The sequence below is a fragment of the Hyperoodon ampullatus genome, assembly GCF_949752795.1.
Source record: "Hyperoodon ampullatus genome assembly, chromosome: 4".
NCBI classification, from domain to species: domain Eukaryota; kingdom Metazoa; phylum Chordata; class Mammalia; order Artiodactyla; family Ziphiidae; genus Hyperoodon; species Hyperoodon ampullatus.
This window is the reverse complement of record NC_136917.1, coordinates 170818799-170888850: the sequence shown is the minus strand read 5'-3', so window position 1 is coordinate 170888850 and position 70052 is coordinate 170818799. Positions and strand designations below refer to the sequence as shown.

General features: G+C 52.8%; 1 protein-coding gene across 2 annotated transcripts; it reads left to right on the top strand.

Moving 5' to 3' along the window:
- Positions 1-17806: 17806 nt before the first annotated feature.
- On the top strand, positions 17807-59852 carry TENT4A (terminal nucleotidyltransferase 4A; the record flags this gene model as incomplete). 2 transcript variants are annotated; one of them, XM_079703945.1, is made up of 13 exons in its annotated part: positions 17807-18519; positions 43392-43515; positions 44336-44382; positions 45257-45377; positions 47942-48049; positions 49023-49151; positions 51504-51717; positions 53541-53667; positions 54625-54725; positions 55295-55467; positions 55904-56062; positions 57983-58147; positions 59661-59852. In XM_079703945.1, 13 exons carry the CDS (start codon positions 17807-17809, stop codon positions 59850-59852), a joined length of 2373 nt encoding a protein of 790 aa, XP_079560071.1. The 2 variants fall into 2 exon arrangements, with proteins under 2 accessions (XP_079560071.1, XP_079560070.1); XM_079703944.1 differs by having other exon boundaries at positions 59658-59852.
- Between the last annotated feature and the right edge of the window lie 10200 nt (positions 59853-70052).

Genomic DNA, 70052 nt, shown 5'->3' with positions numbered 1-70052 from the left:
CTAATTATCAATACAGAAAGAAACTTTAGAAACATACTCAAGTGTCTGTAAAAATGTAGTGTGTCACAATCAGAGTAGTCAGAGAAATATTGGATTGAATGACTAATTATCTGGAAAAACTAAATCAGATTTCCTATCTCACAGTTTACACACCAATCAATTCAAATGCATTAAAGTTTTAAATGTGAAATATAAACACATATATTTATTTCCATTGTGTATGCATAATATAAACGCATACATATATAGTGGAAATAAATATATGTATTTGAAAGGGTGAAGAAATTCTAAGTGTGACTCACAGTCAGAAAAAGTATTCTATGAATAGTTCATCCCTTCACTGTGGTTGATCATTATTCTCAAAATATTATACTAACCCATTGAACCCTTGTTTTATTTTCATGATCCACCAGTTGAAAACAGTATACATGTGCTTCTCTCGAATTATTTTCTCATAAAAAATTCACAAATGTAGAAGATATTTTTCAGTACTGGGCTTAACTTTACCCTAAGTATTTTTTCTCCCATGAAATTATACGTCACATTTTAGACGTCAGGAGACTGGGTCCTAAGGGGTCACAATTTGGATTTAAACATGTCTAGCTTTCAAAAATTTTAACTAGCAGCTGTAAGTAATGTGCCAGTGATGGCAATAATTCTTCACAGCAATTTAAAATTTTTGAATTCCGGAAATGTCTTTGTCTCCACAGCATGTTTGTTTTGCTTTAGACATTTTGCAAACAAGATGCTTTTGGAATAAAACTTTCTAACTCCCCTGGAAAAAAAATTGATTTGTCATTTTATTGTTTAGACATGAAATGCATTCGCCTGTCCGTTACTAGGCAGGCCTTTATTAAGTAATGACCTAATTACAGGATTCGTGCATATATTTTCTATGACACTTCAAATTTTCACAAACTCATTCTTAGAAATTTGTGGTAAAGAAACGAGGTGAAAGTTTCTCCCATCTCCCTCCAATAGCTGTGTGCCTGGTGGAAAACACGAGCTCCGGTCTGTGTCTCTAAAATATGCTGAGTGCGTTGTCCTGAAAAAGAGCCAGCTTCTTTGGGAAAAAACTTAGCCAAGATCACTTGCTAACTTTATGATAAAATGTAGTGTTTCATTATAAAGCACATATTCCGTTTCAAAAGGATGGGAAGCAAATTTTTTAAAAAAATTTTATTGTTGTATAGTTGATTTACAATATCGTGTTAGTTTCTGGTATACAGCACAATGATTCAGTTATACATATATATATATTTTTCTTTTTTTTAGAAGATGTTGGGGGTAGGAATTTATTAATTAATTTATTTATTTTTGCTGTGTTGCGTCTTCCTTTCTGTGCGAGGGCTTTCTCTAGTTGTGGCAAGCGGGGGCCACTCTTCATCGCAGTGCGCGGGCCTCTCACTATCGCGGCCTCTCTTGTTGCGGAGCACAGGCTCCAGACACGCAGGCTCAGTAGTTGGGGCTCACGGGCCTAGTTGCTCCGCGCCATGTGGGATCCTCCCAGACCAGGGCTCGAACCCGTGTCCCCTGCATTAGCAAGCAGATTCTCAACCACTGCGCCACCAGGGAAGCCCCTATATATTCTTTTTCAGATTCTTTTCCCTTATAGGTTATTACAAAATATTAAGTATAGTTCCCTGTGCTATACAGTAGGTCCTTGTTGGTTATCTATTTTATATATAATAGTGTGTATCTGTTAATCCCAAACTCCTAATTTATCCCTCCCCCACGCCCCTTTGCCCTTCGGGTAACTGTAAGTTTGTTTTCTATGTCTGTGTGTCTCTTCCTGTTTTGGAAATAAGTTCATTTGTATCTTTTTTGGGTTTTTTTTTTTTTTTTGGTTTCCACATATAAGTAATATCATATATTTATCTTTGTCTGGCTTCTGGAAGTGAATATTAGCAATATTATTTGATTGAGCTAAGGATGAAAACAAAATAAATTGAATATCTCCTTTTACTCTGGGACAATTTTTTGAAATTTTAGCACCCAGATAATCCATGTCAGCAATTGTGCTGAGTTCACTGAATCCTACAAGCGACCCATTTCAATCTTTTGATTTTTGCTTAATAAGAGCTTATGTTTTCAAACCAGTGTGGGAAAACTTCTGTCTTGTCCATGAAGTTGAGGTCTTCCGGATAGTGGGCAGCTCAGAGCCCAGCACCCTGATGTGCGGTGGTCACTCCTTAAATACTTACAGATTCAAGTGTGTTTCTGCCCTCAGATTCCCCTTTTTGCTGCCTGGAGCACTTGGAGATGAATGGTGTCTGTCTTCTGTTAATTTGAAACTTTTGTAGTTCTTTTAAAAGACCTGTACCCAATTGCGGTTAAGGACATTTCCTCCCCTGTGATACTGGGTTATCCCAGGCAGTGTCAGAAGGACCCGTGCCTGTCCTGTGAATTACAAAGGAGCAGAGAAGCAGCTGGAAACACGTCACACCTGCGTAGACTGAGCTCCTCCTGCTGGCCACCTGAGGGGCTGGGGCCATTGCAGGGCTCAGATGCTCAGGAGGTAAGACTCCCGCTGTGATGAAGCCTATGGTCCACCTGGGACACCGAGTAAAAGGGTGAAAAATCAAGGGATCCCACAGTTGCCAAATTCCAGGCAGTGGGAGAAGCCCATCACTCTGTTTCAAAATCACTACAGTAACGTTCAGAATGACTGTAAATCTCCACTTCCTAATTCCATCACTTTAGGTTAATGTGGCCAGGAAAGCCTTGCAAAGGTTTTGGCTGGACCTGGGTCTGGGAGGTTTGAGTTGTACTGGGAGAGGCAAAGATGAGGTTGAGAGAAACTTCCAGAAAATTGGTGCACCCTGAACACAAGTCAGAGATAAGAAAGACTGCGGCTCGCTAAGCTCAGGAGCTGTGAGCAAAGAACTCTGAGACCCTGGGCACCAGCAGGTGGCAGAGTGGCTGGAGGGAAGGCTGGTCTGGAGATTGAGGTCCGGTTGGGAGGATCTTGAATGCCGGTTCCTTTATTCCATTGACAACTGTGTATGGGACACCCCGCTGAGCTGTGCCAAAGGGTGCGCAGGTTGGCACTATCCCTGTCCCCAGCCGGGGCAGCAGAAGGGAACGTCACCAAGGTCACCTCACTCAGACATGGCTCATGGCCCATCCCCTGCACACAGGGTCGGTCACACTGAGACTTTCTACCCAGAACTGTTACCTCCTTCTCCCAGGCATTTGCCTTTTGCTCACGGTGGGTGGGACCTTGCCCAGGACTGAGGAAGGTGTTTGACCCCGAGTCCTCATTCTGACTTTCTGAGGGGAGGATGATCCCTGCGGATTCCCTGCTGTCCACCCTGTACCCATCCCATGGGGGCAAAAGGACTCCACATAGGTCTGTTCAGTCATTGCATAATGAATGCACAAGTGGACGAATTTATCTACAGAAGAACCGAGAAAGACACGGCCACAAAGACAAAGCAAAGCTTTGACAGTTGAAATGGTTTCTTTCTTGTTTCCAAACATCTTGAGGTCTCAGGACACCCACTAGTCCTAAATATTTTTAAGATAGAAAGAAATGGACTTGTTAATGGCTGTTTTTAAACTTAGCCAGACTGAGGCAATAAACAGCCCTGCATTTATTAGCCCAGAGTCTGCAAACTCCAGCGCCACCTTGGAACACAGAAGCATTGTCTATGAGTGGGGTGGACCACTGGTGAGATGTGGCCCGTGCAAGGTGGCGTCCTTTGTCCAGAGGTGATATTGGATCTTCATTATCCCTGATTGTTCTCTGTCCTCTGTCAGAGGATCATGCATCCCACCCTCTCCCTCGGGCGTGGCTTCAGCCAGTGGGATGTGACTTGATGTGGTATTGCCACATCCCAGCAGAATCCTGAGAGCCAAGGTGTGGCTTGGCTATGTCTTCCCTTTCCCTCGCCGTGTGACTGAGCTGGGGACTGATCCTCTGGCCAGGGCCCCTGAATGAAGAAAGTATGATGTGGAACAGCGCCGGGAGGTGCTGCCGAAGTGTGCCGTGTTATTCCTAGAAGCCACTGAGATGGGGGTTGGGGGGTGTTACTGCAGCATAAATGAGCAAAGCTGACTCATCAAGTGAATTTTTTTTTTTTTTCATTTTATGGTATTTTATGGCCACGCTGCTCGGCTTGCGGGATCTTAGTCCCCTGACCAGGGATCCGGGAGTGAGAGTGCTGAGTCCTGACCACTGGACCGACAGGGAATTCCCGTGATTTATATTTTAAAACGTTAAACAACATAGCATAGGCCAAAGGAAGCGTGCATCAGGCCAGCGTGTTCTTTGCAGCTCGATGCCCACACCCTCCCCTCCAGGAAGGCTAAAGTGACCTCCGGTGATGCTGGTCCATCTCTACCTTAGGGCATGGTCCACTTTCAAAGTGTCTGTGCCAGGACAGGCAAATACATCACGCAGAGCCCCCCAGGCTGGAGCGCCCTCCTTCCAGCCCCCTTGTGTAGGGGTATTTGATAACCCCGCCCACTCCCTTCAAATCCCAAGCTCTGGAAATGCAACTGTAAGTCCAGAGCAGGAGTCCGGCCCCAAAATACTTCCCATAGAATGACATGTTCTCTCTGAGCTGCACTAAGGCACTTCATGGCTAAAATTAAACACTCCTTCAATTCAAGAGAATTAATAAATGGAAAACGGCCGTGATTAGCATCCTGTCCTATACTTTTTTTTTTTTTTTTTGCGGTACGCAGGCCTCTCACTGTTGTGGCCTCTCCCGTTGTGGAGCACAGGCTCCGGACGCACAGGCTCAGCGGCCATGTCTCACGGGCCCAGCCGCTCCGCGGCATGTGGGATCTTCCCGGACCAGGGCACAAACCCATGTCCCCTGCATCGGCAGGAGGGCTCTCAACCACTGCGCCACCAGGGAAGCCCTATACATTTTTTAAACCATGGTACTTGTCATCATTTCTTTGCTGGTGGTGAAACCCATGCCTTTTTCACAACTTGTGGTCTGTTAAGGAAGCACTGTAGCATCGTGTACTGGTTTGAAACTTCAGAAATGGATTCCTTTGATTGCTCCCTCATTTTGGGGAAGGAGGGTGCCCTGTGCTTTAGAGAAGGCGACCATCCTGTGTCCTGTGACCATCCACCTACCATTTTCTTTCATGAAGAGCTGTGGCCCTTCGTGATGGGGGGCTCCAGCCATAGTCCTATCATGGCTCAAGTTCAGAAGGAAGGCGACATTAGGATGAGAATGCTTTCTCAACAAATAGCGGGTTGGTGGACTAGGAGATCCCAAGCACCGCCTGCATCTGCCCTCCTGGCAGCACGGAATTCTCTAGAAATGCCTCTGCCGACGAGTCTGCGGGCCCAGCTCTGCCTTCCACCTCCAGGGCTGCTTGGCTGGGCCTGCGAGGCCTCACAGTCAGGAGAAAAGAACCCGCAGGTCTGTAAACTTGCTATTTTTAGGCCTCGGTGGACCTAAGCCAGTTACCCGAGTGTATGTAGTAATTGCTGAAATATTTTATTGAATAGGGCCTTGAAAAATGACAACACACATCTTAAATCTACTCAGAAATTTGAACAGGTTTAAAACGCCATGCAGGGAACTCGTACCGTGAAGAGCAGCCTCGCCCTGTGCCATCAGGCTGGTCCCATCCCCCCTCAGCTGCCCTGTCAACCACACCCACGGGCTGAGGTCACCCATCGGCACTACAGGCCAGCAGTGAAGGGTTCCCTCCCAGACACGCCTCTTCAGAGCAGCTTCTCTTCCAAACACAGCACTTATTTGGCCAACCGCCTCCTGGGTATCTCCCCAGGATGTCAGGCAGGGACATACATCTCAAACCTAACGTTTCCAAAAGGGATGCTTCTTGCTTTCCCTGTGTCTCCATCTGGGAAAGGAAGGCTCTCAACTGCTCAGGCCACCAACCCGGGTGGACCCTTTACTCTTCCCTCTGCTTCACCCCTCAGTCAATCCTGATAATTCTACCTTCAGACTCCATGCTGGACCTGCCCCCTGGTCCCCGTCAGCCCCCAACATCCTGGGACCAGCGCCCGTATCTCTTCCGTGGAGCTGCCGAGGCCCCAGACTGGTTCCCTGCCTGGATTCCTCCCTCCGCCCGGTTACCCTTCACAGAGCACGCGGGGCGACCTGCTGGGGGTGTAGGCACCGTCTCCATTGCTCGACTCAGAATCCTCTTGCCCTGGCCTTGAGGAAGGACACGTGTCTGTGGGTCTTGAGGCCCCTCTTGTCTCTGGTTATTAAATGTCATATACAGAAGATCTTGACTCAAGCGATGGTTTAGCAATGACTGGAAATAGAGATGCTTCCAGTCCACCCGCCCAAGTCGTGGTTTGCACAATAGAACAAAACAGACATCCAGAGGGTTTGTCTGGGACTGAAGAGAAATAGAAAAATGAATGAGTTCTTCAGACCTGCAGAGCAATAAACTATTCTCTTCCATCACCAGGGAAGTTGGATCCCGACCAAGAGCCGAAAGCAGGGAGCATGGCCTTTGACTGCATCTTCCCCTCAGTTAGAGGAGGAGATAACTAGGAAACTCAGGATGCCAGGAAAATTCTAGCTTCTTTAAGAATCTCCGCGAAATAACATTGCGAACACACACGTAGGACGTGCGCTCTGTGCCAGTCACTCCGGTAAGCACTTCACACGTATGACTCTTTTAATCTGCACACAACCCTACGCATAGGTTACAACTATTGTCCCCATTCTGCAGATGAGCAAATCAGGGCCACCAAGGTTAATCAGCTTGCCCAAGGCCTCGCCGTCAGAAAACGGCAGAGTGTTTGCAAAGTGAGCTGGCTCCACAGCCCCTGTTCTTAACCAGAGAAACAGATCTGGGTTTAAGAATGGGCTGTATGCCCCATGACAGCCCTAAAGCACAGGGAAGTTTCAGCAAACTCCGTGAGACAGGGCGTCTGGGTTTACTTACCTACTATTGCCTCCCTGTATGGAGCCGTAGCTTACGAACGCCAGGGGCTGTGGCAGTAACGTCTGGACCTGGCTGCCAGTGACCTCTGTCGGGGGCGGGGATAGAGCCCCTGGTGACTTCAGCTGCGGGAAGTGTCTGAGACTCTGGTGTGTAAAGTAAACACTCAGTAGGTGCTTCTGGTTGTAAAGGCTTCTCCAGGCAGTGGGAGAAACAACAAAGCCAAGGGGCCTCTACTGGGTAAGAATGAGATACGGAAAAACGAGAATTTTCCAGTTTCACATGCAGGTTGTCTTTTACATCGTAGATTTACACGCATTTATATCTATATTTCTCCTCTAATGGGATGCAGGGCACACAGTAAAACAGGTGGTGCCTGTTAAGTGTTCTGCGGTGCTTTTAGGATAGCCTCGGTCGGACTCGTCCTCAGGGCCGGGCTCCCGTGCTCTCCAGCGGGTTTGTCCTCAGGCTTCTCGCTGGAAACCTGGAGGCTCTCCGGCTCCTCCCTCGTCCCTTCCTCCAGGTGGAGTCAATTACAGGCCGAGGGTTTTACCTCCGAAACATATTCTGTGGCAGAGTCAGTGCCGTGTGTTTACCAGACACGTTTCCTTTCTGTTTGGGGCTCTCGGCTCGACTACACTTTCTAGACTCCCGCCGATTAGGTGGGTCCATGAGCCTGAGTTCTGGCCACCGGGATGAGGGCCGAAGATGCGTCGGCCACCCCAGGCCTGGCCCCAAACCTCCTGCAGGACCCGCCATCCTGCTCCTTCCATCTCCTGCCGGCCCACTGCCGAGAACCAGCGGAGCCTGCCAGGCGCCAGGGAACCGCTGGACTCCTGAATTAGACAGCCTGCATCCTTGAGGGACCCCGTGAAGTCCCTTCCCTCCCGACACCCAAGCTCCATCAGACCCAGCTGGATGGGGATGTGAATGAGACAGAAACTCACTACGTCCTGTCGCTGCGATCTGAGGGTGTTGCTTACACCGTCTACAGCTACTGACCCGAACTAGTTTATCTTCTCCTAAATATTCCTTTGCCAACCTGATACTGTGCCCATTACTGACTTTCTAGTTCTCTCCCCAGGTCACGTTCTCCTCACCTCTGTCCCTCATGCGTCACAATTCCATCTCCTAAGGCAGAGTGAGCCTCTTACAACACAGCTCAGACCCTGTCACTCCTCAGGGCAAATCTTTTCATGGGGACTCCGATAGCCTCCAAAGTGCTGCAGCGTGGAATATGGTCTTCCCAGGCCTGGCCTTGGTCTACAGCGCCAGCCTCGTGTTAGATTTCTGTGGCCATCCCCTGGGACCGGATGCAGGGAGGGCAGGCGTGTCTGTCCTCAGGGCTGTTTGTGTCCCCAGGCCTGGAACATCCTTCATCTGCCCGCCTCTGCCTCCCTCTGCTGGCTTACTTCTCTGCATCCCGCAGGGTCGTCTAGCAACACCCCCTCCAGGCTCCCTCCCTGTATCCCCCTCAACAACCTGCACGCCACGCACATCACTGTGTTTTCTCCCCCCAGAGCATGTGGTTCAGAGACTGTGCTGGTCATCTTTGTGCCTGACTCACAGCAGAGGCTCAGCAGCTACCCCTGAGACCAGACAATCACAAGTGTCTGCAGACATCGCCAGATGTCTCCTGGGAGGCAAAATCCGCCCCACTTGAGAAGCCCTGCCTTTGAGTCAGGTGGGAGAAGGGACCATCTGCTGATTCCGACAAGAAATCAGAGGGCACGTTATCTCGGTGGGGTCACCCTGGTCAATGTTGACCTGAACCTGGATTTTATCAAACCAAGCTCTCAAGGGACCAAATTCAGAAGAGACTGGGGTGGCAGACACTGGGCTTACACAGTACCCACTGCCTGCTTCTTCTGAGCTAACAGACCCAGGTCTTTGTCAACATGGCCATCCACCCAGCACAAGCAATGTCTCACGATTGGTCCAGGCCTTTCTTGATCATTCTGTGTCTCAATATAATTTCCCAGCCTTTCTTGCAGTTAGGGGTGGCCTTATAAACTGGTTCTAGTCAACGAGATATAAGGCGAAATCTAGTTTCTTTTTAGAAATTTCTGCTTTTCTGATAAAAAGGGCCACAAGCAGGAGACACCTCCCTGCTTCACCTCCCTCCATCCTTGACTGTGGACATGACAAGTGGGCCTGGGGCAGCCCTGGAGCAAAGGCCAGGGGAGCCACGGGCGGGTCAGCTCGGACTTCCTCGGACGCTGAACCACCCTGCCAGGGGTGCTTTTTCTCCTGACTCTTAGTTATGGGAGAAAAATAACTCTCTGCTTTTGTGTAAGCCCCTGCAGTGGGCTGAATAGTATCTTTCCCCCGACCCCCAAATTAATGTCCGCCTAGATTCTCAGAATATGACCTCATTTGGAAATAGGGTCTTTGCAGATGTAATTAGTTAAGGATCTTGAGATGAAATTATGCTGAATTTAGGGTGGGCCCTAAATCCAGTGACTGGTGTCCTTATAAGAAGGGGAGAGAGCACAGGGAGACTCACAGGAAGAGGGCTGCGTGGAAAGACAGAGGCAGAGAAGGAAACAATGCATCCACGAGCCACGGGACACTGGGAGCCACAGGAACTAGAGGAAGCAGGGAGCGTGGCCCTGCCGACACCTTGATTTTGGGCCTCTGGCCTCCTCAGCTATGAGGGAGTGGGTTACACCTGTTTTAAACCTCCATGTTTGTGGTGATTTGTTACAGGCAGACCCAGGAAACAAATACAGCCACTGTTAGTGACGTTTTCTGCTGCTTTAAATGAAACTATTCTTTAAAAAAATTTTTTTTAATTTTATTTTATTGAAGCATAGTTGATGTACAATGTTGTGTTAATTTCTGCTGTACAGCAAAGTGACTCAGTTATATATACATATACATTCTTTTTCATATTCTTTTCCATTATGGTTTATCACAGGATATTGAATATAGTTCCCTGTGCTAGACAGTAAGACCTTGTTGTCCATCCATTCTATATGTAATAGTTTGCAGCTGTTAACCCCAAACTCCCACTCCATCCCTCCCCCCACCATTGGCAACCACAAGTCTGTTCTCTATGCCTGTGAGTTTGTTTCTGTTTCACAGATAAGTTCATTTGCGTCATATTTTAGGTTCCACATATAAGTGGTATCACATGATATTTGTCTTTCTTTGTCTGACTTATTTCACTTAGTATGATAATCTTTAGGTCCATCCATGTTGCTGCAAAAGGCATTATTTCATTCTTTTTTACTGCTGAGTACTATTCCATTGTCTATATGTACCACGTCATCTTTATCCATTTAGATGAAACTATTCTCAATGAATACACTAAGACATGGATGGAAAAACCAACTTAAAAATCACATTGGGAGATTTAATTTCCAGGGCCCTTGTTTGAAGACAAGGGAAGGAGAGGAGAAGGTCAGCTGTTGTTCTAGGGAAAATGAAGCTGGTTTCTTTCATGTCTAGGTGGAGCCTTTAAAAAAAATTGGCTCCAAATATTTACCACTGATCTATTTTTTATTACTTATCATAGAGACATTAAAATGGTGGAGAACAACATTCATGGAATACACTTCATTTATCTTACATTGTGAGGAAGTTAGATTTTCCACATAAAATGATTTTGCAGAAAACTGAGGCTTACCGTTTTTTATGCTCACACACTTCTAATATTGTCAATTATATGTTTATTTAATGTTAATTTTGAAGCATTCTGAAACATATATTTTCTGTTTTCTCAAAACCAAAATTTTTTCAATATGCTTGAACTTACGTATAAAGTTTTAAAAATTCAACCTCATTTCTTTATTTTAAGGAAAAATTGTGCATATTTAAGGTGTACAGCGTGGTGATTGGATACACCTGTACATAGTAAAATAATTGCTACAGCCAAGCTGACATATCCATGTCGTCACATGGTTACCTTAGGTTTTTTAGGTGGAGCCTTTTGAGAATCTCCCTGCCCCCCTCAAATCTCATGGTGAAGGACCATGTGTGTCCACCAGGGTCAGGGTGTCCATCCTAGGACAAGAGAGAGTCAAAGCATGATTATGGGGCTCGCTGTTTATAGATTCCCTACAGACCATTTCCCAAATTCTGTTACATATGCCTTCCACAGGAATACTCCTTCCGTATTCCGTTATGTCATACTTGCGTGACATATTGAAGTTAATTCTTATGGGGTCTAACTGCCGGGACTTGCTCTGCTGAGCCCCCCACTCCGGTTGACCCGACTGGGCCAGAAGATTAGAAGTCTGGGTTTCAGGAAAGCCTCAGAGTCCTCATCCAGGGTTGTGAGGAGTTAGACTGGACGATCTGCACGGCATCTTCTGCATCTCAGGTGGGAAGGGGCGTCTTGGGACGGCTGTGCTGTTGAAATGTGGTGACCCCGCCCTGCTGGAATAATGGACGGAGGGTCTTAGGCGATGCTCATCAAAGGCGCTTGAGGGACACAGATCCACCTCCGCCGTTGTCACACTTGCCAAAAAAGACTGAAGCTGAATGTGATCAAGACTCTAGATCCAACAGACCAATTTACAGAAAAGAGAGATGACAGGGAACACGTTAGGTGTTACCACGGGGAGATATAACTGCAAGATCCAGACCATGGGACAAAGGAACCAAATTCTTCAACAACAGACGGTAACCCCCTCAACCCTTGCAGGAGAAAAGAGAAAAAGATGAGGGAGAAATCATAGATTAAAAACCTGGGAAGATACAAATCAACCATTGCAATATATAGAACTTTGGGGAAAAACAACCTATTAAAATTTTTGTAAGATAATCAAAGATATTCATTATATTATGTATCAGACGTTTGATGATATCAAGACATTATTATTCCTACCTTGATGGGACAATATCATAGTTTTGTTCTAAAGCAAGTGTGCTTATAACTTAGAAATACCTACTGAAATATTATGGATGAAATGATATATTAGCTGGGATTTGCTTCAACGTATTTGGAAGGGAAGAAAGTGGGTGATGAGTGAACACCGTTGACCACAAGTTGATAATTACTGGATCTTGGTAATGGGTATACAGGGGCTCATTATATAGATTCTCTCTACTGTTGTATAAATCTGAACATTTCCATAATTAATGATAAGAGGAAGGTCATTCATTATACCAAAATGCTCACTTCCAAGATTTCCTTTTTTTAAAAAAAATTGAAGTATAGTTGACTTCCAATGTTGTGTTAGTTTCTGCTGTACAGCAAAGTGATTCCATTATACATATATATATTCTACATTTCCTTTAATGAGTGGCCCCAGTGCTTGCAACTTTCAAAAAGTCCAGCACCCACCTTTGCAGGAATATAGCTCTTTGAAGGAAACCTCTGCTCACGAACACAGAATCACTAGGGCACAGCACAGGTGGATCACTCTCTCGCTTTCTCTAATCTCTTTTTTCTCCATCATATTATTTGCCTCCCAGGGACCAGAGATTACCCATAAGCTCCATGTAACCCACTGACTATTCTAGTCTGGCTCTCACTGTATGGTAGCATTTTCTGAATTAAATTGCTGTATCAAGGTGATTTCTGCAGCAAAGTGTGACCCGTCCAGAAAATGCCTCAACTAGTGAGGGTGGTCATCACCTCAGATGCCAAGGGGTCTGCGGAGGGAGGCTGTGCTGTGGCTGATTCTGTTGCTCAGTGAGGCAACCAAGGGCATCTTCTTTCCATCATTCTGCTCGGCCCCCAGAGCGTTGGTCCCCTCTCTTTGTTGGCCTCAGCGTGGCTGCAGCAGTGCCAGGCATCTTATATAACTGTGTCCAGCGGTGAAGAGGGGAGTTTCCTCTTGGATGTCTCCTTTATGTTCACCTTGAAGACTTTCCCAGGAGTGTCCGGCAGCCTTTCCCACAGGTCCTGTCCTCTAGGACAGAGTCGTGTGCCGTGCTTATATTGGTGCTGGCAGGGAGAATGAGACCCCCAGGAGTGACGTAGATGTGGCATGATTCAGCCTCTGATCCAAGGAAGGTGGGCCCTTCCTGTGTACCTGGCCATGCTGACACCTGGGCAGAAAGGGGGCTCTGCCTGCTACAACAGAGGGGGGCAGCAGGGCCAAAGGACTTGAGTGGGCAACCAGCAGCACCTGCCTACAGGTTGACATTTCAAAACAGGACATTTCAGGCTTACGTCTGCATTTCCAGTTTCCTGTGAGAAAGGCCATCTCTGGTACCTTGGGTGAGTCCTGCATTCCTGCCAGCTGGAGAGCAGCATCTGTGGTCCTTTACGGCAAGCAGGTGCTCTCCAGGTCCCCTCGTTCCCACCATTCCTCATTCATGTCACTCTGGGGCCCTAATTATTCCCTTCATAGCATCCCATGACCCTTGAAATGTGACTTCAGCTCTTCTATCAAGGGGTGAAGGCTACTTTCCCACCCCTTAAATCTTGCCAAGGCCTTGTCACCTGCTTGGGCTCATAGAATTGGGAGGAAGTGAAGGCATGCCAGTCTGGGCTCGTGCATGCCTGCTTGCTCTCTTGAAATCCTATTCAGCCACCCTGAGAATGAGCTGGGGCCAGCCTGAGAGGTAATGAGAGACACATGGGCCAGTCAACCCTGGTGTGCCAATTGCTAGCCAGCCAACTGCCAGCCCTGTGAGTGTGGACACTCTAGGTCAGCCAGTCTTTGGTGTACCCTCTAGCTGACTGAAGCATCTAAGCAACCTTAAGCCAATTTCAGCTGTGTCTGACCCAGATCAGCAGAACCACTCAGTTGATCCACAGACTTGTGAGCAATACCAAACGCTTATTTTAAGCCACTGAGTTTGGGGGTGGTTTGTTACTCAGCAGTAGCTGACTAATACACACACACACACACACACACACGTGCACACACACACACACACTGATTTTTTGTCAGTTACTTATATTACCTAGTCAGTTCCTGTGAGCAGTTGAGTTTGGAAATCTTGGATCAGGCAGAGGTTTTCAAACTTTACTGTGCTTAAGAATTGTCCAGGGAATTTACTTAAAATACTGATTCCTGGGTCTCACTTCTAGAAAGTTTCAGTAGATTGAATGAGCCCCAGATCCCTGCATTTAAACCAGCATGTCTGATTCTGGTACAGAAAGCCCATGAAACACACTTTGGAAACCATTTGTTCGTGAGAACACTAAAACCATAATGTAATCTCAAATATCACCTCTCCTTTAATATCAGGAGAGAGAGAGAAGAGTGGGTTTTGGCCAAAAAGGGTAAATGTTGGGCTTCCTGTGAAAATTGATAAGCAAAGAGAAAGACCTCCCCTGCCCAGAGTCTCAGAGACTGCATTTTGCCCTCAGTGTTGTTTCTTGATTTACGTAAAGAAATATACTGCTTCTAATTTACATAAAAGATTTCTGATCAAATGCATAAACATCAAAATCTGGATATAATTACAAGAAGTGGACTGGTGGCTGATGAATCAGACTAAGGGGGATTAGCTAGAGGCAAACGGCAAAGACAGAGTGGGAGGTCATGGGGGGGAGCTTGAAATGTTGAAAACAAGTAAACAACGACAACCCGTGTACTAGATCCTGGAAGCTCGGCAAGGCAACTTCCTGCTTTCCTTCCCATTGGGTCGGTTAGGTGACCATTGGTCACCCCACCAGTGCTCACTGAGGACATGTCATGTGCCAGACACCATCCTTGAGTTGGCACCCAGCAGGGAAAAGGACAGATAAAAATTCTTCTCCTTGTGGAGCTTATATTCCAACGGGGTGAGGGGACACAGACGACAAACAAGGTAAACAAAATTTATATTAGATGGTATAGTGGGTTGAATTGTGTCCGCCCCCCCCCCCACAAAAAAAGAGATACGTTCAAGCTCTAACCCTGGGTACCAGTAGAATGTAACCATATTTGGAAATAGGGTCTTTGCAGATGTAGTCAAGTTAAGATGAAGTCAACAGCGTGAGTCCCAACCCAATGTAAATGGTATTTTTATAAGAAGAGACACACACACGGGGAAAACTCCATGCACCGATGGAGGCAGAGATTGGAGTGATGTACCTACAAGCCGAGGAGCACCAAGAATTGCTGGCAACACCAGAAGTTAAGAGTAAGGTTCTCCCACAGAGCCCTCAGAGAAAGCACGGCCCTGGCAACACCTTGATTTCAGACTTTTAGCCTCCAGGATTGTGAGAGAATAAATTTCTGTTGTTTTAAGCCATCTGGTTTGTGGTATTTTGTGATGTGGCCCTAGGAAACTAACGGAGATAAATGCTAAGAAAAATAAAGCAGGGTAGGGTAGTAGGGAGTGTTGAAGACTAGCTTTGTAGTTTGAACAGAGACACTTGAAAGTCCTCACTAAGACCTGAGAGTGGGGAGGGACATCTCGGGGAAGAGCATCCCAGGCAGATGTAACAGCAAGTGCAAAGGCCCTAAGGTAGGAGTGTGCCCACTGGCTTGTGACTTGATCAGGCTAGGATAGGGCACCAGACAATGCAGGGACTTGTAGATCATAGTAAGTTTGAGTGAGAAAGAAAGCCACCAGAGGGTTTTGAGCAGAAAAGTGGCATGATCTTATTTTTTTAAGTCCACATTCTTTTTTTAAAGGATCACTCAAGTGGCTGTAGGGAGACAATGCCAAAGGGGTAAGAATGGAATGGGGGAAACCAGCTAGAAGGCACTGTTTAAAATAGGCTAAAAATATTGGTGGCTTGAAGGGGGGTGTAGGTAGGGGGTAGGGTGGACTGAGGGTAGCTGTAGGGCTTTGGCTGTTTCCGAAGGTGAAGCCAAGAGGGTGTATTGGTTATGGAGAGAGAGGAGGCTGGGATGACTCCAAGAATTTTGGCCTGAGTCACTGGAAGCAAGGAGTTCCAGAATAGCAACTGACTTGCTTGTGTGCGATTTTCTGTAGTTTATTTAACTGGACGTGTTCTAATACTTGATCATAATTTCCACATGTACAATACACAGGTACTGAAAAACGTCTGAACCGAAATAGCCACTTTTATCAAGTAACATCATCTGGCAAAAAACCTTAGTATGCAATACACGGACTTTTCATGTCGGTACAAGGTTTGAGGCGTCAAGCACTTAGTAACGTCTACTCATCTCTGACACAGACGAGGAACAGGCCATTTGAAATACGCCTTGTTCCCACACATTTAACAGGAATGGTGCCCAGGCGCTGTGGGAGTGAGGCACACAGCCTCAGGGCCCTGGCTCGGTGCCGTGAAGTCGCCTGGCCCGGGAACGCATTCCCCGGACTCAGGCCAGGACGCGGGTGTGTGTGTGTGTGTGTGTGTCCCCGCGGGGCCCGGCAGGCAGTCTGGGCTCCCATGGCACCGGCAGGCTTGCTTTGGATCTCACAGACTGCGTGGTTAGCTTTGCATTCCAAACAATACTATTGTCAGACCCGGCTCAGAGCATCCTCTGGACACGGGGAACTCAAAGAGCAGACAGCTGGGCAATTCTCCAATGCATCCTGCGAACCTTGTGCCAGCTCAAACAGCCAAGGCCACGCGCCCGACACCCACGTACACGGTCTGTTTCTCTGATGGGCAGCACTGCCAAGCTTGCCTCGGGAAATCGCTCCAGTGAGCTAAGCTGAACGTTTTAACACCCGTTTCTGCATAAAAAGTCATTTTTAAATGAAACTAAAATAGCCTGTGAGGAAACCGGCAGATTAGGGTTCTGCCAGGGCACCCCTGGGCCCCGCTCCTGGCAGCCGCTCAGGGGCCGGTGCCGGCCGGGCGCAGGGTGTGAGACCTGCTCTTCCGGGAGGACGCCGGCGAGCACTTGTAAGGGCGCCGACACGAGGGACCGCAGCGTGACCGGCGGCACGCAGGACCCTGATGGACGGGAGGGGGCTTGGGGCATCTCTGTCCTTTCCCTGGAGCAGCGACGGGACCGCAGTGGGGCCTGTCAGTTCCCTACGCAGGTCTGGAGGGTCGGCCGGCGGAGGGCGAGGACCCCGCACGGTGGTGCGGAAACGTCCACCGGCAGCGCCGGCCTCGCGTTCCTGCGCACGCGCGGCGCGGCTAGGCGGCTGCCGGTACCCCAGGGCCAGCGCGCATGTCTCCACGCCTCAGCCTTGCGCGGCGGAGGGAGGTGGGGCTGTCGGCCGCTGCCGGGCCGAGGGTGGCGCGTCGCCTCGTGGCTTCTCCGTGCCCCACCGCAGCCCAGTTTGGTCTAGAAAGGCCCACGAAACCGCCGCCGTCGCCGCCCCCCTCCAGCCCCTCCCTGTCGCGTATCCTTCCGTCGCGGTGCCCCCCGCGCCCTCCCGCCCCCCGGCCGGCCCTCGCCCAGGAGAACCCCAGTACGCAGGCGCGGTAACCAAGGCGGCGGTGTCTAGTGAGGATTTGAAATCGGCCGCGCGTGCGCACTGGATTCCCGGCCCCGGCAAGGGCGGCCGCGCTTCCTCCCCGCCCGCCCCCGCCCCGCTCCCTCCCCGCCCCTCATTGGAGCGGAGGCGGCGGCGCCCCCTCCTTCCCCAGCGCCCTGTCGCCGCCGAGAGTGTCTTTTCGCCGCCGCCGCCGCCGCTGCAGGAGGGCTGAGCGAGCGGCGCAAGCGTGATCGAGGGTCGGGCGCACGGCGGCGGCCCTCCCGCGGGTCCCGGGCTGCGCGGCGCCTGGGCCCGCCCCCTCGGCCCTGCCGCCCGCCCCCTCCGATGGCCTCTCCCGCCAGCCCGAGTGGAACGCCGCCGCCGCCGCGGCCCCCGCGCCCGCCCCGCGCCGCGTGAAGGGAGCCCGACAGGCCTGAGCAGCCCGCCGCGGCCTGCCCGGGTCCCTCCAGGCCGCCGCGAGCCGGGACCCCGACGGGAGCCGCCGCCGCGAGCCGGCGTGAGCCGCGGCGCAGGCCCGCCCGCCCGGCCGTCCGCCCGGCCGCGCGCGGCCCGGCCGTCCGTCCGTGCGCGGCGCGGCCGGGGCTCGGGGCGCGGCGGGGGCGGGGCCGGGGCGGACGGGCGCGCGGGCCCGCGGGGCGGCGTGTGGATGGATCCGCGCGTGGCCTGGATCCAGCCCGAGCAGAAGGGGCCGGCCAATGCCCTGTGGATGCAGATCTGGGAGACCTCGCAGGGCGTGGGCCGCGGCGGCTCGGGCTTCGCGTCCTACTTCTGTCTCAACTCGCCCGCACTGGACACGGCAGCCGCGGCGGGGACGGCCGGGCTGGGCGGCGGCGGCCTGGCTGGGCCCGCGCTGTCCGCCGCGTCGCCCCCGCCGCCCGCGCCTGGCCCCGCCGCGCTGCCCCCCGCGCTGCTGACGGCGCTCGGGCCCGCGGCTGAGGGCGCCCGGCGCCTGCACAAGTCGCCGTCTCTGTCGTCGTCGTCCTCGTCCTCGTCCAACGCCGAGTCGGGCACGGAGAGCCCCGGCTGCTCCTCGTCGTCCTCCAGCAGCGCCTCGCTCGGCCGGGCGGGAGGAGGCCGCGGCGGCGCCTTCTTCCACTTCGCCGACGGTCCTTCGAGCGGCCCCGGCGCAGCCAACGGGCACCCCGGGCCGCGCGGCCCCGCGCCCGCCGGCTCCCCGCCGCAGCACCAGTTCCACCCGAGCCGCCGGAAACGCGAGAACAAGGCCAGCACGTACGGCCTCAACTACCTGCTGTCCGGCAGCCGCGCGGCCGCGCTGAGCGGAGGGGGCGGCCCCGGGCCCCAGGCGCCGCGGCCCGGCACGCCGTGGAAGAGCCGCGCGTACAGTCCGGGTATCCAGGGGTGAGTGCGCGCGGCGCGGTGCGGCGCGGGGACCGGGGAGGGGGGCGGGGTGGCGGCGCCCGCCCGTGGGGGTCCCGGCCCGGCCGGGCATGCCACCCCGCCGCGGGGCTCCCCGGGCAGCGCCGCGGGAGCTCGGAGGTCCCCATCCGGGCTCCCGAGGGTGGATGTTGGAGGCTAACATCCGACTCCCTGGGAGGTTGTTATTTCCATTTTAAACTCCTCTTAACAAACGAGTGAAATGTCCGGATTCTTGCACTAACAGTGTAGGCGAGGGACCCTTGAGTCCGATTTGTGCAGATGTTTTCCTTTTCTCCCTGGCGAAACTGGAAAGGAGGTCGCCTAACTTTCTCTCCATCTCCTCCCACCCCACCCCGACAGGTTAGGGACCTTTTGTCAAAGTGGGGTGCAGATAGGTGTGGAGTTTGTTACCTTGCAGAGAATTATAGTATTGCCAGGAATTTGAATTAAGTGGAAGGTAAATATTGGTTAAATGTTAACTTTATTTCTCCGCGGAAATTCATTTGAAAGAGGATTAGATATTTTGTAACGATACAATTTAACCAACAGCGAATTTAGAAATGACATTTTCGGGAGGGGGTTTCAATGTTACGGTTTAATTTTGTGCCGAAAGTGACACATAGCATCGTCTGCAGTTTGTTTTTTTAAACAAGTTAGTAGCATTCAAAGAAAATAAAAAAACGTTTGTAGCAAATACTTATTCTCTGGAAGGCGTCACCTCTGCTTTACGTATTTCCACATCAGCCTAAAGGGGATTAGAAGTTCCTTTTAGGGTTAGTGCAATTACAGACGCAAGGAGTGGTGAAAAAGGTGTGTGTGTGTTGTGTTGGAGCAGTCCCAGGTGACGCTGCTCAGGTGTGAGTGCTACTTACCCAGCCCTCTTACCTTCCTGTGCTTTTCTGAGCACCCTCCTTGTACAATCTCCTGCTGACTTAAAGGGCACCTAATGATTTTCTTGGGTGTTAGGGTTGGAAAACATTAGAGGCTTAGAAATTTCCTCAATTGCTGGGTATTGAAATTGTCTCTTCAAGTAACTTTTTCTTTTCATAGGTCTGTTTATTCTGCTTTGAAGTGTGTTGTAAAACACTTAAGTTGATTCTACTTTAGAGAGTGTATGATACACAGTAATAGCTGCGTTCTGCAACTCGTTTCACCTGGTGTGGGTTGGAAGCATTACTTTCTTAAATTCCTTGAAGCCTTGAGCATGCACGCCCCAGGGAAGAGCCCAGACTCCTTTTCTTTCTCTTTCTCCAGTTCTTACTTGTAGAACTTTCTAAGAAGAGGTGGTGGGGACACAGTTTCTTCCTTTCTTTCTTTCATTTATTTATTTTTTTGGGCAGTGTTGGGTCTTCGTTGCTGCGCACGGGCTTTCTCTAGTTGCGGCGAGCGGGGGCTACTCTTCGTTGCGGTGCGCGGCTTCTCATTGCGGTGACTTCTCTTGTTGCGGAGCACAGGCTCTAGGCGCGCGGGCTTCAGTAGTTGCAGCACGCGGACTCAGTAGTTGTGGCTTGCGGGCTCTAGAGCGCAGGCTCAGTAGTTGGTGGCGCATGGGCTTAGTTGCTCCGCGGCATGTGGGATCTTCCCCAACCAGGGCTCGAACCCGTGTCCCCTGCATTGGCAGGCGGACTCTCAACCACTGCGCCACCAGGGAAGTCCCGGACACAGTTTCTTGATGTATGGCGTTAAACGTAAGAGTTCTTTGGGGGACCTGTAGGTTTCCAGCCTGTCTTGTAACTGGAATTGACTGTGTTTTAGCACTTGGGAAACAGAAGGCGCATGGTCTTCGCTTGTAGAGCATTTTTGGGCCCAGACCGTCTGGAGCCCCGCTTCTTCCTCTCATGATCTGGTAGCAGTGCCAGTGTGATGCCCTTGTGCAAACTGCTCAGGCTCTGGAAGCTGTTTCCTCACCCATAGTTTCTAGTACGCCTCAGTACATAGGTTGCTATCGCTTTCCTTAGCAAATGAGCCTACTACCTTCCAGGTGCTGCCCTGGGATCTGGGGGAGGGGTCGGCATGGGAGACACAGCCTCAGGACCCTGACTTGGAAACCTGAGTCCGGGTTGCCCGCACCTAGGGCCCGTGAGCCCTGCCTGTCCAGTCTCTCTCTGCCTGTCCTCCTCACCGTCACGTGGCCTGTTGTCGTCTCTAGTGAGGTCGCTCACGAACCCCAAGGTGGTCATCACGCCTTCTTGCCCCCCTTGGACCGTTCCCGGCGCGGCCAGTGAGCTTCTCTCCTCTGGCAGCAGCTTGGGTCAGGTCCCACCCCCGGGCACCTCCCTCGCCCCCCTTAGGTTAGAGGCAAAGCCTGATACCCGGTCTGCTTCCCGGGTGCTGCCCCTCTGGGCCCTGCCTGGGGTCTCCACTCCCTCTCTGTCAGGGTCTTCCGCCTCTACCCCCATCAGCCTGTTAGAAGTGGGCTCCAAGTCGCGTAGGGCTGAAGAGTGGGCTCCGAAGTGGCCGGGAGTTCTGTGTTTCGGGCCACCTAAACAGGCGGGCCGTGTTGGCTGCCCTTCCTTGCCCGCCTCTGCGTGTGGCCCTGGGCCTGTCCATTCTCTGCTGTCCCTGCCTAGAGGAGGAGCCTGCTAGGCCTGCCTGTCACGTGCCTGGAAGGGTGCGTACCCTACGCTTGGTTCGCCGCTCTGAGTCCTAGCGGACCGCCCATCTAGAAGGGCGGAGCGGAGGAAGGGTGCTCCGGAGCAGACATTCCCACGCCCGCTGGGCTTCTCCAGCTAACTTTCTGGTATAGAGAGGTAGCTGTGTCTGGAACTTGCTCCAGGCTACCAGCTTACCCAGAGTGATGAGGAAGGCTACCAGAAGGGCTCTCACTTGTGGCTTAGAAAGGGAAAGAACTGAGATAAGAGATCGCCTCGGCCGGCCAGCAGAAAAGAATCTTGTTGATGAGAAGTTGCTCAGCCCATCTAGTCTCAGGACAGCATTTCTGGAAAGACAGTGTCTGCAGTCCTCAAGAAAGGGTAAGCAGTTGCTGGTGGGGGGGAGTGTGAGTAGCGCCAGCTGAACCCCACTGGGCCTTTGCCTGGTAGCCCATGTAGCAGCTGGCGCCATCCCTTCTTTCTTGGGGGGGTTTCTGCCCTTGGGAACTTTGCCTGGCGGCCGCCTTGTAAGGTGACCAACCTATTTGCATCCTGAATAAGACGAAGAAAAAGCAGGTGAAAGTGGGCAGGAATTAGTGCGAGAACCTTCAGAGCGGAGAAGGTCACATTCTTGTCTTGGAGCTGCTGCTGGTTCTAGTTCTTAGTCGGTTTCCTTGGTTGAGCTCTCCGTCTTGAGACTGACCCTGAGCATGTGTCCTGGCCTCTGGCTGCCGTCACTCTCTCCGGCCCTTGTCTCCTGACCCAGCAGTACTTTGTGACCTTGCCTGGGTCAGTCTCAACAGCTTCAGAAACCTTCCCAGTTCAAAGGTAAAGCGAAGTCCTGCATAAGTGAGAGTGGGAGAGTGGACCTCAGATACTCTGCCGCACCCTTCCTGGTGCCCTGTAGACCCCCGGGAGGGAGGTCCTGGAATGGGAGAGAACCCAGCGCCCTGGCGGATGCCTGCAGTCCGGGCCCTGTCCTGGCTTGTGTTCAGCGTTTGTCCTCTCAGGCCTGCCCGCGGTGTGCAGGGCCACACGCAGCACCCTCCCTGCAGGTCCCCTGACAGTATTTCATTTTTTTTAACATCTTCTGTTCCCTCAGAGAAAATTCACTTAGCGTGAAGTTTGTGAGAAGCCGACAGATGTCGTTTCAGAGGAGAGGCCCGCGTGCCCCGCTGGGCCCCGGCCTGGGTTCTTTCTAACTCCACGCGTGTTCTCTTTTCTCCTTTCTCCCGAGTCAGTGCCTGGAGAAGATTCAGGATCCCTCCTCTCCCTCTGTGCCTCCAGCCTGACGTGGCACTACCTGCAGTCCAACGAATGGCCTCCCACGGCTCGTCCTTAGGGGACCAGTGGGAGGGCACAGGTGAAGGTCCAGCAGGACCCGCCACGGACCATGGCTGTCGCCACTCTTGTTGCCTTGGTCTCCTTCTTATCTCTTCCTGTAAACGTCCGGGGATGCACAGGAATGGTTATTGCGCGATGGTGGCACACGTGGGCCTTGTTTTCTGAGTGTTCATCCTTGGAGGCCCCGAGGGTGATGCGCTGGGCACGCGTTTGCTGCTGCACTGACCGTTCGTGAAATTAGCTCCCCCTCGGACACTCCTCCCTGAGTGGAAGTCGCATCCTTGTCCCTGCCCCTTGCGCCACGGCCAGTCTCTCTGCAAAGTGAAATTGAAAATCCAGCACAAGATGGTGGCTGTGACAGTGGGGGAAAGTGATGCCTGGGCGCTGGTAAAGGAGGACGGGCAAAGCTAGCATAACTGACGCTCGGAGACGGGGCTGCCGAGGAGGGGGAGGGGCGGGACGGAGCTCTGGAAGTGGAGGGTCAGGATATTAGGAGCCTCTGAAAAGTGGGCCCTCGAACGATCTTGTAAAAAATGGCCTCCCGACTGCTCCTGCTGTGGAGGTCAGGGTGGGATAAAGCGGACGTCCTGCTGCTGTGAGCTCTGGATGGAAAAGCAGTGCCAGGGCAATGCCATTGCAGCCGCTTAGATGTGACACGTGGTTGTGACTTAATTGCTCCTAAACGTATTTTTAAGTGTTTTAAAGTAAACAAGTTTTTCAGAACTTAAGATCTGTTTTTCAAAGTGAAGTCTCAGACCTTCTTTTGGTCGCTGTTTAATATGAAATGTTGGCCCCCATTTTAAATGGATTCATGTAAATACAAGGGGAGATAGCAGTCATCCTTGGAAAATAAGGCTTTGTGTGCCGTGGTTAGGTCATCATGGTTTAAGATTTGGGTTTTTGGTTGTGAAGTAGAAGAGGGTTCTAGTAAACAAACAAACACCTATGATGTTCAGATTCAGAAACTTGATTTTGATGGTACAGCCAGAAGGCAGGCTCACCGGGGAGGGGTGACTGTATCTCTCACTGGAGTCATAGGAGGTTGTCATAAGCCACGGCGTCACCTGGAAATTGCCACTGGCCAGCACAGCTGTGCAGAGGCCTGCCTAGAAGACTCTGGTCAGCTTGTCAGGGATTTCTTCTCTCAGAAGGCTGCTGAGTGGGTGTGGCACCCGAGGAAGGGCAGGTGGGTGGTCTCGGTAATCGAGACAGGTGCCCCAGACATCTGCCCCCAGTATGAACGAGCCTCCCAGTGAGGTGCTCACAGGTGCCTCTCCCCAACGGCTTGGGATTTGCGCTAAAAATGAAATGTCTTATGCTAGGATTTTCATGCTGCACTGGTTTGCTGCTGCTGTGTAACAAATGTCCACAGGCTCAGTGGCTTTACAACAGCACTCACTGATGTGTCGCAGGTCCTGTGGGTCAGAGGTTGGCGCTGGGGGCTGGGTTCTCTGCGCAGGCACTCCGCTGGCTGAAGTCTCGGGGCTGCCCACTGTGTTCTCTGCCGGGGCTCAGGGTCCTCCTGCGAGCTCACTCCTGTTATTGGCATGATTCCATTCCTTGCAGTTACAGGACTGAGGTCCCTGATTTCTTGCTGGCTGCCCTCTGGGGCCTCTCTCAGCTCCTTTAAGCCACCTGCATCCTTTGGCTCGAGGGCCTTCCATCTTCAAACCCACCACAGGGCTTTGAATCTCTAGATGGCTCTGCCAGCTGAAGAAAGCCTCCTGCATTAAGGGCTCATGGAGTTGGGTCAGGTCCACCCAGGTGACTGTCTGTGTTTAGGGCACGTAATCATACAGCGTAATCACAGAAGCAGTGACAATTTCATCATGGCCGCAGGTGCCAGGGGTCAGGGTACAGAATCTTCTGGGGGCTGCCTGCTGCACGTGCAGGTGTTCTCTCGTACGTAGACTTCTATGCTGTGGGAACGCAGGTTGTGTTTTTCTTTTCCAACACTTCTCTCCTTTGACTGGACTCCAGCCCATCACGATGACTCTTGCAGATTGTCTGTCCTCTGGCTTGGTTGTCACCCCTGAACTCAGGGACAGCCAGAGTGATCATAGCTGTGAGTGCCTTTCTGTGCCTTTCTCACGTGGACTGTTCTTAAAATGTCATCTGAGAAGAGGTTATGTGAAAGCCATGGGGATGAACATAGGGAAATTACAGTGATTGAAAAGTCCTGTTTGTGAGCTGTCCTGCACCGGTCAGCTTAGGAAAGGTGCCGCTCCTGTGCTGGGGGAGGGAGGTCGATGACTCACCCACGTCGCCTCCCTAGTCAGTACCTGGATCCCCGCAGGCCATCCTTGCTTTGCAGAAGAGCCTGCACCCCTTGTCCTGCAGCGCAGGGTAGTGGGGGTGGCGTCCTGCCCAGAAGCCCCGCCTCAGAGCTCTGTCCTTTCCTGTGGAGTCACTGCTCCTCTTAAAAGCTGACCGCTGCTCCCCCGGGTCTCTTCGGGGGAAGATGGGCTGCGTCCTAGCCTGCATTCCCAGTGCCAAGCGTGCACCAAGCCGCTGCTGAGTAAGTGTCTGGTGAGTGAGTGAATGAAAGAAAGAAAGGAAGAGAGAAAGACTCTGGCAGCTTAGAGGGGCAAGTGAGGTGCGGCCAGTCGGCAGAGTTTAAATAAACCAAATGCTAAAAATAACGTTTGCTGTTTGTCTTAGAATTTCTGCAGACTTGATTGCCAACTCTGAAGTTATTTAAATGCAGAGTGAAGTAAAATCTCTCGCGGTGTATCTGCCTGAAGAGCGTGGTTAAATCAGCTTTATGCCTTGTGACAGGATGTAAAAACAAAACATTCAACAGAAATTCTAGTCTCCGTTAGAAAGGCATCTCCATTCAGTTCCAACGGGTCTTTTTCTTACTATAAAATTAATACCTGACATGAAAAGTTAGAAAACTTGGTACCTGGTGAGCGTCCTGTCACCTGTTCCCACGCATGTGGCCTGGGCTTCCTTCTGAGGCCTGTGTTCCCTTTGCTGGTGGGAGGGGACGGAGGCTGGGCCCCGCCCTGGCCTGCGAGGTGGCGCAGAACTTTGTGCTTCTCTGCACTGACAGGGTGGAGTTGACGGAGGGCTCTGAGGCTCCCCCTGGTGGGGAGTGGCTTTGCTTATCAGCCCCGCGCCTTTTTATTGTGGGTTTGTGCTCGGTTTTAATTCCCAGATCAGCTGCTCTGAACAATCATTTAAGCTCTCTGCGGTTTGAGATCAGAGTTAATTTCCTGAGTGATAACATGTGGATGTAGGTCGTTTATATCTTTTCATGTTTGAAAGAGATTTCAGGTGATCTTAACGTTTCTGGAATCCTGGGAATCCGAAGGAATGGCTAGAATGCTGATAGTTAAAGGGAAATGAAAAATCGAACTACTTGTGTGTTTTCTTTTCTTCCATCCCTTTAGCATCGGGAAGCATGTGCGAGGCCTTGAGCTTGCCGCCTAGCCTGCATCTCGGGTAGCCTGGCTCCCGGGTCTGGACGTGGCTGGCTTCATCGAGGGTGCTGACTTCTGAGCCTCAGCGTCCCACCCGTGGGGCACGGCCTGCCCCATTGCCCTCGCAGGGCTTATTAGAGAAAGGAGACGGGGGCTCGCTTGTGTGAGTGGTCACGTCGGGGAAGTAGGAGGGCTGCTCCTTTGCTTTTCTCCTCTCTTCTCTAAAGAAATGGAAACCAAACTTCTTGTTGCCAACCGGTTACAGACAACTTTCCCTCTCAGGCCAAAACTTCTCTCTTGGAGAGACTGCTGAAGACTTGCAGTCGGTGTCTTCAGGGCAGGCAGCGGGCACAGCTGGAGACAGACCCACCTGATGCGTGGAAATGCTTTCTCCTTTTGAGCCAAGGGAAACTTTTCTATTCTTAAAAATTTAAACAATGCCTGAGTCATGTGTCCTCTGGGTTTTTAAGTAAGAATCTTGTCTTCCCAGAGCTTTCAGGGTTTTCCTGATGTATTTATCAGGTATGTGTGTGCTGCCCTGTGTAACTTGCTTAGAGTTGTTTGGGATTTTGGTCTTGTTCTCTGCAGAGTGGAAGGAGTGGAGTGGATGTTATGCTATTTCTCTGAGCTCTTGCAGCTTTTAGCACACGTTCTGTGTATAATAGTGCAGGAAGCAAAAGTGAGGGCCTGGGAAGGTCAGAACTAGAACAGCAGCACCCTCTGTGGAACACGCTGTGAGGATGGGGGGCTCTAATTCTGTGCTGCCCCGTATAGTAGTCACCGGCCCCGTGTGGCCACTGAGCACTTGAAATGTGACTGATGGGATTGAGGAACTGGATTTTAATTGTTTTTAATTTTAGTTGAAATTCGAATGGTCTTATGTTTGGACAGCACCGAACTGCAGTAACTTTAGATTCCTTACTTGGAACACAGATTCCTTACTTGATTCAGTAACTGCTGCCTGAATAAATCCAAACCCAAACAGCAGCAAAAGCTGCGCTACTCAGCAAGTTGCCACTGGAAAGCTCCAGAAAGTGTGTTTCTGCGTTTCTAGTATAAATCCTTTTCAGAGGGCTGCTGTTTCAGTAACACATGCAGCATAAAATGGGTTCCTACGGATCGGGGTGTCTGGTCCAGCAGGTAGGTGGTGGTTCTCTGCACCTCTGCACACGGGCTAATGACATAATCCAGCCTCTTCCCACCGGGCAGTGTCCTTGGGCAGCAGCAGCAGAGCACAGGGACTCCAGCATGGATGGGGTCGGCTCTCTGCACGAGGTTCCTCCCTGGTTCTCAGAGCAGGCCCATGAAACGGGTAGTTTTTCTCTTGCTTTGGAGACAGAAAAGCAAAGCCTAGACAGGCTCATGTGATCTGGTCAAAGGTGCTGCATGTGGAAATGTCAGTGTAGCTCTGACATTGGGCAGCTGCAAACAGTTCTTAAACGAAGAGCTTAAACGAAGTTCCTGAAACGAAGGAGCCGTCCCCAAGACGCGGGGATGGAAACGAGCAGCTTGCTCTGCAGACCTGGCTTCCGTGGGTCTGCTGAGGGCCATTTGCTTTTCTGCCTTCCTAGAGAGAGCAGACTGGGGGAGGCGGCCCAGGTCCTCCCTTAAGGACTTTGCCGGTCAGATGACCAATGACAGAGATGTGGGAGATGGTGGGGCAGCACTGGGGGAGGCCCCCGGGGACCAGAAGCCCATCCTGCTGCTGTAGTACAAGGAGTTCCTGCTTCCCCCAGACGTCCGAAGCTGCCTGGGGGCAGTCGTGGTGGAGGCAGCAGGGCTCCTGCCATCTGGGTTATTCTTAGAAGTTACACTTTATGAAAAGCGAAGCATTTGATGAACCCTTGGCTTGTGTTTTTCTGGAAGACAGTGGAAAGGCCGAGAAACAGGACTGACGAGCGTTTGCCGACTGCCTCCTTGGTGTCAGGTGCTGCCTTTGCTGCAGATCCTGCTTTCTCCCAATTCCCCCGGACAGTAACTAGTTTTAAGTCTTGGTAGATGAAGAAGCATCTCGCCCAGGGTGCAACTAGAAGATAAAAGAACGGGCGCCTCAGCGCAGGCCTGCTTGACAAGAAAGCCCCTGTGTTCACTGCTGCCTCCCAGGAAGGGGTTGGTGCTCCCGGAGAAAGAGCCAGAAGCAGGAACTTGGTGAACTGGTGGGGGGGGGGTGTGGCTTAGCGCCACGCAGTAAGGAGGATTTTGGTTACTGGCATCTTTTCTAAACGTAAGCAAACATCAAAAAATTGAAGTATAACTCTGAAATGACTGAAATAGAAAAGAGGGTACCTTGCGTGGCTTGTGAAATGCAGAGAAATTCTGAAGTATTGTTGCAAGTTATCTCCTGTAAAAACGTGGGTGAGGAGTCTGTCTAAAGAGCCGGTGTCTCTCTCGAAGACTGCCTCACAAGAGACAGACGAACAAAACCTAAGTACGATATGATGGATAGAAATAAGAGGATAGAACTGAGACCAAATTCCAAAGAATGGGGACCTGTGAGAATTGTCACAGGCTAAGGCCTGGAAGGAAGGGAAGCTTGCACAATTGGTAAGAGTAAAAAGGGCCTCTTAGGATCAGAGTAAGCCCATAGGAAGTAAGTAAAAAGCTGGGCTGGGAAGACGGCTCAGTGTTCCGGAGCCTTCCGTCGCAGCTGGATGCTTCAGCTTTTCCTTTGCTCCCATCAGGGGAGTGGTCTTCAGTACTTGTCATGGTGTTTAATCGTCACCGGCCCTCCTGAGCCCTCGCCTCTCGCAGGAGAGGGAGAGGTTCTTGTCTCCTTACTGTGTAGGAGAGGGTGGTATAGGAGAGGGCGTGAGGCTCACACTGCCCATAGGTGCGGAGCTGGCATGGGAGCCCAGGCAGGCTGATGGCACAGCCCGTCTTCTTAACTGCTGGACCCTCGGCGCAAAGAGGGGATTGTCCAAAGAGGAATAACAATAGGAAGAAAACACTTGCTTACGTTGAGTTCCAGTCTCTAGGTCAAGAGCAGTGACCACTGGCTTCTCAGGAGGGGCAGCAGGCGACGTCGTGAAGCTCCGCCCCGTCCCTGTACGTCTCTCGGGCACCCCGCAGATGGACCCAAGAGGAATCCGGGTAGCTTCCTGCAGAGCCAGCAGCAGGCCCTGGTCTGTCACCCTGCGGCTCTCCAGTGGCTCCTTTACGAACCGGTGACAGCACGGCTGTGCGTGACACTGTGCCTCTATGGTTCTGTTTGCTCGTTGCTTTAAAATGAGAGACTGATTTGGACTGTGCTTTATGCTGACTTTTAAATAATGGTATTGTTTTTATAAAACAGATTTGTGTGTATTTTTTGGTAAAAAGCAGAAAGCTTTAAAAATCACTCAACCCCACCACCCAGAAATAACCACGGACCCATTAGGTGACTGCCATTGTAGACATCTCTCTAAGCCCCGTATGGATGGACACATGCATTGATCAACAGAAATACTTCTATTACAACTTATGTTCTCCTTAAGTACAATTTACTAAATTACTAATTTTGCTTGAAAGCGAAAGTAATGTTCAACTTCAAAAAGAAATAATAGTTTCTAAGAGATGTTACTGAGACTAAGAATATAAAGAAGGTTAAAAACCTTATGTGGCTAAGTGCAAAGAAAAGTTAAAGTTTTAATGAAATCACTTCAGTTTGTCTGCTGCCACGTAGGTTAGCGATGTTAGCCCTTGCTATAGACTGAGTTGTCTCCGCTCAGATCATAGGTTGAAGCCACAATGTGGTGGCATTAGGAGGTGCGGCCTTTGGGAGGTGATGGGTTTAGATGAGGTCATGGGTGGAGCCTCATCATGGGATTAGTGCCCTTATGAGAAAGACCAGAGAGTTCACTCGTTCTCTCTCCACCATGTGAGGGCACATTGAGAAGTCGGCAGTCTGCGAGCCAGGAAGAGGGCCCTCCCCATAACCCAGCCTTGCTGGCTCCTGGATCTTGAACTTCCAGCTTCCAGAACTGTGAGACATAAATGTCTGTTGTTTAAGGCGCCCAGTCTCTGGTATCCCTTTACAGCAGCCCAAGCAGACTAAGACAACCCTTTATGTAGCCTCCCAGCTCCTGATTTGCATTATGTTGTTTGTCTGCCGCCATGAGTTAGGCATTTGTATTTTGTTCTGCAGTTATGATCACTACCGTTTGTTGAGCTCTTACTGAGTGCTAGACCCCACTCTCAATACTTTGTCTGTATTCATTAAATCCTCCTACAGTGAGTGCCGCGTGAGGGGGCGCCATCAGCATCCTCATGTTTCACATGAGACTGAAGCCCAGAGCAGCTGAGGGTCCCGCAGGGTTTTGTAGCGGATCCTGCCATCCTGCCTTGGCCCTGAACACTACAGTTTGCAGTCGATTAGTCTGGGTTCTGTCTGCATAGACTTCATGCTGTGCGCCAGGCTCTCACCGGGACGCCGGCAGCTTTCCACGTTCTGATGGACATCTTCGGCAGGGCTCCGGGGGCCGTGCTGCCCGGCCCCCCTGCGGGATGGGCTCTGTGCACGGCCTTCACTCCACTCTGACCAGCCCGGCCTGGTAGCCCTCAGCCCGCCCCACGGGTCCACGCGGCCCTGCTGCGTTCCATCTGTGCTGCGTGTCGAGAGTCAAGTTTGTACAGGAGGGCTCATGAGCTCCACGTTCCCCGAAGCCCGCCGGGTGCCTGGAGAACAGGGCCCCCGCTTCACGGCCTTGGCACGCTCCCTGACGTCTCTGGCTGCGAATGCTGTCAGAGATCTGGGGCGAGACTGATCCCGCTTCAGGGACGTGGTTTCTTCCGGATGCCCGTCTGGCCGCGCCTCCCTCTTGTCCTCACCTGGTCCTTCCTGCAGCGTGGGCCCTTCCTGGACCGCAACTGCCCTTCCACCGCAGGCCGGGCTCTGCCTTGACTTTAGGGGCAGGTCCCCTGTCGGGCCTTCGGCGCGGCCCTGGTTTCATCTTCCACCTTTTCCACGTGGACGGCTTGACTCTCTTTTCGTCTCTGTCCGTCTTCCTTAAACGGGCCCTTCTCAGGTGTTGGCACAGCGGCTTCCCTGTCCTCTCCTGCAGCTCCTTGCCCTCTTTTCACCCTGTGTTTACGGCCACGTTCTCACCGAGGTTTTCTGTAGCACGAAGCGTGGGCGTGGGTTTTCCTCATCCCGGCTGGCGTCTCCTCCCACACTGGGGTCCTTGTCCTCATGATGTTCTGGGCCCCTTTCTCTTCCTCTTTGTTTGCTGTGCCACATTCATGGGTTGCCATCTCTGCTGATGCAACCTGAGGGTGTTCTGAGCCCTCCGACATCCCCTAGAACTTTCCCTCTCAGGCCAGGCTGCAGGTTTGAGAGGCTGCTGCGTCTTTGGCCGACCTTCTGGGACCCGTCAGCCCCCAGGTGGAGAGTCGAGTCTTGGGGCGAGTCTGTGGGCCACCGTGTTGGGGGCCTGAAGTCTGTTCCCTGAATTAGTTCAGCCTTTTAGGGCCCAGCTCATCTGGCCCAGTCCTTTCATGGCCTCGGGGTCCTCAGAAGCCTGGTGTCGTCTGCTCTGAAGTCAGCCCAGGGAACAGAAGACCCTCAGTGCTGGTGTGTCAGACTGAGGCTCCCCCTGTCCTTTAGGCCCTGCTGACTTCCTCTCAGGGCCTCCAGGTGCATCCCCTGATCTTTGCACATCTGGCTGCTGCTTGCCCTTCCGTCTTGGCTCCAGTATCAGCTCTTTGGGAGGCTGTCCCTGACCATACGATATAAAGTAGCCGTCAAGACAGCCGTGGCCCCCATTTGGAATCTCCGCATAGTGTGCTTATACTCGGGGTTGATTTTGGTTATTGACTTAGCTCCCTTCTCCGTGCCCCTGACCTAACTCAGCGAGCACGAGGGCCTTACCGATTTTGTCTTGCTCCCTCTATAGCCTGTGTCAGAGCAGCACCTGCTCCGTCGTGGGTTGGCAGTAATTGACTGTACAGTGATGACTTGCGTCTGCTCTCTGTCCTTCAGTATTGACTGAAAACTTGGGATCTGTTAAGTTCTGTGCTTGGCCCTCCCTTCCTCCTGCCTTTCTATTTTTGCTAGTTTTCCAGCGCTGTTGTGTTGTCCTTTTTCTTAACATTTTTTTCTGGTCATCACGGCGGGGTCTTGGGAGGTTGATGTGTGTTCTTCCTGTCATCTTGAGCCAGAACCCTGGAGCCTGTCTCCTGAGACTTGAAGAGGTAGACACACCTAGTTCATGCTGAGCAGAATTGGTACAGGTGACTTACGGCCTCCTTTACACTGGATGGAGACATTCCTGCTGATTGAATGAAAAGTAAACATTTGATAATTAAAAGTTATGTTTTTATTTTTCTGATACTGTAGATCAAACTTTGATATATATGCAAATATTGGATACAGGGAAGTTAAGTAGCTTTAATTACAGCAGACGCTCAGATATGCTGACACTCGGGCGTGCGGGGAGACCTGGCTTTCGTGTGGCCACGCGCACTGGTGCCTGGCGGTGATGAGCTCCCACTCTGGTCACATCTGCAGGCCGCACGGTACTGGATGCAGGCTTAACGAGTGCTTGGCCACTCTTGGTGACGTGGAAGGTGATCGACATGTCCTCCCTCAGGTGCGTTACACACATGGGCTTTCCTGTCCTGAGGGTCATGGGGACGACTTGTCTCGCCAGGACAGTGTCTCCGGGAGAGGCTGCGCACGTCTCGCATCACCTAGCGTCACCGCCGAGGGGTCAGGGCCAGGGCCAGGGAGGGAGCCGCTAGCGCCCTGGAAGTGGAGCTGAGGCCCTGGAAGTCTGCAGGAGGCAGATGGGAGGGGCAGCCGATGGGGTGTGGAGGCTCCCGGGAGCGCTTCGAGCAGTGTGAGCAGAGACACACTGGAGAGGTTCGTGCCAGGACGTTTCACGCCAGACGTGAGGCTCAGGCTGGTTTTCCAGCCTCTGAGCATCTGTAAAACGGGAGGTGGTGGTGGTTCTCAGGATCATCCTCGTGAAGTGTGTCATACGCTGACTGGACAGAGCAGGCAGGTGGTACGTGTCAGTTACTTATCATCAAACTAAGAACACTGGTAGGATAGTATCACTAATGAATTTTAAGTTTCTAAGTCTGAATATAGCCTCAGAATCGTACTCAACACAGCTCTCTGACAGCAGTGCCGTCGATGGGCGCTGGGACAGTGGGGAAGCCTGTTAGCTGTCCCTGGTGTGGTGTGGCCAGAGAGGGTAGGGGTACTTGAGAGAACACCCTCTTCCTCACAGGTCTCTGGGTTCAGTCATCCCCATCTGCAGAGGTTTTTCTGGGATTGTAGGGTAGCTTTTTCAGGAGCCCTGTCTTTTGTGGGGGGTGTATGCTAAACCAGTGACTTGGGGTGGCACTAGAACCAGAACTTTAGGGGTGAAGGGGCCTTTAGCCTTGCTGGACCTTGGAGCTGAGCAGAGTCACACGAGTAGTTCCCTTGGCCCCCAGGGTGCCGGGCATGGGCCGAGCCAAAGGGAAAGCCCACGCGGGTTTGGCCTTAATGTAAAGGCCGAAGGCAGCCAGTCTCAAAGGAGACTTAAGCACAGCGATGTCTGCCCTTTGAGCTTTGGAGTGAAGTCAGTGTCAGTAAAGCTGACATGATGACACTTTTTCTTGGCTATGATTATAAAAGCAATAAAGTACTTACTGAAGAAACTTGGAAAATACAGAAAGGAAACCACCATAATTTTCCTGTTGTTAACACTCTCCTGTTCTTAACAGAGCATACGTCTCTCTTATTTTTAATGCTACTTTAAATGTGTCATTTTTGTATGTTTGTTTAAATCTAACTCTAGATAAGTGATTCCTCCTGTCTTAAAAGCTCTTTTAAACAATTTTTAAAGATGGAATTGATATATATTATTTCCTAAATAACTAGGGAGAGACGTTTACAACTTTTCCCTTTTTGTAAACAGCCCATAGTGCATATTTCTGCATGTTTCTGTACGTTGGGCCACTTCCTGAGGGTGGCCTCACAGCCCTGTGGCTGAACGTCAAGATCGAGAGCTGCACAGCTCTGGGTTTGAGTCCTGGTCGTGGAATCTTGGGCCATTTACCATCTGTCTAATGAATAGTTGTCTTAAAATCTGTAAAATGGAGAAAATAGTGAATAATACTTGCCTCGAGGACTATTTGGGAGACTAACGAAAATGCTGGTAATATGGATGGTATTGTGTAGTATCTCAGGGTAGTCATCCTTTCAGGCTCTTACACACACTGCTTCCCAAAAGATTATCCAGCTCACCTTCACGAGGGTGAGCATCTCTGGAAATTACGACAGAGGATATAGCTGTTTTCATCTCAAAAATGATCCAGCTACTTGAGCTAGCGAGCAAGGCTGGGCCATCCTGCTTTCAGACTTGGCGGTTCCCTCCGAGCACCGTGGCCTGCGGGGGTCTGTGCTGTGGCTGCCCGGCGAGGCTGCGTGGCCGGTGGCCTGAAGCAGTGCACGGGGCCCAGCCGAGTGCCTTCTTGGTACCCCCCTGCCCCGGCGGCCCTCCCGGCTGTGAGCTCCTCCAGATTGGGGGTCCTGGAGCGCACTGTGGGTTCCATAGGACACCAGTGTTGGGGGGCTGAGGCCCACTGGTCGTTCTTGCCCATGATGGCTTGAGGACGTGCCGCGTTAGTGGGGTGCTTCCCTCTAGGTTGCTCCAGCTGTCCTGGCTCTTTTGTTGGTCGGAGCCCTTTCTTTCCTGGGCTGACCGTGACCTGGGCCCGGAGCAGCAGTGCCCCCAGCCCGGCTCCTGGCTCCCGCCGCAGCCTCCTGTCTGTCACTCAGCTCTCAGGCCCCTCCCTGTGCAGCAGCTTCTCCGAGGGCCTCCCTCTGCCATTAACATTTTAGAGGCTCTTTAGAGGCTCTCTCCCTCTAGAGGAGCTGTGCACAGGTGGGGCGCTGCAGGAGTGGAGAGAGGCCGAGGTGCAGACCCCGCGGGCAGGCTGATGGGCGCGCTGGCTCAGCGACGGGAAGGAACGCTCTGGAAACACACAGGCTTTCTGCTTTGCAGTTTCAGTCAGCTTCCTCACACTTTTGAGCTTGGATTATAAACAACCTTCGAAGGTCTGATTCGAGACTTTCTAAATAGTGGTACAGACATTAATTGGCCTGTAACATCATTAAAAATAAATAAAATGATTTTTAGTTAGCTCATTAACTGTGTCAGGAAATGGGAGTTTTAAAAAGGATCATCCGGGCTTCCCTGGTGGCGCGGTGGTTGAGAGTCCGCCTGCCGATGCAGGGGACGCGGGTTCGTGCCTCGGTCCGGGAAGATCCCACATGCCGCGGAGCAGCTGGGCCCCTGAGCCATGGCCGCTGAGCCTGCGCGTCCGGAGCCTGTGCTGCGCAACGGGAGAGGCCACAACAGTGAGAGGCCTGCGTACTGCAGAAAAAAAAAAAAAAGGATCGTCCATCCCCAAAATAGAAGTAATTCAGTCACTCACTGCAGGTCTCACTGGTCGCTGCCCAGCAGAGCCCTTCTTTGCAGCTGGTGGAGAGGCAGCTGCTAACTCGGGCCGCCTGGGCTGCGGGGGCGCTGGGACTCCGGCGTCTTAGTGTAAGTGCATCCACGCGGGCTTGAAAATCTACCGTAAAACTCCAGTAGTTGTAACTCCAAATACTTTCCCCAAGCCGTTGCTTTTGGCAAAAACGCAGACAGTGAGCACTGTGGAGCTGAGGGGAGGGAGCTCCAGCTCCTGAGAAACCGCTGGCTTTTCAAGGCTTTTGAGGGTTTTAAGAAGGCTTGGAAGGAGTGGGAGAGGGAGAGAATAAATTAACAGTTGAAGTGAGTTTCTAGTGTTTTCTGTGGCATTTTACATTGTAATCAAAAAGCCTGGTTTTCCACAAGCACTTGGAGTTGAGCAGGTTCCTGGAGGGTGTGGAAGGGAGGCGTGACTCAGGGCAGCCGTAGGGCGGGGCCCTGGGGACTGTGGGCCGGGAGAGTTGGGTGAGTTAATACCTGAGAGCGCAGCTCTTACCTGCAGGACTGGGAGCCGACACGTCTCGTGACCACGTTGGAGGAGGCTGCGTTCATTCATCCGGCTCTTCGTTCCTTAAAGCAGTGAATGAAATCTGACCTCTGACCATGGCTTTCCTTAGAAAAAGCTGCGGGGATTTCAGATCTAGGGGAACAGGCAACCCTCGGTGCCTCCCCCTTGCAGACCCGCGTCAGTAACTGCTTGGGCTGTTAGCTTTGCCCCTTTACTGTCCACACTGTTTTATTTTAAATGTACTTCACTGTCCTCGCTTCTGGCCCCTTGTGTCATCGTGTCTCTCACCTGCTATAGTGCATCTGCCTGTCCTTGTTTGCGTACAGAGACGTCACCGTGGAACAACCTGCAGGTGGCGCTGGGCTGGCAGTGGCAGAGGGAGCAGCTGTGCCTGGGCCTGGACACCGAGGCTCCCAGGCGAGGAGGCAGGGAAAAGCCGGCGGCGGGCGCCCCCCTCAGGACCAGCCGGCCTTCCCCGGCTTCGGTTCAGATTTAGACAGATTCAGGAACCCTGCAACCCTGCCAGCCCAGCTTCTGAAATCGAAAATCATCCTCCTGAAGTGGGTCATCTCTTTTCATGAATAGCTTTATTAGCTATGAAATTAGACAGTTTGGTTCTCTAACTTAATAATCCATCTTTTGCTCTTTAAAAAAGCTCATTGAGTTGGATTTCATAAATGTTCACAGCAGCCGTATACCAGCTGCTGAGATAGATACGGAAACATTGCTGATCTTGATAAGTTGGGACCAAAAGCAAAAATTAACTTGGGACACGTACTAAAAATGGAAAAGTCAGTCATTACCTTTTGAGTGGGTTTGGCCTCTTACAAGAGTGCTATTGTAAATGAGAAATGTCTTTTTTCATTTTGCAGTGAACTTTATTTTCTAATATCTAGATTAAAAGCAAGCTTGTTAATAATGTTCAGAAGTTTGTTTTCCAGTAGTTTCACGATGAAGACTAAAATGCACTGAAAACTCTGGTCTCACTATTTTCATCTTTCTTAAAGTAGCCAGGAAGTGAATCGGTTCAGGGCTTGCTCCACTGCGTTGTATCAATTTGAGATTCTTCCAGATTGACTCTCAGAGTTGCGTGTGGTCTGTATGGGCCAGTAGCCAAGGCTAGAGTGTCTCAGAATCCACTGCGCAGAGACAAGGCATCAGGCATGCTGCGCTTTCCTGCCTCTGCCGCCTGCAGGGTTCCTTTTGCACACAGACAGCAGACCTTTCCCCCCCGTGCGCCACCTGATGAGACCACTTAGGAGGCTCAAGCCGCCACCACGCAAAGCCATCCAGAGCGCTGCTCCTTGCCGGCCGTATCCCTTTAGGGCCCACGGTGGCGTGGGCCCTCGGGTCCTCAGCTTAGGATGAGGGCTGCGTTGTGCAGAGGTTTCCAGAGTTCGTTCTCGGCCTCGTGGCTGCAAAATGGCCGCATGGGCCTCACATGCCAGTGGGTCCTCTCTGTTGCTCTTGCTGCCCTCTCCCCACAAGATGCCTTGTGGTCAGCTTCTGATTCCCATATTTCTTTGGATTTGAGGTGCTACTACTTGGAAAAACCCAACCCGTTCGAAGTTGTCTTTTTTTGGCAGGGCAGAAATATTGGTTTGGCCAAAAAGTTCGTTCGGTTTTAAGTAAAAATAAGAGTCGCCTTTTTCATTTTCACCAAGAACTTTATTGAACAACATATTCATTCACCGAGCGAACTTTCTGGCCAGCCCAATGTAAACTTCATCTAGACAACTTCCTCCAGATCAGCCAACCTAAAGAGATATGCACTGTTATGAAATGTACCATGAAGAAAGAAAAATATTTAGTTTTGCATTGATTTGATGCTCAGCCATTGATTGAAAGATGCATCCCAATTTTAGACATGTTGAAATGTTAAGGAAAAAAGAGTACGTTTTCGTGATGGCAGAAGAATAGCCTTGCTCAATTCCACAATTACATCAGTTACTTTGGAAAATGCGCTAATCAGGCAGCATTGTCACTAACATCTTGTCGGGCTCTTAAATCCTAGTTTCGTAAATGGAGCAGTGAGTATGTGTTTAAATTCTATCAAGAACTATAATGCTTACTTTTGACAGACATGGCTCTTATTTGTCCACATTTAGCCCTAAGATTCTAAAACGTTTACTTAGAGGACCTTTGAGAGCCCCAGGACCAGGGTGTGTTTTTATCCCTTGTCTCCCGTTGGACGGTGTGTGGGCAGGGTGCGCTCTCCCCAGGCCCCCAGGCGAGGCCCGTGCCCCCTGGGGGAGCCGCCCCTCATTCCTGGACGGTGGTGTCTCACGGGACGGAAGGAGTGAGGGTCCCCGAGAGGACGTGCGGTCCTGGGGCCGCCTGCTCTGCCTGTGTTGAGCGTGGCGTTGCTCGGCCGTCGGGGTGGAGCCCAGGGAGCGGCAGCCGGGCTGTAGCCACGAGCCCCACGTGGCTCTTGGGACTGAATTAAGTGAGGCTGCAACCTGAGGCCCTCAGTCGCAGCAGCCACGCCTCAGGTGCCCGGTAGCCGCTTGCAGAACGTTGTGCCGTCACAGGAGTCCTGTCTGCAGCCTGTGCCTCCCCACTCCGCATGGATTTTAGGGCCTGGCAGAGGTGCCGGCACCAGGTACACCGAGGGGCTTGGAAACCTCGCTGCTGTTTGGGGGCGGGATGGGAAGAGTGACGTCAGGGCTTAGAAGCCTGACCGACTTGATGTTCTTTTTTTAAAAATTAAGTGATCAGTATTCACTGTTAAAATTAGGAGATGAATACAAGCAAAAAGAATAAAAAAATTACAAGTAATCTTGTCATCTGGAAGTACAGTTGACTTTTTTTGTGTTGTATTTAATGTTTTGTTGTTTCCAAATGTTAAATATAATCAGTGGTGTAATGAGCATCCTCTCGGGCAGTTGTTTTCCCTCTAAAATGTATCATTTTTTCTCCTTTTCACTTTTAAATTTATACATATGATGAGTACATTCTTGTAAAAACCCAGAATTCCAGCAGCGCCCGCATGTAGAGTAGGAGGTGGCCACTCTCCCCAGCTCATCCGTCACCTGCAGGAGGAAGCCCGGCCGCCTTGGCACGTGGCCTCTTAGACCTTCTGCTGAGTTACGTGCACGTAGGGCATGTCTGTCACCTGTCTGTCACGGAGCCTCCCCTTGCTCTTCTCGGTGGGCGGACGGCGCCCCGTCCTGACCCACGGCCCTGCCGCGAGTGTGTGTGTGTGGGTCTGGAGCCCAGGTGTCCAGGCGTGGGGTTCTGGGCTCAGCGAGGGATGCCTTTCTTTAGCTTTGAGATACGTTGTCGGCGGATCCCAGAGCGTGAGGTCCAGCCCGAGAGAGGCCTGGTCTTTCTGAACAAGTCCTTCCTGCTTCTGACCTGTGCAGTTGACGTTTGCTTTTTAATCTGTTTACACTCCGCATGTTTTTTGTTAGAATTTCTTGGTAATTATTTGACTCTCTCAGTCTTTGCGTTGTGATTGTCATTTTTGTCTTGGAAGTCTGGAAAGGCCTCCTTCAAGTTCGGGATAGCTGATGATTTCCCTTGCTTTTTTCCCCTGACTTCTTCTATTTGATGTTTTCATTTAGTAATTTAACTCTGCGTCTGTGTTATGTTTTCAAATGTAGAACAAGGCAGGAAGCTAACTTCATTGTTTTTCCACTGCTGTGTCAGGATTAGGCTTGGCTACAAAGAGTGAAAGTAACAGAGTGATTGATGGTGCCCTGATCCCAGGGGACCAGCCCACCTTCTCCCTCTGCTGCCTTTCTCAGCCTTGTGGGGATCATGGCTCTGGAGGCCAGCCACAGGCCAGCACGCTGGGACTAGGGAAGGGGAAGGGGAAAGGGCTGTGGGAGCTCTCCCCTTAGGAAACCCTCCGAGAAGGTCTCCCCAGGGCCTTCTGCTGGGGCCTGCGGTCACCTGCATCTGCAAGAGCGGATGGTCCCTGGCCTCTCAAGTGGCCCGGGCCCTCCAGGCGATCATCGTTCCTGCTGGTTTTGAGATACCACCTCTCTGACCCATGATGGAGGAATTTTTCCGTGATGGCCACAGCATAGAAATTTCCTTGGAAGATTTGGAGACTGAAAGCTAGTGGGGTCACATGAGCTCTAGGAGATGCGGTGACTAAATTGTGAGCCATGGAGGAGACTTGGGTGTGGTTTTATGTAGACGTCTTGTCAGCTGTGAGATTCCTCTGAGGTTCTGATATGTGAGAAGAGTAACTGTCCTCGTTTTCAAGTAGAAAAGATCAAAACTTTTCACAGACATAACTCAGCAAAGCACTTTGGAGGACCGAATGCGTGTGTATGTTCAGTGTCGGAAGCAATGGCTGCACACGTGGTCGCTGGCACTTAGAGTGAAAGTGTGTTGTCCTAACCATCATAGGTCGTTTCTTAAAGTGATGAAACTACTTGTAATGTGGTACTGAATAAATAATCCCAGCTGTTTCATTTAGCACTGTTTACATTTTTTTAAAAGGACAGTTGGCCATTTAAGTAATTTCTGCTAACAAATCAAGTTATCCGGTACAGGGGTAAACTATTTCTTGGATGTTGATTTTTGATGACATTGTACGGGGAAGGTAGATCATAAGTGACAAAGTCATAAGCAAAATACGCATTTTATCAAAACTTGATTCATCCCACACATACTGGTTGAATGCTCACCCAAGCGAGCGCTGTTGGGCGCTGAGATCAGGCCCCTGGAGGTCATCTTCCCGGGACAGAGCCCGGCTGCGGTGGTCACCACACTGGCTGGAGGGCGGGGCACTGCTTCTCCCGCCTGCAGGCTCTGTTGGGCTGCCCCACCCTTCCCAGCCCTGGGTGCTTCCTCTCTCCTCTCGGCGTTCCTTCCACCAAGAGCCTGAGCCGGAGGAGGCAGCTGCAGGGCTCTTTGAATCTGCCCGGGCCTCATGATGGTGGTTAGACCTTCTCGTGTCTTTTCTGCTGCACCGATGGTGCATCACCCTCCAGAGCCACGCGGTCCTCAGGCGGCCCCAGCGGTCACGCAGTGCCTCGCTGGTCCCTGCTTGCCTCGAGGAAGAGCCTGCAGGGGCTGGGCCAGAGCCGCCCTGTCCAACCAGGCCACCAGCAGGATCCCTTCCGTTCCCAGAAGGCAAAGCAAAAATATTCTTCCTAATATATTTGTTACAGCCGTTGCTAATTTTTAGATGCAGTTTAATACAAATTTCAGGTAGGCGTTTCATTAGAGTATCTTCTTGGTGGAGCCCAACGCTGAAATCAGGAGGCGTGTGCTCTGCTGGCAGGCGCTCCGCTCTGGGATGTGGGCCCGCCTCGGCCTCGTTGCTCATCTCTCCTGAGTCGGGAGGGGAGGCGTGCTTGCCTGTCCCAGAGAAGGGGCGCCCTTCTCTGGGACAGGCAAGTCAACAGAAATCTGAGCAGACTGACACTGTCACACGGGGTGGTGTCCGTGCCTCCTGGGAAGCTGACGGGCGACTTTTCCTGTTGCTCTTTCAGTGACAGTTGTCTCCACCCTGCAGGCGCAGACTGGCAGTGACATTTTGGCAGACGGGAATGGCCTGTTTCCTCGATGCTTTAATGCGTTACATTTGTGGGGCGTGGATAGGGTTTTGCCACGCCAGGTTTGCTGTTCTTCTTCGGTGTCTCTGGGCCAGTGCTTAGGTGCTCTAGGCCTATATCCTTATTCGACGTCTCTACACTTCTGTACTCCCGGTGTTATCAGAGCAGCGCTGAGCTACAGGAGAGCGTGTGCTCTTAGTGCTTTGATGGACTGACTTCCCAGCAAGGTGACGGCTGGTCCAGTGGCACATGCTGTTGCCCCGAGGAGCCCTGTGCTGTCTCCTGACAGCTGCCCGGTGACAGCGTTACTGTCACTTGTTAACAGGGGGAGGTCCCCGGTGTGGTCCGTAACGTGACACACCGGGTCCTGCTGACGACATTGCCGAGCGCCGGGAACCATGGGCCACGCCGCTGACGTGACGTGCCTGCTGAGCTGCTGGAAGAGATGCGGTTAAAGGCTTAGGGTGTAGTTGGCGCTGGGTAGTTGTTGAGATGTTAGAAGCTCTACCTGATAAGTCGTGGAGTTGGGTAGATATTTTGGAAAAATTACTGCATTTTAATGTTGCATGACTTTCTACCTTTTTGGGTTTACTAAAAACGGGACTCATGGCTGAATCAGCAGCATGCTTGGGATGAAGTTTTGCGTGATTTTTAAAAAAAAAAATTAAACGTGATAACGTCAGGGCTCCAATCAGCGATGGCCTCACCTTGCAGATGCACCGTGAACAAGCGTGTCGAGCGTTTATTTCCTGTGTGTGTCCCATGTGTGCTGTCAGCGGCTTCACGTAGCTTTTAAACTGAGTGTCAGGATGGTCACTTCAAGTGAGTAGTGGGGGTGGCAGTCCTGAGGGTGAGAGAGTGAACTTGGCCTTAAACAAGAGCCGAGGGAAGGTGAGATGTTAGACATCCTGACCTTACCTTTGTCGCTTGGTACTGGAAGGTCCTGTTAAGTGTTGTCTGCTGTCGGGTGGACTGTCTTGCTAGCTGTTGAGCTAACATGATAGTATTATTGAACAAATTTCATTTTGTCTTCTCTTTTCCATGCTAATAATCAAACTTAGAATGGAAGCATTCCGTTCTTCAAGTCTAGAATCTATTCAAGTCAAGACTAGATTTGACTTGATGTAATTCCTAGGATCGGGTTATTTGCTTGCCTGTCTTCAAATCCCTAAAGGTAACCGAGGGTGACCTGTCCTTCCTTCCTGGGTCTGCGGCCCAGATCCTTGGCTGAGACTTAACTCCCCGTTGCCACCGCCGGGGACTGGCAGAGACGTGGGTTTTGGGGCAGGGGTGTGAGGCAGCTTTTGGAGCCCGCTCCTTTCTCCAGAAACCATTGCTTTTTAGACCTTTGTTAGGAAAGCCCGAGAGGGAGAGAGGGCTGAACTGACTGGTGTCCCTGCACACCTCGGTGCTGGCCTCCCTGCGGGAATCTTGAGGGGGGATGCTCCAGTGCTGAGTTGAGTGGGGCCTTCTGCCCGAGCGACGTGGTCGTGAGCCCTGGCTGCTGGGTCTAGGGTGTTGTCCGCTGGTGGGCCAGGCAGACCCGGCTGTTGAGACTTGGGGCCGCCAGGCTCCCGAGGACACGTGTCTTCCTGGCCTGGCCTGTCTCAGACCCTTTAGTGAGGGTGCCCGTGGGTGAAGAGCACAGCCCGGACAGGGTGAGAAACCCACTGGGTTTCTGCGCTGCCGCAGTTGGGATCACCCTCCATCTTTCACGGATGGAGTTCTCTCACTTCGTTCATGTAAAGTCCCTGAAATGTTTCTTTTGAATAAGCCTTTAAATGCCAGTTGAAAGTGTTGATATTTATATCAACAGATTCGCTCCTGTTACTCTGGTGCTAAACCGTGCCGTGGAGTTTCATCCCCCACGGAGTGTTCACTTCGTTATATACTTTCAGAGGAAACAAGAAACTGGGTTTTAAGTGGCCAGAAATATGTTTTAGTGTCATGCTGATCTAATAGCAGAATAAGAAGTGTGGTAAAGTTTAATTGTAACCCTAGTGTGTTTCTCTTTTGTCCGCTAGACTTCATGAGGAAATAATTGACTTTTATAACTTCATGTCCCCTTGTCCTGAAGAAGCAGCCATGAGAAGAGAGGTGGTGAAAAGGATCGAAACTGTGGTTAAAGATCTTTGGCCGACGGCTGATGTGGGTATACCCTTTGCACTTCTGTGTCGCTACACGTTCATGTCAGCGCCCCGTGGCCGCCTGTGTCTGTGCATCTGTGCAGACGTGGCCGAGGCCATGCTTCCAGGTTCCAGGGGGGTCCTGAGATGGGTGGCCGCCCTTACCGAGGAGCTGGTTAGAGACGCACATGCCCTGCCCCTGCCCAGTCAGAAACCCTGGGCCTGCCCAGGGGGGATCTCTGCGGATCTTGGGTGGTTCTGACACCTTCAAGTGTGAGGACCATCAGCCCGAGGGAATTCCTTTTTGGGACAGTGTGGTGACATTTCCTGGTTTAAGTTTACCTTAAGATGAGAAGTTTTACCTCTAATCTGCATCACGCATCATAGCGTGTGTCCCGTTTTGTGAAACTACGCACCACTTTTCCAGAGAGCGAACGCGTGTGTGTTGAGATGCGGTCCGTGGGCACTTGGAGCACGGGGCCGGCGGGAGACGGCCCTCTGGCCGGCCCCGGGCTTCCCCTCCTGGGCACGGTGACACCCGGCACTTTCGGCTTTGCCCTTCGGTGCCCTGGGACAGAGCCCTGCCCCGTGCCCGCCGTGGGCTTGTTTCAGGAGCCGCGGGGCTCTCAGCAGGCCCCGGCTTTGCGGGCTGTGGACGAGGCCAGGACTTGTTACGCCCTTTAGTGCTGAGTTGTTAAAGGTTCCTTTTCGGGGCTGGCGCTTACCTCACAGAGCCAGAGGAGTTTGTTGGACCGCTGGGCCCTCGCCGCAGCGCGGCGTGACAAGGGGCGGGGGAGGGCCGTGCGCGTGGCCGCATCTGAGGCGCCCGCTCTCTGTTGCAGGTGCAGATATTTGGCAGCTTCAGCACCGGCCTCTATCTTCCCACCAGGTGAGGCCCAGCTGCGCCACCGCGCGGAGGACCGGGGTTGGGTCTGCATAGCCCGGTGGGTGTCTGCACGCGTGTCAAGGCTAAAGTAGGTTCCTTGCATTCAAAGCTAAGGCTTAGAGACGCGAGCGAAAGGAAGAGACGGTGAGCACGGAGGGGAGATAGCAGGAAATAAAAATTCAATGACCGTTATGGTAATTGAGTGCTTTGCGTTCTTCCTCTTGCACTTAATGTGGTGGGATGCAGAGCGCTGGCTCCTAGGAGCCGGGGGAAGTGAGAGCCCTGGGGGCAGGTGCGATAGAAGGCGGTCTGAGATTTTGGATTTGTTTTTGAAAAATTCATCTTATGTTTTAATGAAGATTCAAGCAAACTTCTACGTGAACGGTATTTTGTAAGGATTTTTATCGGATAGAAAAACGTCAAAGAAGTTTGCATTCTAAAGCCGTTCTCCAGTGTACCCTCGTCAAGGTCTCTTCAGTGTCTTAGTTTTATGTGCATCGTTTTATTAAAAACTTATATGCTGCCAAGCCACCGTTAACGCTTGGAGGCTAAAGAGGCCACAGTCTCAGGATCTGGGTTGGCATTGGCAGGGCCAGCGGGGAACTGGACAGATTCGAGGTGTCCAGGAGTCCGGGCCAGCGCAGCTGTGAGGGCCTCGGTTGCCTCGGGGCGCGGGAGACTCGGTCAGCGTTTGCTTTCCGCCTCTGTTACGAGTGGCTCGTCAGCTGCGCGCTCTCACCGAGCGGGAGAGGCTTCCCGGCACTCCGTGCGCCTCTCGGAGGACCTGCGGGCCTGTGCCGGGGCGCCGGTCGGCCGGCCGCGTGCGCAGCCATGTGGGGAGGCGAGCAGGGCTCACACTCGCTTTTCTCTCACCCAGCGACATCGACTTAGTGGTCTTTGGAAAATGGGAGCGCCCTCCGCTGCAGCTGTTGGAGCAGGCCCTGCGGAAACACAGCGTGGCCGAGCCGGGCTCCATCAAGGTCCTCGACAAGGCGACGGTAAGCGCGGGTTCTGGGCCCCGGGCCCGGGCGGGGGCTCTGCGCGCCCACAGGCAGCCTGCGTCCCAGGGGGTTCGCTGATGTGGCCAGCGGTTTCTGGCTGCGCGTTTGAAGACTTCCCTACTTGTAGTGTAAACGCGCTTGTATTTTTTTGTGGTTAGGAGTTCAAGCTGAGAATGTTTAGATACCATCTGAAGTGCAAGTTGTGAGAGCGCCAAACTGTTCCTGCTCTAAAATGTTTGAGGGGGTCGTCTCTTATGAGGCTGCGTAAGGAAAAGATATTAATACCCGAAACGAGACAGATTCAGAGGCTGCCTTTTGTGCAGAATGTAGCAGAATGATTAGACTGCGGCATTTATTACGTAGAACAAGATGACCATTTGCCAAGTTATACTTCAGACAGAGAAGCTTGCCTGTTCCTTTCATCGTTCCAAAACTGTACACATGTGAGAACTGTGCTTCTCTCGCGAGAAGATGGAAGATGAGGCGGCTTTTGAAGCGCGGGCCCAGGTTCACCCTAGTCCAGGGCCGCCGACAGCTCAGGAGCTCCGTGTTACCTGCCCGTTGTGTGCTGGTCATCAGAGTCTCGGCTCTGACCTTCTGTGGCTCTGCCGTTTGTCCCGTCGGCCCCTCGAGAGTGCACAGTGGGTGGCCGGTGGTCTCTGAACAGGTGTCCTTGTTTAGGTGTAGAGCAGCTGAGGAGGCTCAGCCTGATTGTCCTGGGTTCCAGAACTTTCTGGAGGACAGACCGTATGCTGAATAGATGCTGCAGGAGCTGTGTGGTCAGGTGGCCTCGTTGCTGTCACACACCTCCTCCGCTGCTGGAGGCCCGTCCTAGGCCGAGGAGCAGGGTCCACCTGCTCTTTTCCACGAGTGTCATCTGTTGCCAGGCAGCCCTCTGTGCCGGGCAGCCTCACCGGCATCTCATCACGGGCTCTGAGCCCAGCGTGAGAGCTGTGTTTAAGGTGAAAACTGGTCTATTTTGAACAAGCACCAGAAAATAAGTATTGCAGTGTTACTACTAATCTCCAGAATCTGGGGCTTCAACACATGAGCGAGTGGGGGAGGAGAGAGAGAGAGAGAGAGAGGGAGAGAGAGAGGGAGAGAGAGAGGGAGAGAGAGAGGGAGAGAGAGAGAGAGAGAGAGAGAGAGAGAGAGAGAGAGGGAGAGAGAGAGGGAGAGAGAGAGGGAGAGAGAGAGAGAGAGAGAGAGAGAGAGAGGGAGAGAGAGAGAGAGAGAGAGGGAGAGAGAGAGGGAGAGAGAGAGAGAGAGAGAGAGAGAGAGAGGGAGGGAGAGAGAGAGAGAGAGGGAGAGAGAGAGGGAGAGAGAGAGAGAGAGAGAGAGAGAGAGGGAGGGAGGGAGGGAGAGAGAGAGGGAGGGGAGGGGAGGGAGGGAGAGTGTGTGTGTGTGTGTGTGTGTGTGTGTGTGCGCGCGCGCGCGCCAGGAAGGTGCCAGGAGTGATTTGGGGGAGAAAAGTCCGTGCATATAGAAGAGGCTTCGTAGCTGTGTCCAGAGGTGCCGGGGAAGATGCTCGCTCCTGAGGAGTTTACCACGTCTGGGAGGCCTGGGCCCTTGACCATGGGCTCCTTCTGAAGCAGTTTTGATTGGTTCTTTGGGGAAGTGTCTTGTTTCCTCTGCCTTCTTGGACCCCGCCCTGCCTGGTGGTGGAGGTGATCTCCAGGAGAGACTGTCACCACCTGCTGGCCTGTCCCTCTCACGTGTGTCCTGGGCAGTTTGCCCCCAGGTGTATATGTTTTAGAGCCCAGAGCAGGTGTGCACTGAAGAGCGTGTTCCTCTGTTGACTGCCAGAGATCTTAAACCTTTCGTGAGACCCCGATTGTTTTGGCGGAGGGAATGTCCTTTTTTATTCCTTGGAGGCTGCCTTTTTTTCTGGAAGAACACAGTTCTGTGTGGGGCAGGTGTGGTCTGAATGGTTGCTTGGGCAGCTTTTATGAGGCCGTTTTTGAGTGCCTTTTGGTGATGATTCTTGTTACTGAGAGTGTTTACAGAATAGCCTTTTACTTGATTTTCAGGGAAAAAAATTATTTTTAAGTTAAATTGTCTTAAAGAGTGAAAACCCACAGTAAAGTTGTTTGGGAAAAACAATATCAGTACAAAATATAATTTAAAAAATGGCTTTGAAGTTACTTTGAATGCTTTGAGAAATTCTAGCAAATGTGACTTGGGGACCAAAAACCCCTCCCATCCCCAGGCCCTCATGGTGGGACAGGGCCTTAGCTGGCTTCCCCTCGTGGCAGGCAGGCTTGGGGAGCACAGGTCCTGCAGAGAGCAGGTGGTTGATGCTCGGTCACCAGGGAGGCGCCGGGTCAGGCCGACAGGGCCGGGCAGAGATGAGCACTAGCTATTGTCGGATGGGGGGGTGGCCTTGGGGGCTCATGGGGTTGATGCTGGGAAAGTCCCTTTTCTCATCTTTACAACCTGGGGTTCATGATCTCTAAGTCCCTTTTGTGTATAAGGAGAAAAACCCTCTGTACAACTTGGGAAACATCTGATACCCGACCGTGGAAAACGTTGCCTATTAAAGCACAATTAAACCCTTGCAGGTGCCGATAATAAAACTCACAGACCAGGAGACGGAGGTCAAAGTCGACATCAGCTTTAACATGGAGACTGGGGTCCGGGCAGCAGAGTTCATCAAGAATTACATGAAGGTGCTGTCTCAGCAAGTTAGCACAGTAAAAACCAGGGGGTGATCATCTTGAATGAGAAAGACTGTCACAGTTGAATTTATCCTACAGTACTATTTCTAGAGACACTTCGAAACTACAGAGCTGTTTTGCAGATTGGCCTTCCTTGGCTAACCGTTTCATGCACTCGAGCATTATTTTAGAGCGCTTTGTTGAAATATTCTTTCTGGTTATTACAAAATGACCATCCCTGTAGCTCAGCGTGCGTGATTGCAAGTTGAGTACATGACAGTGGAGGGGATGTAGGTTTGCTTACTCTGGGTGGTCTCAGTGCCTAAGGATGGGGCGCATTCACTGCACCCTGACCAGGTGTGTGGTCCGGTTAACTGGAGAGTCCTTCCCTCCTGTTGCCGCGGAGGTGGCGAGGCGACCCCAGCCCCTCTGCCCACGGTTTCGGGACCGCGCGCCTGCAGTGCTCCCCTTCCCTCCGCACCATCGCGCTTGTCTGAGGGGTCATTTCTACGCCAGCAGAGCAGGAGAAGCAGCAGGAGCCTCCACATCCCTCCACCCCTCGTCCTGCGTTTGGCGATGCTGCCCCCCGTGCCCCTCTCACGGGTGCTTCTGGGTGCTGGCGTTTGCACACTGCCGCCCACCCACCCGCCCGCAGAGCCCTGCGCTGGGCGCCGGCGAGCGGGCAGACACTGGGAGGAGATGCCCATTCACTCCCCAGCCCCACTGGGCTTGGGGTCTCCCTGCAGGCTCCCCGCCTCATCCCTGCCGAGCGGTAACCTGGGGAGGGGCCCCCCAGCGGGGCCCTGAGGAGCCCCTCACATAATTCATTCTCAGGCCCCTACGGTGTGAGGATGCTTGGCCTCGAGCCTTCTGAGGGGCAAGAGGCTGAAGTGAGCTTCCTGCCTGCCATGTGGAATTTGCTGTGTGAGAAGTCTTCAAAGCTACAGAATCTAACCAGACGATGTTTTTCTTTTGGAATTTGCAGAAATATTCATTGCTGCCTTACTTGATTTTAGTACTGAAACAGTTCCTCCTGCAGAGGGACCTGAATGAAGTTTTTACAGGTGGAATTAGCTCGTACAGCCTAATTTTAATGGCCATCAGCTTCCTACAGGTGAGTGTGCCTTCTCTCGAGAACCCCTGGCCCTGAGGCTTCCGTGGGAGCGCCCTTCCTGGACGCTCTTACCGGCTGCTTCACGGGTTCCAGCTCCTTGCTGGCCCTTCGGTATTCTGTTTGGTGTGGTAGAAATTGACTTCTGATCTTCATCACAAAGCTCTGTTTTGATGTATACTTTTCCTTTGCTCCTCCGTAGCTTACTTTTGTATCTGATTTAACTGCTGGAGGGGAGGGCTTGTCTCGTGCTGTCAATCGGGTGTATATTGATCTAACCTTGAAGAAACACTCTTTATATTTAGAAAAATTTCATGCCTTGAGGGACAGTGAAACACTGTTTTTCTCGGATCTTGGCTGTGATTTATACTGCACAATTTGTCTCAGAAAAACAGTTGGCTACCACAGAAGGTAAAAAAAAAATATTAAAGAGGGCTTTTTTTTCTGAGTGATGAAAAGTCAGTATTTTGTCTTTAATTATCTGTTGCCCTTATTTTGTTGAGTACCATGGAAAAATCAATCAAGAGAGAACTCCCCTAAGTATTAAATGCTGTGATGCAGTGATAAACTATACTTATATGCCTTTTTAGACATACGTTCTCTAAGTTAACGGAGACATGAATTGCCCCGTCCACATTCACTGGAATGAAGGGCCACGCCTGTGCTCTAGCTGCACAGCACCGTCCTCCATGTTAACAGCAGGCTTGCATTTGTGATTTTATGTCCAGAATTTGGTCATTTTTCTCAGTGGCATTAGTACAGCTGACAGCAGGATTGCTGGTCACAGCGCCTTTCACCATGTTGATTTCCTTGGTGTGTTTTTGCAGAGGTGCTGTAAGAACAGTGAAAATGGAGTTCCGCGCCCATTTTCTTACCGTTCTAATGACACTGCCCTGGCCTCCCCTTTCACCTCGGGGATGCTGCCCTTGTAGCCGTTTTTCCCGAGTTGTCGGACATTATTTTGAACAGAGCACAACGTTGTGCACTTAATTTATCTCCTCCCGTTTTCCTGATTGAAACTATTCCAGTAGCCTTGTAACGGACCACTGCCCACTTCTGTGGTGCTGGGCTCCCCGTCTGAAGTGACCACGGAGGCCGCACCCGGCCGGGGCGGGGTTGCCGCTGTCCCCTGCCCATCCCTCGGTGCCTTGCCCGCCCTGCCTCAAAGCCGTGACTGCTGTAGCGTGTGTGTTTATTTCACGGCTCATTGAGGTCAGGAGGCCCAGCCTTGCCCCGGGTGGGCTCTCAGCTGGATGATCTTTGACTAAAGCCAGGAAAATAAGGAAGGGAGAAGGTAAGGCAAAAGTAAGAATGCAGCACTGTGCCTTTGTAAGGTCTTCCGAGCCCTGAAAACACCTGCAGGCTTTAGAAACCATGTTTCCTTGAGGAGCCACGTGTTATAAACATTTTCAGCCCTTGTGCTTTCTGCCAAGACTCGGACTTGTACGTCCTTTTGGACTTGACCGTCCTTTTCTTGATTGCCGCTGTCCAGTGTGACTTGCTGTGTGAGGGCAGTGCCGTCTGCTCGGTCCAGCAGCATGGCCATGTGTGCTTACGGGGCGCTGGCAGTGTGTCTATAGCAGACCAGCAAAATTAATGTTTAATTTGTTTTAATTCGTTTAAATATAAATACTCACATACGGCCCATGGCCATCACAGTGGGTAGTGCAGGTCCCTGTTGCTCACATTCGTGAGCCTCTTAAATTAGTGGCACTTGGGTGGGGTCAGTAGACAGGGGCTTGGGGCTTCAGAAGAAATCCATTACCTGCTTCAAGAAGGCGTGGTGTGGAGCTGCGGCTGACACGCACCCGTATGCCCAGGCAGGGATGTGAGCTTGCTGTAAATATCAGGATGCCATGCCAACTACCATTCACGGTTAACATTACCCATTTCACGTTGCCCTGTGGTACTGTTCAGTCTCACACTGCCCCCTGTTGGCTGTATTTCAGAATAATGGAATTGAGATTAGAATCTGAGAAAGTACCTCCACCATCTAGGTGACTCTAAATCGTGCAGAATAGGGTCCACTTATTTATCGGTGTTTGGGAATTTGCGGTTCATCAGATGTCTGTGTCGGAGGTAGCTATATGGGTTACACACTTCAAAGAATTAAAGTATAATTTAAAAATTCAGGTGAGAAGCTTTTATTTCTTTTGAGCACTCTTGATTGGCAGAAGATATCCAGGCTCTCTTGGTGCCTCCTGGCTGCCTCTGCGAGCGTCCTCTCAGTGCTGGTGGGCAAGCGAGGGCCACTGACTGTGTGCGCCCTTGGCTAGCTAGCCGACGCCACCGCGCGCAGCTGTCCGTAGAGAGTGACCAGAATCCGTGCAAACCGTGGATGCCTTGCTTTTACAGTTGCATCCAAGAATTGATGCCCGGAGAGCTGATGAAAACCTTGGAATGCTTCTTGTAGAATTTTTTGAACTCTACGGAAGAAATTTTAATTACTTGAAAACTGGTATTAGAATAAAAGAAGGAGGTGCCTATATCGCCAAAGAGGAGATCATGAAAGCCATGACCAGCGGGTACAGGCCGTCGATGCTGTGCATTGAGGACCCCCTGCTGCCTGGTAAGGACCCTCGCTTTGCCAGCCGGGTGTGGAGGGGCATCCACAGGCCCCCCCGCCACCGAGCCGAGGGCACGTGATCTGATGTAGGTTCCTGCTGTACTAATAGAGTTCATGGTGGCACGTTCAGAATTTGTTCTTAATGCTTCTAATTAACGTAAAGTTGCAACTTTGTTTACTTTCTGTAATCAGAAAAACATAGGAAGTGAGAATTAAAAAAAGAAATTTATTTTTTCTGAATAGAAAAGTGTTACGTATCCATCATAAACCATCTGCTTCCCAGAAGTTTGTCACATAGAAAAGTGAAGTATGCCATAATCCCCTCCCTTTTGATGTGTTTTTCTCCAGTTTTCCATACGTGGATATTAACATTGATTGTTGCCTCCTTATTAATTGAATGGCGTCACGTAATAGCAACAGACTGCAGCTTGTCATTTTATTTAAACAATACACCCAAGACCCCTTTTCTCTGTGCATGGGGAGCGTTCGTTGTAAAGACGACCCCGAGGCAGGTTAGGGTGCTTTACACCCACCCCTTTGGTGACCGTCTTTTAAATCTTTGCCGATCTGATGAGACCGTGCTGTACACGTTGTCACGTACCTTACAGTTCTTTAATGATGAGTGAGGTTAAACACATGGTTACTGTCAATTGCACAAAATATTTATCGAGCATTTATTAGGTGACACAGTGTTCTTACTGTTGGGGATAAAGTCAGTGACAGACAAGTGACAGGAAGGGTGGTGGAGGTTGTTAGCTCCAGGTACACCGCCCTTTGTGTTACTTTTTGTGTGAGCTCATGTGCTTTGTCCATTTGTGAGTTGGACCGTCCTCACTGACTTCGTAAGGTCCTGGAAGCCTTGCTTTGCTGACACGCTGTACGTCTGTCTCTTGTGTCTGTATATATATATATATATTTTTACTGTTTTGCTCCTGTATATGTTTTCCAACATCCTCAAATTTATGATTTTTGTTTTGTTTTGTGGCTTCTGGGGTATGAAATTTATTTCTTAAAAATCTTTTGGAAGATTCTCCTCTGTGGTCTGTAAGCGCTGTGGTCCACACAGGTGCTTATCCCTCAGCCCAGAAGGACAGGTTTCTCTCACCGGTCTGTCTGGATCAGTTAAATGGCAGGCAATTCCTTGGTCTTCAGTGTTTGCTGAAAAATGAAACCCCACACAGTTACTGGGTTACATTATTATTAAACCTGGAAAGGAGACAATTCCAGTACTTAAGGATATGTCTCCTAAAAAACACCCTCACCTGAATCGTGAAGAGCGAGTTACGTGTCAAAATTAAAATTGGAAACTCTGCCGTTCTTAACAAAAGTCAGCTCCTTGCCTGTGGCTCTTGCCGACTTTAGTGGCGACTTTGTCTTTATTTGCCGTCCACCCGAGAGTTCGGCCCGGCACCTTCTGTCCTCGAGGGGTTGCTCCTGCAGGCCCCCTCGGTGCTGACAGGTGCGGGGCTCAGGCTGACCTGTCCTCTCGGGCAGGCCCTGGCCGTCTGGTTAAGGTTGTGCTTTGGCTCCACTGAGCTTTCTGCCGTCCGGGGGGTGACCCTGCCGTTTGAGGAACTGTCACTCCGTCTCCATAAATGACAGCTCCTTTAACGGAGGTGGATCCTGATCTGATGGTGAGATGGGCCCTCAGGCTGGAACGCCCCCAGCTGCTCACGGCGGTGGGCACTGTGCACTTCCTGGCGCCCGATCCGGCTGTGCTGGGGGGTCTGGAGGGCGTTTCAGGGCTGGAGGCCCGTGTGGGAAAGGCTCACGTGAGAGGACCACGCGGCTGGGTAGCGGCTCCCACGGCAGCCTTTCTGTTTCAGGGAACGACGTGGGCCGGAGCTCCTACGGGGCCATGCAGGTGAAGCAGGTGTTCGACTACGCCTACATCGTTCTCAGCCACGCCGTGTCGCCGCTCGCCAGGTCCTATCCCAACAGAGATTCCGAAAGGTAGCCCCGTCCTGGGTGCTGCAGCCTCTGCAGCACCGGCGCCCTGGCCTCTGTCGTTTGTTGATGGGTGTGCCACCCTGTCTTGGGAGAACTGGGAAATACTAGTAAAGAAAGGCCTTTCAGGAGTTCAGGATGGTCATCGTGGTCAAGGGTGGGAAATTTTTTATTTAGGGAGTTAACATTTTCTCAGGGTGTTAGTTTTGGGGAGGTCATTTCTGGCTTTTAAAGCTGTGGCACGTGGTGCTTTTTCTCAGGCCATCTTCAAGATGTGGGTGCATAGCTCTGAGGGACACATCCACCCCCTGCCCCGGCCCCTTCCTGCACACTTGTCCCCATTCCCCGTTTTGCGTGCGCACTCTCGTGGTGTATGCTTTGATTGGCGATGAGCAATATTTCTTTCTGAGCCCAGATGCTGCTGTGGTGGAGGTGGAGGGACTGGAGGCGGAGGGGGGGAAGAGGGGAGTTGAGAGGGAGGCTGAGGTGATGGCCACCAGTGGTCACCGCAGCAGGACCGCCACCTCCATCCTCGGCCGGTGATGGAGAAAGCGGACTCTGAGGCCTGGCCCCAGCGGTGGTGGCCCAGGGCTCTGCGGCCTCCGTCCACTCAGCGTTTGCAGGCAGAGCTTTGGGCCCGTGCTGGGCTCTCGCTGTCTCGCCCGAGCGCTGGGAAACGGGACCCCTGTGGTCACTGGGGCTGGGGAGGGCGGGCTTCCCTACTCGGCCCTGGGCTTCAGCGGTCTTTTGTAGATAGAGGTAGGTCCAAGGATTTCTGCCTCAGAGCACCCACTTTTTCTGTACTGTGATCGCAAAGTATGTTTGGGCTCACACCCCGGAAGTCATACAGATCTGTAAAATTAGTTCAGCTCTTTGCCCACCTTTCACTTAGTGAGGTTCTGTGTGAAAATGTGAAGTAGCTGCGGGGAGGGCCTGCTGACTGCCCGTGTCCTCCTGCTGCAGCACCTTAGGGAGGATCATCAAGGTGACCCAGGAGGTGATCGACTACCGGGCGTGGATCAAGGAGAAGTGGGGCAGCCGGGCCCACGTGCCGCCAGACGCCGGTAAGAGGCCGCCTGGGGCCGCTGCCGCGCCGCCTCACCCGTCAGTGCGGCAGTGTCTCTTTGTCCCTTGGTGGTAAACTGTTCACTCTAAGGACACCTCGCTTTCTGTGAGAGTTTCATTTAAAACTGTTAGGGTTAGGCCAGTGCTGTCCAGTAGAAATAACGTGCGCGCCACACGTGCAGTTCTAAAGCTCCTAGTAACTGCATTGCCAGCGTGGAAAGAAGCAGGTGAAATTAACTTTGATAATATATTTTATATTTTATAATATATTTTATTCAACTTCTAGTATTCAGAATATTAACATTTGAACAGAGTTACTGAGATTTTTTTTTTGGTACTGCGTCCTTGAAATCCAGCTTGTTTTTATACCTAGAACACATCCTACTCAGGGTTTGTGCAATTTCCAGATGAAACTGTACATCCACGTTGTTCCAGGCCTATTTAAATGTTCTCCAGTGACTGAAGTGTAATTTAAAAAATTAATCGAAACGAAGTAAATTAGAAATGCAGTTCGTCAGGCCCCTGAGCGGCGTTTAAGGTGCCTGACAGCTCCGTCTTCCCTCCGCAGACGACAGGATTAAGACCACCGAGCGGGCGGGCGTGTGCGACGGGGAGCAGCCTCCGCGCCGGAACCCCGAGTCGCCCTGCGGCCCGCGCCTGGCCCTGTCCCTGCCCAGCCCCCAGCTCCTGTCCTCCGGCTCGTCGGCCTCCTCTGTGTCCTCGCTCTCCGGAAGCGACATCGTGAGTGTGTCTGCTGGGGGCATGTGTGTGTGGAAAACGTCCGCGGCAGTGAGTTTAAACTCTGCCCGCCTCGCTTTATCGCTTGCTCTGTGTGCCCGAGGCCACCCCGCGTGCACGCCCAGCGGGCCCCGCTGTGCCGAGAGCCTCAGGGGGCGGGCACGTGGCCCCTCGGGAGCGGTGGGCCCGCGCGGCGCAGCTGCCGTGGGTCGTGTCTCACCCACTTACTGGGAGATAAGACCTTGCAGTCTGGGCGTCTCTTCTGCATTTCCTTTACGTTCTTTTTCGGTTACGTTCATCTGCCCAGGTCTTATGACTCGGGGGAGACCTGGGCAGACGGGCTGCCCGCGTCCCAGGACCCTGGGGGCTCACCCTTGGCCGCTCCCGTCGATGTGAGGGGCACGGGCCTCGGGTGCAGCCGTCCTCTTGTCACCCACAGGATTCGGACACGCCCCCCTGCCCGACGCCCAGCGTGCGCCAGTTCAGCCTGCAGGCACCTGCCCCTCTGCCGGCCAGCCTGCCCGCCGCCCTGCCCGTGCCGAGCGGCAGACCTCAGTCAGCCACGCCCAGGACGCTGGTCATGGCAACTAACACCCAGGTACGTGGCTGGTGACGGCCCCGGGACCAGCTCCCAGCTGCTGCCTGCGCCGTAGGACTGGCTGATACGGTAGAACTTAGAGAAGCAACTTTATAAAAGGCTTTGGAAGGTCCACTTCTGTCCTGTAGGAAATTCTCATCTTCTGTGGGCGGATAGGATGTAATTGTTGTTCGAGGGACGTCCTTACAGTTGAGGCCCGCCAGGCCCTGTGCTTGCAGCGAGGGGACTCTTGGTTCCCGGGCACCGAGGTGGCTTTTCTGCAGATCGGCGCCCAGCGTGAGGCCACCGCCCTGGGGCCGTGCTGAGAGAGGGACTCCGCTGCCGTCCGCCGTCCTTGCTTTCCCCCAGATTCTCAGTGTTTACACTCTTACTAAATTCTGATATAAACTTTGACTTCTCCACGTTATCCATTAGGCAGTATTTATAGGGTTCTTTTCTATTTGAATATGTCCTCTTTTAAAAAATTTAGACAAAGTTAGAGCGTAGAAGTTAATTTTAAATATTTTAAATTTGTACCTACTTCCCCAATGTACATCAATTACACGTATATAAAACCCGTCACGTTAATTTACTTCTAAAGTAGAGCCAGTTTCTACAGTGTGGGGTATAATCTGAGTGTAAAGCAACGCAGATGCGTGCGAATGTATTGCCGAGTTCCTCTGCGTTGCTTGGCTCTCCGTCCAGGCAGGGCGTTCTCAGGACACGCCTCAGGCCGTGGGGACTGAGGGCAGCGGGCCCAGGGTGTGTGGTGGCGGCCATCAGCATAGCACCCCAGAAACCTTCCGTTGCTGCGTAAGCGTGAAACGAAGAGGCAGGTGCCTGCACTGTGAAAGTAAACTCTGGCACCAATGGTGAACCTGGCTCTAACCTTCCCTTGGGCTTGGCTCCCTCGAGAGCTGCGTGCCGATCGACACTGCCCGTGCTCTTCCTCCAGGATGCCGGGCATGTCGGGGGGATGGTCAGGACCACATGCTGGGCCTGGGCCCATCTGTCACCCGCACGGACAGTGAGTGAGGCAGGAGCTAAGGTCATTCAAGTTTTAAGACGTGGCTCAAAGCCCGCTTTCTCATTGTATTCCCAGACTTCACGCATTCCTTGCAGTGGGGTAACTAAGGGAAATCCCACTCGAAAACCTCACGTGTACAGTCTCCCCTGCCCGCTCGGGGTGCAGTGGGGACTTAGAGCTGGGGCTGCGAAGCCGTCAGAGGTCCCGGGAGTGGGCTCTTCCCGGGGCCTCGTGCCCCTGGGGGCGCAGAGCCCGCATGGAGGAGAGGCCGCGGGTGTGCTCAGGCCCTGGTGGGGGGAGGAGGTGTGAGGAAGGGGCACGTGTGTGCCCTGCAGCCCCCGAGCGCACCCCTGAGGCCCCAGCTCCTGCTGCAGCTGCTGCCCCGGTGACCACGGGCACTCTCCAGAGGGCTTTGGGGCAAATGCATCCAATTCTAAGACGAGAGCAGTGAGGCTGCTGGAAGTGGGTGGAGGGGCTCCCGCCAGCACCTCTGCGCCGTGACAGGCCGCTGATGCAAAGACGGAAGCGCTGGGGACTCCGGCGAGAGCGGGGAGGATGGCCACCCCGTGTGCGGGCCTTCGCTCGGGCCAGCCTCCCGCCTGTCACCTGCCTTGCTGAGGGCTCTTTCTGGAGACCAGGGGGGACAGTTACTTTGATGACTGTAACGTTTTTGAATTGTTTGGTCTTCAGTGAATATTAAAACCTCACGACTTGGGTGACTGGACATACTTCACATCGTCTTGCTGTTTCAGAGTGTAGAATGTGTCCGATTCAAAACAAAATGTTGTAGTCGGGCATCAAACTAAGGAGCCTGTTTGCACATGGCACCCTCGTCGGCGCCCATGGTAAGAACGGGCTGCTTTAGCCTGTGTCACGTTGTTGCCTCACGGACGTCTCCGGTCGTTCTCTCCCAGACCAGGTTTACTATACCTCCACCAACGCTCGGGGTGGCCCCTGTGCCCTGTAGACCAGCTGGCATCGAAGGAGCTCCGGCGCTGAAAGCTGTCCACCACGTGTCTTCCCCGGCTGTCCCGTCTGCGCCCCCCAACGCGCTCTCCAGCCCTCACCTGTATCACAAGGTACGGGTCCGTCCGCCCGGGTCCTGGGTTCCCAACAAGCAGGTTTGTGATAGCCCGGCGCTAAACGCTTCCTCCACCAGAGAGGGAATTCCACAGAGAGTCTTTTTTTTTTCTTCTTCTCTGATCATTCAGCTTCATGTTTGCTTTCCCTTATATAGCAAACAACACTTTACAAGTGTTAAGAAATTATTTTAAAATTTCATGTAGTTTAATTCATCATGCATCTCTTTTTTCTGTTGGCATTTGTTAGCATAAAAATGATGTTTGAAGGGAAGAATATTTTGATTTCCCATTTTTCTCGTAATTCACACGCTAAAAGAACTTTGGTTTTCAAGAAGCAGATGATGAAACCAGGAACGATCAGGCCCGTGAGCAGTGTGTCTTCCCACAGTTTCACTCCCTCCCCGTTCTTTGCCGTGGGTGCCCTGGGCAGAGGGCTTGGCAGGGCCTGCGTGCGATTGGTTTTCTAGTGACCGTGGGAGTCCCTGTGAATGCGTTTGTCAATTGCCCTGTTTCTGCTCTAAGTCCAGATCCCACATGTTAGAAACTTGGTATCAGGAAGACAGGTCGTTGTTAAGGTGCCAGGATGTTGGAAAGAACCACGACCGAGTCCAGGCAATGGGGGTCGGGGTGCGAGGTCCGAAGGCCGACGCGCCCAGGCTGACGGCGCTTGTCCGCCTCCGCTCTGGTCAGCGCTCTCTGTTGCTTGTCTAATCACATTTGCCAGTAAGTTTTGATCCCTGAGGGTTGGCTCTTTGGACCTATGTCACTGAGTCCTGCTGATCTTTTTTGTTCAGAGTTAACTAATAGAACGTTCCTTCCTGGATTTATCCATCCTGTCGCTACCTGGCTTGCTACGCTGATCTGTTAGAAATACTCAGGATGAAATTACAGCTTTGCAGAGGGCAAAAGCACTCTTGCTTAATAGCATTTTGGCTTTCCTTCTTAACCCCCTTCTGCTGGTTTTGCTCTGAAACCTTCCTGAGACCAGCCGTGTCTTCCCTGGTGTGCTGTGCGTGGGGCTTGGCGGCCTGGGAGCAGCCTGCACGCTCCCTGCTGACGTGGACCCCACTCGTGTGTTTCCAGAATGTCATGGTCAAAGTCTGGGGGAGAAAGTGACAGGGACCCTCTTATTTCTGTGGACGCGTAGAAGAAGCTAGAAATGAGGTTCTAGACGTGTTTGGATGTGAACGCGTGTGGTTTGAAACAGGCCCACAGTTCTCGTGCTGCCGAAGCTCTGGGGTAGGGGTAGTTCTCCGCCTCTGGAGGTAGCGACAGGAGTCCCTGGGAGGTGTGAGCGGAGGCTGGCTGTCGGTCCCGTCGTGTCTGGGGTCCCGTGCACACGTGCAGTGGGCCACCGTGCGCAGCCTGCAGCCGTCCCCGCAGGCCCGCCGCCCTTCAGAACCCCCAGCGGGGTCGTGTCTCCTGCTCGCTCGGGCTCCCAGCCCACGGAGGTGGCGGGTCTCCACGTGGGCCCTGTCCAACCCTGTGTCCCTCTCGGTCCCCTCAGCAGCACAGCGGCATGAAACTGTCCATGAAGGGCTCCCACAGCCACGGCCAAGGCGGCAGCTACAGCGCGGTGGGCAGCGGAGGCGTGCGGCCTCCCGTGGGCCACCGGGGGCACCACCAGTATAACCGCGCCGGCTGGAGGCGGAGAAAACACACACACACGAGGGACAGCCTGCCCGTCGGTCTCAGCAGATAATACTCCTGGTGGCGCCACCCGGCCCACACCTCCCAGACTGGAGCCGGGTGGCCTCAGCGCCTCCGGGACCTGAGACCAGCACCCAGCACGTCGGCCAGGCCCCCGGCACCCTCGGCTGCTCGCTCTGCATGTTCCTGTGCGGTGGCCACGTCCGTCCTGAGGAGCGGCTCCCGTGCTCGTCTGTGGAGCCTTACTGGACGTGGACGCTGCCTTCTGCCTTCCCAGGAGTCTCCGGCTCCCTTCAGTGCTGGAGCAGGTCTGGACCGGGAGCTGCGGGGACGGACGGGGCCTTGGCCTTTCTCGGTACCGTGTCTGTCCTTTGCGTCGGTACACTTCATTCCACGTCGTCAGAGCAGCGGAGGTCGAACCCCGTTATTTGCTGGGAGGTCCTCCTTGTTTTACTGCCCTCACATTTTGTTTCCGATTTCAGAACTGTTTTTCTATGTAAATATTGGAAATTTATGATTTGTGCAATAACTCAGATATTTTTTATTTAATTTCATAGTTTCACATAAGTTATATTTAAGGGAGAAGGGAATTTTTTTAAACGAGCTTCGATCCTTTCCCGAGTTGCATTTTCTACGTTGGGTTTATCCTGTCGGCTGGTTGTCTGATGAGTGTTGTGACAAGCACCGCGAATGAGGGGCTTTCTTTTTATGTTCCTTCTTTTGGTCAGACGTGAGGCCTCTCAGTTCGTGGTGAAGGAGCTGAGTCCCCCCGCCGACCCCGCCCCCCAGCGGGTTTCCGAGGGGGTTTGGCTCCAAAGCCTTCTGACCAGCTGCCCGCCGGCTCTGCCGTCCGGCCTGTCTGTTGTCTTGCTCTGACCGTGGAGTTTTAATGTTTTGGGTTCGGTTCTTTTAAACTAGACAACAGACCCAGCATTTAGAGTGCCAGAGTGTATAACTTTCTACGGGAAGAAAAGGTGGTCACATTATGAAATCTTAAGCAAATGTGAACTTTGAAATGCCTCAGTTTTAGTGACACAGCCTGTAAATGATGGGTCTGGTGAACAGCGTCACGGACAATGGTACCCAGTTTTAGGAATGTGGAGAAAGGAATTATGTTGATTCTATTGTGGAATCTGTAGCAGTATGCATTCGTTCTGTTAAGAGCAAATATAGGAGAAGCACTTGAGCTGCTCAGTGCACTGTGAAGGGGTTTTTAACACATCACAGGAGAGCACAGCCCAGTGTCGGGCCCCGGAGCAGCTGGCGCCCGACTCGAGAAGCATACAGGTATACTATGCAAGTGTATTCTGCCATGACAGCCACTGTCTTTGTTACCCATTTTTGAACACTAATATACCCATCCTGCCTCACCCTGAGTTTTTGGAGCACCACAGGTGTCCTGGGAGTTAGGTGCCTCTTCTAGGTCATCCGACTCCCGTTTTTAAAATGGGAGTCCTGGCCCTGCTGACGCTACAGGTGGGATGGTCTTTGAAGTCCACTAGCAGAGAAGGTTGGGACGAGAGGCTTACTGCCGTGACCCCGGTGACATGCAGGAGCGGGGCGTCCTCAAGTGGGGTCTGAGTGTGGAGAGCTTCACCGCGTCTGCGGGCCCCCTGGAAGCAGGACTGGCCCCCGTGCGTTGAGAGCGGCCGGCCGCGCCTGCAGGGCTCCCTGGGAGGCGCCCAGAGCCGAGTAGCACACTTTGTCTGCAGTTCTTGATGATCGGAGGTTATCAAAAATATTTAAAGATATTTAAATCGTGAACCTATTGGTAAAGAAATATTTATAAAAACTGATCCGTAGGCCTGTACTAATCTCTACGCGTTAGCAATATTGACTATAACCCTCCTCCAAGGAAACGCTGCGGGGGACCGTGGGAGCGCCCTCGGGTGTGCCTCGGGACCCTCAGTCCCTGACCCGGGCGCCAGGCTCCAGCCCCGTCACGGTGAACCAATGAATTGGCCCGGACGCCTGTGGCCACGCGCCGCGGGCCTGACAACAGGATATCGTGTTTGGATTTTTTTTGTGTGTGGACAACAATGTGGAAGCGAAAATTGACATATTTTTATGTAAAGTTTTTCTATTCTTTGATTTTTAATAAACTTTGGAAACCAGGAGGTGGCTGTGTTCGAGTGTGTTTTTCCTTGCGGGGTGGGCGGTGGCTCCTGCAGTTTATGTTCTTGACTTCTCTAAGTTCGGAGGGCGAGCCATCGTGTTAGCACCGGTTCGGTGAACTCAGAACCTGGTGAGGTTGCAGGCCGAGCGCAGGAGAACCAGACCTGCCCCAGGCTAGGCTGGCAGCGTGCGCCAAAGCCATGTGCGCGGTTTCTGACAAGCTGGTGGGACACTGTACTTAGGCTTCCCGACGACTCACCTGTTTCTTCCACGTCTGTCTCTCTTAGGTCAACGTTGTATCACTTCAAAATAACGCATTTTAAACCACCGAACATCACGGTGCAGCTTAATGTAGCTGATGATTAGGATTTATAAGGAAACGTATAATGTTTCTTACACCAGCGAGTGACTGAGCTGCTTGTCCCGGGCTGCGCGGCCCCTGCGAGTGGGCTGCTCCAGGACCTGGTCAGTAGAGCCTGGCGCACTGTAAGGCCGGTGTCGTGGGTCCAGTGCCCCTTCGGGTCCTTCCACAAAAGGCTTCCGAAGGTGCTCTGGGCAGGTGCTGTCTGGAGATGCCAGGCCTGCTCCTCGGGCACCCATGTTCCAGTGAGGTTGCAGGAAACCTCTGAGAGCAGCCGACGCCATGTGGCCTCAGCAGGGCAGGATGCCATGGCTGGAGCTGAAGAGTGACGGGGGTGTTTTTCTTAACAGGACCGCCTGGGGCGGCCTGGAGCGCGGGACCTGAGTGGCGCCAGGGAGCTGAGCGCACTGGGGGCACAGCAGGAGGCCTGACGGCCGAGGCGGGTGCAGGAGCAGTCTAGGAGGGCGGCGGGCTGGGCGAGCTCCTGGAGGCCGCGAGGGGAGGTGGGAGGCTCTCCGTGCCACGGTGGCCACCTCTGGAGGATGGTGCTGGGACAGCCCAGGCGAGAGGGGATGGCTGCTCGGGGCACTGGACGGGCTGCAGTGTGGGTTTAGGATGTGGGGTCGGCCTGGAGGTGGAGCTGGTAAGGCTGCCCGGTGGACGGGGTGATGGGCGGGGTGCGGGGCGGGGCGTGCGCCCTTGGCCGCCTCGGGGTTTCTGCCCGCAGCTTTCCACAGGAGCTCGGACGGCGTGACGGCAGATGCTCGAGGCCTCCCCGAGGAGCAGGGGCTGAACAGGCCAGTTGCACGGGGAGCCTGGAACCCGGGGGCGTGGAGACTGGTTACCTGAAGTGTAAGCAGGGCCTCGGGGAGCTCAGAGGGGAGGCGGTGCCTGTGCTGTCCCGGCGGGGCCCTGCGTCCTCCCGGGACTTGGCGAGCTGGCGTCGGCTGTCGTGAGGGCCCCACCGCAGCTCGGCCTCAGCGCGACCCTCTGCGCATCCAGCACGTTGTCTCGGGGCCCGTCAGCGCTGACTCCCAGGCTTCCAGATAAACCCCTCCCGGCCACGTCTCCAGGACTTCCCTTTTCATTTATTTGTTTGTTTGTTTGAGATTCGTGGCTTGTGGGATCTTAGTTCCCTGAGCAGGGATTGAACCTGGGCCCTCGGCAGTGAAAGCATGGAGCCCTAACCACTGGACTGCCAGGGAATTCCCTCCAGGATTTCCTCTTTGAGTTGCTGCAGGGTCTCTCGTGCCCTGTCTCATCCCCGTTCGAGGTACCTGGCACATGGGCCCCAGACAGCCTGTGTGCACGGTGGCGGTGACATTGGTAACCCAGACACGCGTACACATTTTTGTTTCAGTCACCTCGTGATGATTTTTTAAAACTTATTCTTTATTTTTCTAGTGAAGTATAGTTGACTTACAATATTAGTTTCAGGTGTACAGCATAGTATCTCAATATTTTTGTAGCTTATTCTCCATTTAAAGTTGTTATGAAATATTGGCTACATTCACTCCCTGTGATGATTTGATGACACTTTGAGGAGGGTGTGATGTTTATCGTTAGGCTTCAGAACTTGCAAAGCTCTTGCCAATCTTCAGGCGACTTCGATGACCAGAGCAAGCTGATTACAGTGGATAGTGGCTACCATGAAGCACAGAACCCCAAACACCCCACCCTTGGGGCTAATTCCCATTGGTTAAGAGCGACTCAAGAATCGGTGTCATTACTGTGTTTCCTTGGCTGCGTGAGGGCGGGGCAGTTCCCCAGCAATTGGCCACACCGGCTGGTGTCATTCGCTGTCAGTCTCCCAGCATCACAGGGTCCTGGAGAAGGACCAGTTCTTGATTCACAGGCCCCAGAGTGAATTCTGGGCAAAATGGATAAACCCGGTGTTCGTTAGTGGGGTTTTCAGAAGGTAGGGCGAGCTCTGCCTTCAGTGGAGCCGCGTGCCAGCCCGGAGCACCTCAAGGTCTCCCGTGATCCCCCGAGAGACTGCTGACTTTAGGCTGAACCGCCTCGCCTCACACTGGTGTTGAGGGCCAGCCGGAAGGCCCCTGCGGTGATGTGTTCAAATGGTTATGAGAAAACCACCTGGACTTGGTTTTCATGGCCAGTGCTTATGTCGTAAGATAGTGGCCCTCATAAAGACGGATTCCGGCAAGTGCACTCTCATCCCACCCTCTGGTCCTTTCGGCTCCTTCCTGACGGACCCCATCTTCCTCTGCCCCTGGCGCCTCCTTTCTCATCCAGCTTCAAGCGCACTCAGGCCCTTGTGGTCAAATCCCTCACCGTTGTCTCTCAATTTGCATTCTCCCGGCAAGACCCGCACCCGAGATCCATGCCCCTGGCGGCCCCTCGGCCCTGCGCGCAGGGGAAGGAACAGCGGGGGCGGGGGTGGGGCTCAGCGAAGGCCGGGGCGCAGGGCCCCGCAGAGACGAGGCCGACGTTCCAAGTACTTAGTGGGCCCGGATCACCCCGTGACGCCACCAGCGCTGTGGCTTTGCACGCCTCCGCGCCGGGCACAGGTGACGGACGTCCCATCCGCAGGTGAGTGAGGGGTGGCGCCGAGGTTAAGGACCTCGGCCAGGGTCATGGAACAGGTGCGGGGTGAGATGGGACACAACTCCCCGCACCCTCAGGGCTCAGGTGCGCCTTCCCCCTTTCTCAGCGAGGAGGGTCTCAACCCCTACTTGGTTCAAGTTCACACCCCACCTCCCTGCGCCCCTCCCTCCCCTCTCAGACATGGCCTTGCCTCCTGGGTCAGACAGCAAGCCCGGGCCCCAGGGTGCCTGCAGCACCGGCCCTGCCATTGTAAACAAACACAGGAAGTGCAGCCCGGCCTTTGCTGGGCCCACTCGTCCTGTCCTCTGTCTCAGACCCCTGCTTCTGCCTCCCACCAGCCTCCAGACCCTCCAGGTCTCCCCCGTCTCCTCCCTCTCTGGAGGCTCCTGGCCTCTTCTGGACCCGGCTGCCTGCATGGCTCTCCCCACCCTCTGCCTCCCCTCGGGGCTCGCGTCCCTGCGACTCTGTGAAACCTCGGGGCCACCTCAGCTCTGCTCCTCTTGGGCTGGGCTCCCAGGACGCCCTCCTTGGCTTCCTCGACGACGTTTTCTCCGCATTTTCCCGTCTCCCAGCTCTGGCTGGATTCCCCAGGAGCAACTCCCAAGGCCACACTGGTCCCCTCCCCTCCACCTGTGTCCTCACCTGCTTCCGGGGGGGCTGCCCTCAGCCTTCCTCCATCATCCTACCTCATCCACTGGGCACCTGTCGGCCTCTAAATCTGCTGCCTACAACTCAGGACCTAGACCCATCCCTTCTCATCCTGACTGCCTGGGACTGCCCTACCCGCCTCAGCCTCCCCGCTCTCCCTGTCGCCCCGCCCCGCCCCGCCCCGGGCCCGCCCTCACTCCCGCCCCTCTCCCGGACGCCCCGCCCCGGGCCCGCTCTCATCCCCGCCCCTCTCCCGGACGCCCCGCCCCGGGCCCGCCCTCACTCCCGCCCCTCTCCCGGACGCCCCGCCCCGGGCCCGCTCTCGTCCCCGCCCCTCTCCCGGACGCCCCGCCCCGGGCCCGCCCTCACTCCCGCCCCTCTCCCGGACGCCCCGCCCCGGGCCCGCCCTCACTCCCGCCCCTCTCCCTGTCGCCCCGCCCTGGGCCTGCCCTCTCCTCCCCTCCCCCTCCCCCCTCTCCTGGATGCCACTCCAGGGGTCAGCCTTCAGTCCATTCTCCAACTTCCCTCCACGGAGCACCACTGACGATCTTTCAAAAACACAACCTCAACCCTGTCTCTGCTTCTCAAATCCCGGCATGTCTCTCCGGGGTCCTCAGGACGGCCTTCCCCAACATCAGGCTTTATAGTACTGAATAGTTCCTTCCTAGTTTTCTCTCTTTGCGTGTACTGCCCGAATTGTTACTTACCTCCTTTTTTTTTTAAACTCAGGTCCATTTATGTAGGAAGGAAAAGATATCCCTTCTTAAGTGGTTTGAGGCTGAGACTTGCAGGTCGTACAAATGCTGCGGGGCTGGGCAGAGCACAGTATCCTGTGACCGGAATTGGGAGCTTCCTGGGGTTCTGCACCCCCAAACGCGCCTGGTCCAGAGAGGAACAGGGAGGAAGCCGGTCACCTCTCATTTCCTGTTTGCCGCCTCATTCTCAGGGGACACTGGCCAGCCCGGGCGCTGGGGCGCTGGCTTCACCACAGCCCCGCGTAAGTTTCCCTTAGAGCTCGGCCTGAGCCTTCAAGAGCCCTGGACAGTCGTGGCTGGCTGGTAGGACCACCCTGGCTTCCCTGTAGGGGGCCGGGCAGCCCTTCTGAAGAGAAGGCCGCCCTTTCCGATGCCCTCTGAACACTTGTCTCTCAAATGGTCTGTACTGAAGGACTTGTGAGTTGTTTATTTTTTAATATCTGGTCAGCCATTTACCAATAGTCATGTAAAATACAATAAAAAATGCATTAGAAAAAGAAAAGTGGAAAAGCAAAACCCTGCTTGTAAATATACAGATTAAAAGCTCATGTGGTTCGTACTGGATCCGTCAGACCTAAGCTGTGCTGTCAGGTGTTCGGGTGTCTAAATGTTCCCACCCATGTTCATACCTCCCTATGTGGCCGTGGCTGGGCTTTAGGGACCCAACTGGTCCCTCACCTTGCTCTGAACCGCGGCTCCCACCTGTTCTCAGGTCTCTCCACGGCCCTCCTGGGGAGCATTTATCCTTTGGGAAGGCCCATGACACTTAACACACGACTTGTGGTGTTTCCTTCTTGTGGGTGGCCATTATGTGCCCATGTTACACCACTGCTCTTTTTTTTTTTTTTTTTTTTTTTTTTTGCGGTACGCGGGCCTCTCACTGTTGTGGCCTCTCGCGTTGCGGAGCACAGGCTCCGGACATGCAGGCTCAGCGGCCATGGCTCACAGGCCCAGCCGCTCCGTGGCATGTGGGATCCTCCCGGACCGGGGCACGAACCCGTGTCCCCTGCATCGGCAGGCGGACTCTCAACCACTGCGCCACCAGGGAAGCCCCACCACTGCTCTTGAGAAAAGTGATTGGAAGACCTGTGTGGGCATCTACACGGAGGCTGGCTGCCTGAGCCCCACCTATAGGGATCTGAATTAACTGTGTAGACGGAGAGCCTGTGCCCACCAACTTTAAGCCTCAGGGGATTCTCCTGTAGGGTCAGGGTGAGACCCATTGCCCAGAGCATCATGTTTCCTATTTCCACGACCACCTCACCAAAAGGAATACATGTTACTTTGCCGCCACGTACATATGACTCTACAAGTTAAATGAACCACTGCCCATGCTTACACGTGGGATCGATTCTGTTCTACTCTATCCTGCTCTAGCTCATTACAAACAAACAAACAAACAAAAGGGGAAGGGGAGGGACTTCCCTGGTGGCACAGTGGTTGAGAGTCCACCTGCCGATGCAGGGGACACGGGTTCGTGCCCCGGTCCGGGAAGATTCCACATGCCGCGGAGCGGCTGGGCCCGTGAGCCATGGCCACTGAGCCTGCGCATCCGGAGCCTGTGCTCCGCAACGGGAGAGGCCACAACAGTGAGAGGCCCGCGTACCGCAGGAAAAAAAAAAAAAAAAAGGGAACGGGAGGGATAAATTGGGAGATTGGAATTGACATATACACACTACTATATATAAAATCGATAGCTAATAAGGACCTACTGTATAGCACAGGGAACTCTACTCAATACTCTGTAATGACCTATGTGGGAAAAGAATCTAAAAAAGAGTGGATATATGTATATGTATAACTGGTTCACTTTCCTGTATAGCAGAAACTAACACAACACTGTAAAGCAACTATACTCCAATAAAAAATTAAAAAATAAAAACAAAACAGAGTGCTGGTGGCCTCACCCGCTGCATCTCTCTCTCGCCAGCCCTGATGGTCTGGACCCATCATTTGAAGCACAAGACCCCGGAGCCCAGAGAGGACATGAGCTGCCTCGGTCGAGGAGGATGGGAAGCCAGCCGAGTGCAGCTCTTTCCTGGGGTCCCTGAGCCAGACCAGCATCCTCTGTGCTGCTTTCAAGATAAACTGGCTGGGTGGGGTCCGAGGGCCTTGGCCCTTTGAGAAGCATCTCACTGGCTGGAGATGACACTGTGGTCACAGTCTAAATGCTGCTGAATTCTGTTTGGGGTGCAAAACAAAGAGCAGTTGGGAGGATTTTTGGCTTCCCTCCCTCCTCACGTCCTGAATTTCCAGCTCGCTGTGAAAGTGTAGCAGCCCAGGTAGGTCTGGTGCAGGGCGGGGGGTCCTTCCTGAGTGTGGGACGCCCTGACACCCCTGGCCTCCACCTGTGTGTCCCAGGCCCCTCTTCGGCACAGGGAAATGTTGGCTGAAGTTGGGGGTGACTGGGCCCTCCTTTACTCTGTGCACTTATTCCAGGGCCGGCTCCTCCGTCCACACCCAGCGGCTCCCTCCTCTGCTTGGAGCCTCCTGGAGGGTCAGAAGGGCTGTCTGTCTGCAGGGTGCTGGGTCCCGTAATCGTCACTGGGCAGTCAACTTGCTTTCTGATATTTACTATACCATGGTAAGAAGGTAGTGTTTCTTTTGTACTGTTACTTGACTTTTTCAAATTTATCTTCTTTACTCAGTAGATCGTGAGCTTTCTGAGGGGTGTGTGTGTGTGTGTGTGTGTGTGTGTGTGTGTGTGTGTGTGAGTTCGCGTGCCTGTGTGTGTCCCTCACAGCCTCAGTGCCAGGCGGGACATCGCGAAATTTCCTGCTGAGATCTCACTGGTTTATCGGGAGGTGCACATGCTTCTTCCTTGCTTCTGTTGTTACACAGGGAAGAAAGAAGCAAATAGACAGCAAAGCTTCAGTGAGTTAAAAAAAAAAAAAAAAAAGCTTTTATGTGGAAAAATGCAGCAGGAAATAAATAGTTAAGACTCCAGGTTCATTGTAGGAAAATTGGAGTCTAGATACACACTAGAATCTAAAAGAATGTCAAGTCCTCCCTTTAGCTGGAACACATCTCACTGCGGTGTTGCCTGTCCTGGAGAGTTTTGTTTGGTTCTTTGATACCCTGCCTGCCAGCTTAGTCGAACGGGAGGAAGAAAAGCTGGAGCCACAGTGAAGCCGGACAATTGTCAACGTTTTGTTTGGCTGCTTTGTTCCATCTCACCCCACCCCATCTCCAAGTTCCGAGGTGGGGTGTCTACTGGCGGCGAATCTGCCTCCCTCACAGGTGCTCCAGGCCGTCCTGCCGCCGCCGCCTGCCCGGCGAGGGGACCTCTGTGCGACGACCGGGGTCCGGGCGGGCCTCGCTGTCGCCCCCGGCCCGGGACTGTCCCCCGGGGGCTGCTTTGCCGGCCCTTCGCTAGGCCTGGCTGCGGGAGCCTCGCACCGCGGAGGACGGAGGGGCGCTGCTGGCTCGCAGCCGACGCCCCGACCCAGCGCCCCCGCGGCCCCTCCCTCCCTCCCTCCGCCCGGCGGGAGGGTCCCTTTACCGACGGAGGACGGCCCCCTGCGGCGGGCTGTGAGCTCAGTTAATATTTGGAAAGAAACCACGTGCCCAGGTCTTACAAAAGCACAGGGAAACGGGGCAGCAGCTCTTTTCTTCTACCGCGACCAAGAGAGGTCTGGGACCTCGCAGCAGTGACAGTGCGGGTGGGACCGCGGCCGCTCCTGCCTCTCCGGGGGTGCCCGTCGGGTCCGACAGGGGGCGCCCCGAACTGCCGAAATCAGGCGTCCACCCTCCGTGCAGACCCGACGGCGTGTCTGGCCCGGGCAGGGGGTTGGTGGCCCTGCTGTCC